Genomic DNA, 72089 nt, shown 5'->3' with positions numbered 1-72089 from the left:
CGACTTTACCGTCAACAACACTGTTATGTTAAGTCGGAAGTTATCTTCACTTTTACAATTAATGTTGATGATATGGATAGCGACATGTCAGATCGCGCCGAACCTACATCGGAAGTGACCGAATTCCTTCCGATCGGGAAGATCACATCAATTTTCTTGGTATGTCCATGGATGTAGTAGCGGCCTCAATTGTATACGTCCATGCACGGAGGGACCGTGGTCCATGGATGTAGTTCACACCAGTCTTTAAAATCACTGGTTGTGCTTATTGGCAGTCTGGCGAATAAAAAGTGATTAGGCCTATATAAACATATACAATGTACAATTGATATAAGCTTAATGTTTAATATTTCGAACCCAGCAGCGTGATCGATAAGTGGCCGCTATGGGCAATCAGCGAAAACGAGCAAGCGGTAAAACAAAAATCTTGGAATTTTCAGACCGAGCTAACAATGCGTCTCAAGGTCAACGTGAATTAGGCACCCTCCCGCTTCCACCTCCACGTCTGAACGTAGGTGTCTGAGGGATGTGTCGGACTGATATAGACTTGAAGAAATGTTGTGTCGGAGAAAACTCATACCTGACAATTGAAACGGTACAATATTGGGTGTACAGATACGCAACGGTTAGCATATAGGGAAATTCCCCAACCGACGCCCATCCCCTCTGAACTCCACACATTGATGGTATCTGTATACATGTAATATACCACATGCACACACAGGAGCGTCGGCCAAACATGTAGCCTACACTCGGGAAAACATTTCTCGTAATCAAATATTTTATTAGATTCAGAAATTTAATGTTTTGAGATGTGAACTTTATAAACATATGGTTCGTAAACGAGATAACTGATCGATATTTAGCATCCGTAGATCCTTTCACGCTCCAATCATATAATTTACTATTATTCGATGAAAGGCAGAAACTAAACATTGATATGATTTCTATATTATCTTGTATTTGTATATCTAAGCTTATGTGTTGTATCGGTTGCATACAGTTGCAAGGCATTCGGCGAGCAACATGTATTACCATTATCACGTTTACTGTAGTTTGCCTTTGTTTTTTGAATGTTACACACACACGAAAACACAATCACAGTTGGCAAAATGTTGGCAACAAAAGAAATAGCGACGAATTTCACCCCACACGATCTGCGCGTATCAAAGCAGACATGAACAATAAACGGAAGTACTTTTGAATCGTTTACCCGCGCCTTTCTTGTATACTCCTACGCCCGCTAAAAACGAATGTCGTTTCGAAATCGGGAATTTCCACGTCTGCTGACCAACTCGAGTGAAACAATATACCCTGTTCACTGATCGGGCATCATTGTGTTGACCTACTTTCTCGCAAACAAAGTGCTGCGGAAATCGGAGTGGGGATTGTGTGGGTTTCTTCTGTAAACTCCAGCAAACGGGTAAATACCGTCTTAGATATACAAGGAGTGCCGTAAACTAAATGGGTTCCGTTCCGAAGACAAACTGTAAAACGGAACGTAAAGTGTACAGGCGCGGCACATGTTGTCAGGTCCAATTATTAAACAGATTAATTTCAGGGAAAGACATATCGGTAGAATTTTGGAGCGTGATTCTGTCAATATTCAGCGATTTCACTACTTTGAATTGAATACTCTGTATTTTTAGTTGCGGTACCAAATATCAGTGTAAAATACCGCTTACTTCTGTGTGGTTATGACGAGTTTAGCATGCATGTGGCACCGAGAGGGAATTCACCTACCTCGATGTGGCATAAATCTATCAATTTCAAAGTGTCTACGTGCAGAAACTCCAGGTTAACGAACGGTAAAGCGTAAGGTCACTTCGGCTGCCCGAGCACCCGTCGAAAAAAGTCACGGAAAGACTTATCAATCTTTTTCACATAATTTTAACGGCGCTCGTGATCAGAGCTGACGTTCTTCAAACCAGAGAGCTTTTAACCAAAACTGTAGCATATTTTCATATTCTCCATACTGCACAGCCTATATCCTTCATGTATTAAATGCGTAAATTTACTTCGATGCGACGTCTTAACATGTCGCACGCACAGCTTGTTCTACACCTGTCTGAAAAGCCGAGCACGAAAATCGAGAACCCTGACATTCAACGACACAGAAGAGGCATATTGAGAAGGAAATAACCAGTCACTGTGATTCAACATCACAATCATTGACGTCTCGCGCTTTAAATATCATGATCAAAACCATCATCTCTCTCGCTCTCTCTCTCTCTCTCTCTCCCTCTCTCTCTCTCTCTCTCTCTCTCTCTCTCCTAAAGACGGGCATTGGCATCGGCGATCCATAATTCAGTATAAGGAAGCTCTCACCCCGGGCTTTCACAGTTGTCGACGACAACCTAAAGCGTCTCTTTTCCTTGTATACTTTATTAAAGATCGAATGATTTTCTGTTCATCGGCCAAATCCTTTGCCGAATATTTTTTCAACCCTTACGGTGTGCACGTAAAGATTAACATCAAGACTCTGGTAACGTCTGCAAGGCGGGCGAAGAAGTCCCTTCATGTAAGAGTTTGAAGTTCACTGAAGTGGGCGCGATGACTTAAACACAACACGTGGCTTCCAGTGACAAACATGTGGCTTAGATGACTCAATGTCAAGTTCATATTGCTTCATCCATTTCGGTTAACCACACACATCCTTGAGATATTCACTGTTGTACGCATCCTTTTATACTTAAATTCAAACCGCAGTTAAACAAATAATACAGTTATATCTGATATCCGTCCCACACGCTACGTCGTGAAGAGAAAATTACTGTATAACGTTTTATAATATTTCATTATTTTGCTCTATTATAATACAAGTTGAATTTCCATCTTCGCCCCATGAAATATTTTTGACGCAAATCGTAAACCAGCCGTGAAAACATACAGCGAGAGTAATGTCTGTAGGAATATCGACGATTCTTTGCTTGTTGGGAAGAAATCCATCAGTGCTGGTTGTGCATGCAGGGACAGGGGACTTGTCCTGAAGTTGTGAAAGACAAACTCTTAACATTCCTCAATAAAACTTTCATCTATACTAGTTGGCAAGGGTATAGTATACCCTTACCAATCAGGAATAAAAATCAGGGGTCACAATGCAAATTTTGATACCAGAGAAACTAATTACCGATACATGTATTGGAAATTCAAATGGCCGCCATCCCTGCGTTAACTCAAAGTGGAAAAATACAATTTTCGATTCTCAAAAACCTATGACGTTTAAAAGTTTTCTTAGGCCGAGAGCTTTAAAATGAGCCCCCAAAAGTAGTAGATCAGAAAAGAATTGTAAAAGTTTGAGAGTCCGAATATCTGTCCCCGAGGCGCATACTACCTTACGGCAGTTGAGCACATTGGTTAGAGAAGAGGCTGGTTGACAGTGAGAGAGTCTGTCAATGAAAAGTGCACATGGGAAATTCTCTAAGCCCGAGACCCCCCGAATATACACCCTGGCTATTTGTCATAGATTTCCCCCGTGTTATTATGATATAACATTTTAATTCCGAATGGGTGCATTCAAGAAATACTTAGCAGTGTCGAAATCGGTTTTTTTTTAATTTCGATAATATTTGTCCTATGGTATGCGAAAAATCTAGACGAATGAGAGACTCTAATACTCGCGTGTGAACATTATTTTCTCAAATTAAATGGTACTTACAGAATATAAGGTACTAGTATACCGCCCAGGCAAAACGAGGGCAGTGATTACATTCAATGATCTTTAAATTCAGAATAGTTTGCCACTGTTCAGCAGACTGTGTTTATTACGTGGACAAATGACGTGTAATATTTAGCACTATTTATTCAGGGTCTCGTGCGTGCTCAAGCTGAATACGATCAAAGTACCACTTCAAAATTAAAAAAAAAAACACTATACGTGTGAATATCTGTCTGACGTTTCTGTCGCGTGGACCGCCATGTATTTTTAACTGCAGCATCAGCGACAGTGGGTTCTGCATGTTGAAAGATTTGGTGTGTGTTGGAGTAGGCGCGACATACGTCAGTCGCTAAGTTGATTCAGTCGAGAAGATAATAATATTATCCTTCAAAGTAAATTTCAAGGGGTGTAAGACTGTCTACTGACAGCCTACAGATACACATTTCGCGTGCATATTAACACTTTTTTGTTGCTTGTCGACGTATAGACTCGTCCTTGAATATTAAAATGTTATAAGTTTGGCGTCATTCCAAGGATAAAATTTGTCGACAAAGTATCTGCATCATAACCGTCTGAGAGAGAGAGAGAGAGAGAGAGAGAGAGAGAGAGAGAGAGAGAGAGAGAGAGAGAGAGAGAGAGGAGAGAGAGAGAGAGAGAGAGAGAGAGAGAGAGAGCAGACAGACAGACAGACAGAGGGAGAGAGACAGAGATGGAGACAGAGACAGAGAGGGAGACAGAGACAGATAGACAGAGGTCAAACAGTAAGGCACAGAGATAGAGACATAGATACCGACATCGGCATTTCTCCTCGCACATTCTGACAATGATCAATAAATCAAAGTTTTTGTCGAAATTAAGATTTGAGAAAATGAACACATGAACGCTGCAGAAGACATGTCTTCCTTGCTAGCTACTATGTAGTTTAATAGACCAAAGGTGTTTGAGAATTTTCCTTTTTTTTCATGTTCGTAAGTGATTTTGGACAGAGGAAGGCTCAGTTTTAGTCCTTGACCTGACCCATACTAGTACCCCTGCCAGCCAAGGTCATTGTCACGGGAGAAGAATAAAGAACGTCTCTAGTAACGTTCTTTGGTATCCTGAAGTCTTTCACCTTGTAGAGATTTTTATCCTGTTTGCAGTTCATATTGGAGGTCAAATCGATTTACACGGTCGACTCAGACTAAGACTAAGACTAAGACATAAGACTAATGCCTTAAAATTGATTGATTTATGGATGTGCAAGCCCGAGAAATTTAAGTATTAAGTTCATGGGATTTTTTTAATCACTGAACGTTACTATACGTATTGTACACATGGGTCAAGTTCAAGGTTTGGCTCAAAACAGAACAAAACAGGACAAAACAAATGTATCCACTGTGATTTCAATTAAAACACTTGCATATTTCCGTCCGATTCCATCGGGATTAGGAACGAACAAGTAGATCTTCTGATGGGATGGTCGAAATTGGATAGGGAGGAAATGATGCAGAGAGGAGACAATGTGTACAAATTTGCACACGTCCCACTGCAATGGCTTGAAAATATTCACATGGATTGAAAATGGAAATAAAATGGAAAATTCTAGAGAAAGAGAAAAGCCATATCAAATCTTTCAATACTAAAAACACTCCGTATGTCCCCAATCTTTCTGAACACCAGTCAAAAGGGATGACGTTGCAGTCCTGATCAATTTTAGATGTGTTCGACGGAAGGATAGATAAAACGTCATATTCGGCCATGCGGTTAGAGCTTCATCTAGCTATTAACGGTTAATTTCCTGTGTTTACGCTATATTTGTCGTCCACGACGTTGCTAAGTTATAACGAGTAATGAGGCAGTAAGGTTAAAAAAGGTGAAAAGACAAAGCAAATGAAACGTGATAACGTGTTTGTTTGCGTTGCGAAACATCTCTATAGGTCGACAGTTACAGCGTATTGAAGGTGAAGCAATACATTCTGTTCAACAATGTTAGCTTATTCGATATCTTTATCTGAAGAGGAGCGGCTGTCTCAATCTCACGCCGACGCAGTTAACGTGCGTCTATTAACATTTGAATTCACTTTAACAAGTACTACATTAGTCGTGCTCGTGTTTGTGCTAAGACAACGGAAGAACGAATTCTACAATGATAAGGAGAATTTCTGTGAAGATCATTGTAGGCAATTAAGGAGAACTGTGGTGATATAATTAAAGATGGCAGACTGACGTATGCGCCTGCGTCGTTTTGTCTGCTACTTCAAGTCGCACTTCTTCCGGCGTAAGAGGGCACTCGAGGTCGCCAATTATGGGTGGGTTTAAGGTGACATTGCACTTAACTCAGCAGATTTGTTCAAAATGATGTTTTTTTGCAAATTTTTATTCAATTTCCATTAATTTTGATGAATTGGTTGGGTTCACCTTTTAGCATGACAGGCAGTCGTAAGTTGGTTGAGAAAGAAGTGTAAATATATGCAGATTTATGTAAATCACCCAATTTTCTGGCTTCTTTTTCCTCCCGTTTTTCAACTTTTGAAAAAAATTACCTCCACCCTGTAGCTTAATAGAATACGACAAAACGACAATTTTCTTGGGCAATAAAGTTTTTACGTAAGAAAGGGTCATTTAAATTTTGCTTATTATGATTTTAATAACTTTTTTGAATGTCAGTCTTTCAACCCCTGCCATTCAAAAATGAGAATAGAAAATGCAAAAAAAATTGATGCCTTCTTCTACATATACTCTAGTTTCAAATTAGATATTAAATTTCATTACATTATATCAAGTTTTCATTTATCTTAGTACCAAAATTGAAGGTTTTCTACCCCAAATATTTACCTCTTTATCCTTCGACTAACTATTGCTACCATACTAAACTTTAGATTCTCTGCTTTCTGAACTTGGCATGAAGGGTTTTCATGTCATCTTTGATCATAAGAAATATTGTTTTGTAAAAAGTATTGGTTTAATAGTGCGACGCCACCTGAGTATGTGGCTTGAAACTGAAACACTTCAACGTTTGCTCAAATTTTTTTTCGAGGAAGCTGTCAACCGTTCTCCTTTCCAATGAAGAACAAAAATCAAGGGTCACCGGCTGCAAATTTTGGTACTAGAGAAACTAATTACCCGACATTTACTGATATTTGGAATTCAAAATGGCCGCCATCCCTGCGTTAACTCAATGTATAGTAGACACTGAATATTTTCGATTTCACAAAACAAAGATGGTGAAACTCTTTTTACTACAAAAGCTTCAAAGTGAGCCCATAGGTGGTAGATCAGAAAAAAATGAGAGTCGAATATCTGTCGCCGAGGGATGTTTCGGTAGTGTTGTATGAATGAAGAGTCCCTGAATCCTCCTCGATAGAAATCTTGCTATTATTAGTTCGACCGGAACATTTCAAAGGCTTGGCTAGACTGCTGTTCCCTCCTCCGAATACCTTTAGAGGTGGCGAACTGACTGTGAAGTACTTCCAAACTTGAGTCTAAAGCGTGATCCTTTGTCACCCACCACCCCCACAATTTGGTTGGTGTGGGGGTGTGTCATTGTAACGGAAAGTGACATCTCAACAGTTTCCAACAGTCCATTGTCTTTCCCAGCATAATCATAAATGACTAAAATTGAAGTCGTCGCCGGCCATCATTTGATTCTCTTAGAGATCTGCTCGTTGTGTCTTTGTATTCCTTTGCAATATATGTGTTCAACAACACCCTAACAATAGTACCCCCACCAACACGAACGTTAACTGTTCACATCACAACGTTAACCGCGGTCCTACCACAAACGTACCATGTTTCACGTGATTTGATCACAAATTTTAATAGAATTGTTACACAGCCCTAGAATTCAAAAACAGGAAGAGGAATCATTCTGCGGTCGGTGAAAAATAATGTCACATGTAAAAGCGTTCACAGCAAAATATATCAAAAAATATTCAGAAGCAACTGTGTGCTTCTTCTTTGCCAATGCAATATTTTTTCTTCTCCGATAATATTTTCAAATGATTCTTCCTAGAACAAAAGGCAAGGGGAATGTTGAGTTGAATCGTTACAAAAACTGACATGTCGATGAACGGACTAACCTATTACATTATTTCAGTTCCATTTTATCTTTCATTTCCCTCTTTATTTCAGTAACAAGTAGTGACATGTCTTGCACTGTAATGTATTACTGGAAGCTAGGATTTAAAGAACCTAACCACATTACTTCTGTTCTTAAGGACCTTCAGTTTTTACGGCCGGCGGGGGGGGGGGCCCGGCAAAATCCAGGGGGGGGGGTCATTGTAATTTTGGAATCCGCAAAGGGGGGTCATCACTTTTCACTGGTAGGAAAGGGGGGTCACCACATTTTCAAAAACATAATACCAACAATAAAGTTCACTTTATGCCATGGCCATGATCGACCCTCTTTACCGGCGGGCCGCCTTCGGCGGCCCACTACAATAAATATACATTATGTATTACCCATGACCCTCTTAACGGGCAGACGCCTTTGGTGGCCCACTCCAATTAGGTTTACTTCATGCAATGGCCATGATCCGACCCTCTTTACCGGTGGGCCGCCTGCAGCGGCCCACTACAATAAATTGACTTTATGTAATACCCCACGGCAATCTTAATGTAAAATTCCCAATTGAAGCCGCGGCTTGTATTAGAAACATTTTTGAGGGACCCCTGGGATCACGCACTGGGATCACGCGCCTTCAGCGGCCCTGTCCAGTAAAGTCTACTTTATGCAATAGCCATGATCGACCCTCTTTACCGGCGGGCCACCTTTGGTGGCCCACTAGAATAAAGTTGACTTTACGTAATGGCCCATGACCCTCTTAACCGGAGGGCTGCCTTTGGCGAACCACTCCAATAAAGTTTACTTTATACAATGTCCATGGACACGAGTTGTCTATGGAAATGAAGTTAAAAATTGCCTTACAGTCGTCCTAATTAACAGACGTTTCAATGGATGTGGCTGAGAAGTTTGTGCACTGGCATCTCTGCTACATGAATAAAGTGCGCCGCGTACCGGAGTTCAAATCCAAACCATGCGGGTAAATTTGACATATGGGTTTTGGTTATTTTTCAGGGGGGGTCATCAATTTTTTTCGTCTTACAAAGGGGGGGTCATCTTTTTTTCACAAAAAATGCAGGGGGGTCTATATTTTTTGAACACCGGCGACAAGATTTTGCCGCCCCCCCCCCCGGCCGTAAAAACTGAACGCTTCCTTAAGCAACTTCAATGGCTTCCTGTACGTCATCGCGTTTTGTCCAAACTTTTGCTCATCACTTAAGGGGCCCTCAATGGACTCTCTCTCCCCCCAATATCTCAGTTATATAATGACACCATGTTCTCCATCACGTACCCTTCACTGAACAGAGCTCCGGAGGCTTCTGCTCACATCAAGATGCAATATGACTTGCTCCGGTCGCCGCTTATTCTCCTCAGCAGCTCCTGTCCTTTTGAACTGTCTACCCCTGGACACCCCTCTCGAGGTCAACACTTTCCAGCGACTCTTAAAAACGTACATCTTTTAGAGAGTTTATTAGGCTATATAAATTTGAGAGAGAGAGAGAGAGAGAGAGAGAGAGAGAGAGAGAGAGAGAGAGAGAGAGAGAGAGAGAGTGTGTGTGTGTGTGTGTGTGTGTGTAATCATTTTAATACAATGAATGAAATAAATGATTTGTTCATAATATTTTATCTATCCAAGGAAGAAATCGCCTTGGTGACGATTGTCCCCTTAGAACGAGTCTCATCCAGCCTTTTTTTCAAATATTGGAATTTGACCTACTACGGTCGCCAGTCATTCTCCGCAGCAGCATCTGCCCTTTTGAACTCTCTACCCGTGGGCATAAAGACCACTCTCAATGTCAACATGTTTGGTAAAACGAAATCACAATAAGACAGTCGCTTTGCGATTCAAACTCCATGTTCAAGTATCCCCCGGCTTGTATATAGTGTCATAATATTCATGATTCATTGCCTTTAAGATGTTTTAAGGTTACAAGTTGCTTACAATATAATAATTCAGGCTAACATGGGTTGTTTTTTCCTGTCATCGAGGCTACTTTTTAGTTTTCAGTTTTCCGTGGGTGGAAACTAGTTTAATATTTCCTGTTAGCATGTTGATCACGTTTATTTCCGATGAAACGAATTTGACTGAAAGGACCATATACTCAAACAAATAACGAAAAAAAAAAATAAAACGATAGATAGACAGATAGACAGATAGATAGATAGATATATAGATAGATAGATAGATAGATAGATAGATAGATAGATAGATAGATAGATAGAGAGAGATAGAGAGATAGAGAGATACATAGATACATAGAAAGAAAGATCGATAGATCGATCGATCGATCAATAGATAGATAGATAGATACATACATACATACATACATACATACATACATACATACATACATAACATACATACATACATACATACATACATACATACATGTCACGGGAATAGTATTTCACAACAAGGTAGAGAAAGACTGGATTGAGAAGAGGGTTGCCGGTTCTCATTTTTTAACGAGCTATATATTCGTAGTTTAGTAGTTCTCTACAACCAAGGTAAACGCTGACAAATATTTGTTTTTACATCGAGCTTGAGTGTTAAAGGCATATAGAGAAAATGTCGTTTTTCATCACTGCGCACGTCAAGCCTTAGACTAATCGCGTCAGTATCTTTATAACGTTCGTTTGAACATAAACGAGGGTCTACGGTTTGAAAATCTGTACAAGGAATGACTGTGAGCTATTCCATGACAGAAAATGATAATATGTGTAGAATCAAATTTAAAGGTTTCGAACCGTGACCTTCACTATCGGCGTCATCTTGTCCTGTGTCAGCTTATATAAACACCCCTCTTTTTTGTTATTTCCAGGTTAATAGTATCATCTTGAAAACTATAAAAAGCGAAAATGCATATAGATAGTGAGTTAGATGTACGTACATACATAGATATCTACTTAATGTTTTGATTAAAGAAAAAAATATTGTCTTTTGGAAAGCCCAGATGTACGTACATACTTAGTTAGATACGCACCTATATTTTGAGAAAAGAAACAAAAAATTTGAAAGCCTAGACATGAAACAAACCTACATTTTAGGACTAAATAAATAAATGATTAACTCAAATCCATAGTAGTCGGTGTATTTTGCACGCCATGTCCGGTAGCATGCTGTAGGTTTTCCCACGGACGGGATGTGTGTTCAGTCCAGTAATATTTAATCCATTGTGCCTGCCCAGTTTCCGGAGTCGCACAAACCGTCGTACGTGCTGATACATGCTAGCTATATCTGCCGATCAAAAGGCGTGATTCTCGATCTCACAGACTGACAATGACAATATTTACTTATATGCTACGGAATTCCGGTTGACATTGTTCATTTCGCTAAAAATGGATACACAATAAACATATCTCGTCTGTATTCATTTTATGAATAGGAATCGTTTCAAATACATATGTCATTGCATATGATAAGGAGTATGCATACAGGGAAGTGATCTTATATTCCTTAGCAACAAGTCATTTTTCTCATAGGTCAAGGAATCTCCGTCAAGAATGAATGTAAGAATCAGCCCTAGGGGTTTCCTTAGAATCAATAATGAGAGCCTCTAAAAATGTATAGAGATATCAATATAAATACACTCAGATTTTCTTTAGAAGACAGCCTACATGTTAATTTTATATCAAACTTACAGTTTGTTGACGGCTGCCACGTTTGCACGATTTTGGTATTTTTGCGTCTTAATATCGCATTAATGTTATTTGTATATACATACATACATACATACATACATACATACATACATACATACATACATACATACATACATACATACATACATACATACATATATATATAATATATATATATATATATATATATATATATATATATATATATATATATAATGTTAAGACAAGACGACCTTAGTATTCAATCTTGTGTACAATATGTATGTATGTATGTATGTATGTATGTATGTATGTATGTATGTATGTATGTATGTATGTATGTATGTATGTATGTATGTATGTATGTATGTATGTATGTATGTATGTACGTACTACGTGTAAGTATAGGTGGGTGTCTGTGTCAGCAGGCAGGCATTCAGATATGCATGACAATTACATAGATATTCTTGGTATGACTTTTCTGACGCAATCTCCATTGCATCAATAAAACCACGCCTCTGGGAACTGTGACTTTTAACAAACTCTTGACAGTCCTTCGTGGCTGTGACTCGTCTTGCCTCTCCCTGGTAGCTTTTGATAATTTGCCCGGCGTTTGACAGCAAAAGCCTGGCGGGTGGTAAAGGACTTGACGGACTACCTTGCATGTGAAGGTGAGCTATAAACAAGCAACCCCCTAAAAAAACCAAACCAAAACAAAACAAAACAAAAAATAACAACAAATCATCGTGGATCTGACTCAATCTGTTGAAAAAACTCGTAATCACTGTAAAGTGATCACATTTGTTCTGGGTAGTAGGTAAGCTAAACGATTTGAAAGGCTGCACATTGCATAGAAAGAGCGGAAGCATATACACTGAAAAGACACAATTCAATTACTCGGTGGAGGTTAGGAGTTTGTGTCCCAGAATTTTGAATATTACACATTAAAACGGAGTTAGGTCTATTGTGGCCATCCTTAGTATTTTAAATACACACTTTTCATGAAGAATGATTTTTATCAGACACAAAATGAGTTCCTTTCATTACCCTTGTCAACAGAGACAAGCGAATATTCCCATTGGGAAAGAAATCTGTTTGACGCCGCAGCGTAAACATGAAAACACGGCTTCTGAATACGTTATGCTTCAGAAGTACTTCTTGGGATTCCTAACTTGAATGTTTCAAAAGTTTACGTGATACATTGGTTCAAATTCATGGAATGGCTATTCATTTTGGAATTCGATTTGGATATTAACAGATGTATCCTGCAGCATGCTTTGAAAGATAAATCATTAAATAACCATGTTTAAGACGTTTAAGTAGATCTATTGGAAGGCAAATTCTTGCATTGCGCCCTTGTCTACCTCTTGTCATATGATGTGCTTAAAGTTGCTGGAAATTGCAAAAAGACAAGTTCTGGAAATATTCAATTGAGAACAACAAGTACTCTTGTTGACTAGTCCTGGCACACAATTGTAAAGACAATGGACATCAGATATCAGCCTATGTGGTGGACAAGTTGAATTTAGTATGCCGGATGTTTTCGGGAATGAGTAAGAGAAACTGTAGCAGAAGCACAACCAATAAATAATACTACTTAATACAAATTTAAAAACAAAACTGGGAACATGTAAAACAGCAGCAAAGGTGTGAGTTAAAATATATATAATAATAGGGCATTCATAGCGTTTAATGTGATGAAATCAGATGTCATGAAAATATGATGACTGGAGGGTGCGCCGAACATGAAATATATCATAAATATGGGTAACTGAAAATGAAAAGGGATGAGTGAAAGTAATTATGGGTGCATCATTTTATTACTTCATGTCTGTTTGCAAGCTTTTTTCATTTTTCTGCTATCCGTGGCTGTTTTCTTCTTTTTTCACAGGCAGCCCCATGGATATTTGTTTTTCACTAACTTCAAGACCACCCCTAAAAGTCAAATGGTCTATCCCTTACCACTTCGTCTCTATCAGGAAACAACGGTTCTTACATCGTGTCGACACACCAGCCTTCGTCACGCCAACTGAGCAGAGCGCACGGTTTACTTGAAGCTAAAAGCGGAAGGCTGCTCTATGACATTGATAGTTATGCCGCGATTTTTTAAGGAAATGAAGCGTACAAATTGCGTAGACATATTAGTCATTTGTCTTGTAAAGCGTGTTTCGATTGTACCAGGCCGAGCACAATATTTTGTTTTGACTTGTCCATGTAAAGGGAAAGGGGGAACTAGCGTTCCCTTGACCAATAATAGAATACTTCTTTCTTTCGCATTAGCATGCTCTCGGTTTACGATATTTGTAACATATGCAGACCTTGTGCTGTAGTTCCCAGCTAACAATTAAGTTTTGTTTCCTTGATAATTAAATACTCTTCTCAAATCTTCACGACCGTTCTTGGAAACGAGGCAAACATCGCATGGTGCAAACAAAATTTTGACTCTAAGATGTTTAATCTTGAATCTCCTACGCAACAGTGCTAGCCTTTCTTTCATTAGATAGAATGTTGGTACACGCCCAATGTGCGAGTATGGCCTCGTAACGAGTTTGAAACACACATGCTTGGTTTGAAATTGTAATTTTGTTTGCGCCATGCAATGTTTGACTCGTCATTTCAGCGTTCCACAAGCTCGGCCGTGAGCAGAGCCGCAGTGGTAAGTGTAACTTCGCCAGAAGTAGCCTTTAATATGTTTGAAAAATTTACTTTCTTTTTGTAATCCCATAATCACGTCTCGTTTGCAACTTTTCGTCATAGACTGCACATGTGCAACGCCCAGTGTCATTGTTAATGACGTAATTGTGGTCCAAAATAGTCCACAATGCGTTGCGTTTCAAAGGGTACAGTTTTTATGCAACCATACTTTAGGGGGACCTTGAAGAAAATGTACCTGTTTTCGGAACAAAAATAATGATAGGCTTTAAATAATTGTCACCTATTGTCCTCTGGTTAGAGGCCCACCATGTCATCTATAACGAAGAGTGTACATCGGTCAATACCATAAAGTTTCGTTTGGTGTTTTATTTTCTGGGTTTTTTTTCCGGTTGAATGGTTGAAGTAGCAACAGATGGAACAGCCAACAGATCACTAGTTTCATCAGACTATGGACACGTGGATTTGAAGAAGGATTGTGGGTGGGGGGGGGGGGGGGGCGAGGGCCACAAACTGAATGTGACCACGTGGAGGGACCGTGATGTGACTAAGTTCAGCAACTTGCGAGGGATAAAATCCCTGTATTTGCACATCACTTTTATCCTTCTTTCCATTAGTTTACCTGTCAATTATCTTTGTACATCGCTTTTACCATGATTGCATTATTTTACGTGTTACCTATATTTATCTGCTTTACGTAACATGCCGCAAGAGTGCACCGTGGACAAGACGTACGGAAGTTCAACCCGGTTCTCAAGACAGAAGAAACCGATGACGCAATTTCTAGTGCCTATTAAAATTTTCCTATTATAGTATGCAAATCATCTAAGGATATTCGAACAAAGCCCAAGCGACTACAACAAGACGACTGAGAACAAACCGTATGTTTTTGCCTTCTAGTCCCATGCACAGGCGACCCAATAAGTATTACTGAGGTTTTTCACAGTGTTTTCCTCTATCATTTTCTCTTCTTTCTTCATGCTCTGAATGATCGGAATAAATAAAATAAATGGTTTATATAACATAACCTAGCCTCTGTGACTCTTTATTTATTTACACTCCATTACAAGGACGTATATCTCTCATACACACATGCTGTAATTAATTAGTCAACACAACTAATTATGCTAATCCGTGGACTTATCAGGGATTTTACGGGTTGGTCAACATCGCGAAAGATAGGAATGGTTACTCCTTTTTCATTAACATCACTATCTTTCCGATGTTGACCACCCTCTGATAAGTCCACGGATTAGCATAATTAGTTGTGTTGACTAATCAATTACAGCATGTGTGTATGAGAGATATACGTCCTTGTAATGGAGTGTAAAATGAATAAAGAGCCAAGAGGCTATAGGTTAGGCTATATAGCCATTTATTTTATTTACTACGATCAGTCAGAGCATGAAGAAAAGGAGAGGGATTGACAGTGACAGAGAAAACTGAGAAAAACTCAATAATAAGCTTATCAATATGTATGGGCCGCCTAGTCCCATGCTTTGGCGTTGACTAAAGCAATGTCGTCACACTTGATACGCGTGACGTAGTACATTGGCGTCATCTGTTTAATTTATAATTGGTTCAGAAAGAGCTACTTCATTTTTGTCTATGACATGTAGTGAACATCACAAACGGCGACAGTGTCTGTCAGCACGTTTTCATATTTCGAATGATGCAACAAACCTCAAATAATACATCATTGACAAAAGAGTCTTGCCAAAAATCAGTAGTTGTGTCTATCTTAGCCATAAATTTGCCTGTAATTAATCAATTTTGTTGCCAGAGTGGTCAAACTAAAATTAGTTATGCCAGAAGTATATAGAGTTAATTATTCATATCCGAGATATCATCTTTCCTTTTTCAAAATCCTTTTTCGGTGTAATTCCTCCTACAGGAATTTATGAAGACAATCTGAGATTGTAGAGATGTTAGCACGAAATCCCGCCTATATAATGCAAAAATACGCCATGACGCCTCGAAGATACGGACTGGGCGGTGTTACAATGATGTGACGTTGGCCAGTAAATGCACACGTCAGCGGAAATGGTACAAGATAACTTCGAACCTTTCATGTGACGAAGGAAAACAATACTTGGAAGAAGAAATCTTGCTCTTTCTCCACTTTCTTGGTTACGTAATCCACAGACAAAGTTTTGTCTGTGCGTAATACGGTCATGATGGAAGCGGAGCTTCACACTTATCTGAAGAAAGGACTCAGAGTCAAAAGTTATGAATGCCCCGTCCATGATCCACATGATTCTTATTAGACACAGAGAGTCCACAATAGCCGGCTAAATGGTTTGGGTCGCTTCTGAGTCGGCCCTGATTTAAAACCAAAAGACAAAAAAGGTGAACATTCTACGTTGGCCTCAGTGATAGGGTCAGCCCGATTTTAATATCATTATGTCGTCGGGGTCTGGGGACCTGGTTTAAAGCTGACACAACCCCAAATTGTGTGTCTTATCTGCCTAGTAACGGCCCGAATTGGCTTGAGCGAGATCGATGAAGTAACTCAAAGGCGTGAGAATCAAATACAGTGTGAACGCGGACCAAATTTTTCTTACCCATGTCGCGCCAGGCCCAGAGGCTGTCCTTGGCCCGAGTCACGTATCTACCTGGCAATTGACTTACACAATGCACAAGAAAGGGAGAACCAACCATCCGTCAATCCATAACCTCATTCGTGACAGGCAGACGATAAAAGATAGCTTGAGTGATAACAATTAACTGTTATCGAAGAGAGAGCTGGTGTGCACTGACCCCCCCCCCCCCCCCGACACAACAGTCGTTTTAAAATTGACATCGCAAAAGCTATCAAATGTTTTTTATAAAAATCGTCAGTGAAGTCTGCTCAATTTTCCAAAGTTAGACTGACTGGCCCCCAGATCTAATGGTCCATCCCTGAAAATCAGACCAATGAGAAACAAAGTAAATTCTTGACTTGCCCCAAGTCTGTGGGCTTAATTGTGTCGTAGTAAATACATTTCAGCAAAATTTGTCCCGATTTAATTGTGCGTGAGTGGTGTGATCGCGTAACAACCGTGCGATTTCGTGGACCCACTTGACGAGCACCTACATATGGTGTCCAATCCATGCCAAAATTACTACTTTGATTTTGCAACACAACATGCCATTCCGAATTCTATTTTACAATTCACATGCTATTTCACAACTCAACATGCTATTTGACAACACATCATGGACTTCCAAATCCTATTTTACAACTCAACATGCTCTTCCCAATTTCATTTGACAATTCAACATGCTATTTCACAACTCAACATGCTATTTGACAACACATCATGGACTTCCAAATCCTATTTTACAACTCGACATGCTTTTCCCAATTTCATTTGACAACACATCATGGACTTCCAAATCCTATTTTACAACTCAACATGCTCTTCATTTGACAATTCAACATGCTATTTCACAACTCAACATGCTATTTGACAACACATCATGGACTTCCAAATCCTATTTTACAACTCAACATGCTCTTCCCAATTTCATTTGACAATTCAACATGCTATTTCACAACTCAACATGCTATTTGACAACACATCATGGACTTCCAAATCCTATTTTACAACTCAACATCCCATTCTAAAGCTAGCTCTGCGGAGCAGGGCAGTGTTACTGGCTATCGAACAAGATTCAAATGGCGGACGCGAAATGGTCCCCTCGCACAGAGAGAGAAATGCGAACTTTGCACAAGTCTAAAAACGCAGCTTAGTACATTGTGTATCTAAACAAAATGAGCGTGCTCGAAAACTAGGATCGATCACGATTATAAATTAAAAATTGCCTGTTTTTGGAAAAGAAACTGCGCGCTGCAATCAGCAGTTTTGTCTATTGTGCACCGTGCGTGGGAGGCTTATCGTGAAAGACCGAGATTTACTATATGGCGCATCTGATATGGTCCCATCGCATAGAGAGATGAAAATAGGCTTTGTCTAAGTTCAAAAGCACAGCTTAGCTCATCGTGCATCTAGACAAGTTGAGCGTGCTCAAAATAGGAGATCGATCACGATTTTGGGTGAAAAAAACCGATTGTTTTCGGTGGAGAAACTGCGTGTTGCAACCAGTGGTTGGTTTTGCCTATGGCGGTCAGCAGGGCTGTGGTGGGAGGCCTTTAGCCGGCAAGGGGTGGACCATTGGGGAGTGGAAAATTTTCGAAAAAAAAATTCCCCACAAATTTCAATAAAAATAATCAGCCAAGAAACTTGAGAAAAACAGATGACGCACTTAGGTAAAAGGAAAAAAAATCCGTCAAAATTCTGAAACATTTTTATTTTAGTCTGCATCAGATATACTATGATTCTTTGGCCAAGAAAGGGGGGGGAGGGGAGATCTGAAGGGTATAATCGTGGCCAGTAAATGAAGTAACTTTTTTATTTTATAACTTTTTGTTTTGTTCATCATATGTTTTTCTTTCACTGAAGTTTGGCATCGTAAAGTAATTCGAGATATAAGATAATATAAAAATCATATCTGTGATATCGATTGTTAACAACTGTATTGTGGGTCTTTACACTATGATTAATTAACAAGAATTCAACAATTCAGGCAGCTTGCATCGGTACATAAAATGGGAAATATTCACCAACCATATGACAAACATCACTTTCTTTGTATTTCACTATTCAACGAAACTGATTTCCATTGTAATGTTTAAACTTTATTTTACAATTAAACATTACAAATCCGTATTTTTCTTTTCAAAATTTCATTTGTACACTTGTCTTGACGGTTGAATACCGTGCGTGTGAAATGCAATAGTGCAGAAGAATACGGATAGCGACATTACAGCGACCTCTATCGGTTGTTATCCACAAGTCTTTCTCGCGAAGTCCGTTCCAACAGAGCTTTGACCCTTGTCTGGCCCCATATTCGTATTTTACATCTCCGCTTGCTGAGGCTTAGTTGTCAGTTGTCATGGCTGCTCGCTACTTATGATAATCATTGAAATGAATCGTTCACGTAACACAGCCTTCATCAGGCAGACCATCACAGAGAAAATACAGCTATTGGAAAGAGAGTTAGAAAGTACCGATCATGAGTATGATGGGCTACACCGAAGAATGGTAACACTGCTCCGGCTTGTTGTTGTTCTGAACGGCACTGGTCATGGTATCATAAATGATGATGTAGTGACCAATCAATCTCCAGCAAGCTGAGTATGAAATATCTCAATTGCAAGCCTGTGTATATGACGAGGGATATTATGTGGAATTAGAAAGAAAAGCGAAACCGTCAAGACAAGTGTACAAATGAAATTTTGAAAAGAAAAATACGGATTTGTAATGTTTAATTGTAAAATAAAGTTTAAACATTACAATGGAAATCAGTTTCGTTGAATAGTGAAATACAAAGAAAGTGATTGTTTGTCATATGGTTGGTGAATATTTCCCATTTTATGTACCGATGCAAGCTGCCTGAATTGTTGAATTCTTGTTAATTAATCATAGTGTAAAGACCCACAATACAGTTGTTAACAATCGATATCACAGATATGATTTTTATATTATCTTATATCTCGAATTACTTTACGATGCCAAACTTCAGTGAAAGAAAAACATATGATGAACAAAACAAAAAGTTATAAAATAAAAAAGTTACTTCATTTACTGGCCACGATTATACCCTTCAGATCTCCCCTTCCCCCCCCCCCCTTTCTTGGCCAAAGAATCATAGTATATCTGATGCAGACTAAAATAAAAATGTTTCAGAATTTTGACGGATTTTTTTTTCCTTTTACCTAAGTGCGTCATCTGTTTTTCTCAAGTTTCTTTGGCTGATTATTTTTATTGAAATTTGTGGGGAATTTTTTTTTTCGAAATTTTCCACTCCCCAATGGTCCACCCCTTGCCGGCTAAAGGCCTCCCACCACAGCCCTGCTGACCGCCACAGGCAAAACCAACCACTGGTTGCAACACGCAGTTTCTCCACCGAAAACAATCGGTTTTTTTCACCCAAAATCGTGATCGATCTCCTATTTTGAGCACGCTCAACTTGTCTAGATGCACGATGAGCTAAGCTGTGCTTTTGAACTTAGACAAAGCCTATTTTCATCTCTCTATGCGATGGGACCATATCAGATGCGCCATATAGTAAATCTCGGTCTTTCACGATAAGCCTCCCACGCACGGTGCACAATAGACAAAACTGCTGATTGCAGCGCGCAGTTTCTTTTCCAAAAACAGGCAATTTTTAATTTATAATCGTGATCGATCCTAGTTTTCGAGCACGCTCATTTTGTTTAGATACACAATGTACTAAGCTGCGTTTTTAGACTTGTGCAAAGTTCGCATTTCTCTCTCTGTGCGAGGGGACCATTTCGCGTCCGCCATTTTGAATCTTGTTCGATAGCCAGTAACACTGCCCTGCTCCGCAGAGCTAGCTTTAGAATGGGATGTTGAATTGTGAAATAGGATTTGGAAGTCCATGATGTGTTGTCAAATAGCATGTTGAGTTGTGAAATAGCATGTTGAATTGTCAAATGAAATTGGGAAGAACATGTTGAGTTGTAAAATAGGATTTGGAAGTCCATGATGTGTTGTCAAATGAAATTGGGAAGAGCATGTTGAGTTGTAAAATAGGATTTGGAAGTCCATGATGTGTTGTCAAATAGCATGTTGAGTTGTGAAATAGCATGTTGAATTGTCAATGAAGAGCATGTTGAGTTGTAAAATAGGATTTGGAAGTCCATGATGTGTTGTCAAATAGCATGTTGAGTTGTGAAATAGCATGTTGAATTGTCAAATGAAATTGGGAAGAGCATGTTGAGTTGTAAAATAGGATTTGGAAGTCCATGATGTGTTGTCAAATAGCATGTTGAGTTGTGAAATAGCATGTTGAATTGTCAAATGAAATTGGGAAGAGCATGTTGAGTTGTAAAATAGGATTTGGAAGTCCATGATGTGTTGTCAAATAGCATGTTGAGTTGTGAAATAGCATGTTGAATTGTCAAATGAAGAGCATGTTGAGTTGTAAAATAGGATTTGGAAGTCCATGATGTGTTGTCAAATGAAATTGGGAAGAGCATGTTGAGTTGTAAAATAGGATTTGGAAGTCCATGATGTGTTGTCAAATAGCATGTTGAGTTGTGAAATAGCATGTTGAATTGTCAAATGAATTGGGAAGAGCATGTTGAGTTGTAAAATAGGATTTGGAAGTCCATGATGTGTTGTCAAATAGCATGTTGAGTTGTGAAATAGCATGTTGAATTGTAAAATAGAATTCGGAATGGCATGTTGTGTTGTAAAATCAAAGTAGTAATTTTGGCATGGATTGGACACCATAACCTACACACCAGTCAACAGTTCCTCCACACGTATACAGTTCACAGTCCCTGCGTCACGTGACCTGGCCAAAGCACATACCGGGAACGCAGGACAAGATAAAAACGGTAAATACGAATAGGAGTCAGGGGATGCCTGAACAAGCAGAAAGTTTTTCTTGTAGCGTTAAAAACAAAAAACACTAAGCGACTAATAGGCCTAGTCTAAGTAAATTCTTTTAGTTTGTCAACAATAGCTTTAGATTGATTCGGTTTGTTGACATCTAGCACAATTCAAGTGACAAGGAAGAAAACATTAATCCCGAGAAAGAATGGGTGCATGTTTTAACATTTTTGTAGCTAACGTCACCAACTTTCGTTAATACGCTAATGCAGTGGATTTTCTAACCATTGGAATTGACTTTGAGGTGTAAATAAATAAATAAATGTGAAAGTGATATGTGATAATATGAGCGTCTACCTTCTTTTAACACGATTGTAACTAATTTGGGATAATTGGATTTTCATATTTTTCAAATTTCTCAAAAGTGTTAGGTGCCGTATAACTGAATGTTGCAATATACCAAATTACTCATAAAAACAAGTGCGTAATGTGAAAGAAAAGAAGATGAGATTTCATTCGTAGATTAAATCGATATTACTTCACTATCCAATTATCCCAAATTAGTTCCAATCGTGTGTTTTTACTGATGACCTTCGTTTGGACGTGGGTCATCGAATCAAGAGGCAGAATGTGTCTCGGGGACACACATTCGGACTCTTAAACTTTTACAATACCTTTTTGGTCTCCTACTTTTGATGGCCAATTTTGATGCTCATAGAGTAACTAAATTTTTCACCGTCATTTTGTAAAATTGAATGTAATTTTTTCCTCACATAGTTAACACAGGGATGGTGGCCATTTTGGCTTTCAAAAGTCCGTAGTTATTCTGTAATTTGTTTCTCTAGTTCCCAATTTTGCACCGTGACCTTATCTTTTTATTCTTGCTTACGAAAGGAGTGAGCGATTTCAAATTTCGTTACAGAAAGTTTGAGCAAAGGTAAAAGGCTTTCAATTTTGAGGCGCCCTATATCAAGAGAATAGACACACGAACAGGAACAAGAACAAGAACGGCAAACTATAAAATTAGTTTAGCTTACTAGCCTCATTTCGCGCCAACACCTGCACCAATAGGAAGTCAGACGACTTCCAAGGCCGGCGCCGACGCTCTCCACTTCCGATAACATTACTCCCCCGTCAGTTAAACTGATATGATCATACATAATCTAGGACCCAAATTACTGATAAATATTGAAAATGATTCCGGACATTCGTTTCCCGTGCAAATCTATGTGTTAATATATGATAGCGTTTTGATAACTGGCGCCAATGATTCGAAATGACGACAGGCATGATGGGTGGAAATGTACAGGAGATTTTATCAAATCTCTCAGGGAGATGAATTTGAACTTTGGTGTCTGAGCGGTTAGGGTCTAAACCGACTGTCGATTTGTCGAAATGTACAGGAGATTTTATCAAAATCTCTCACGGAGATGAATTTGAACTTTGGTGTCTGAGCGGTTAGGATCTAAACCGACTGTCGATTCTAAGAAATTCCTGTAACATGAAAAGGAGTCAAGCCCATCCGAACTCAAATGTCAAATGTAGTTTCGATTTTAACATGAAATCATAATGGAGGACGTTTATCGGTCAGCGGATTGGCCGCGATGCAATAAGGTCACCAGTTTGATTTTTACTAGCACTGAGATTTAGTTTCTATTACCATTCTTCAATTATATGTTTTGTTACACGAGTTTGCTTCCACTTTAGGCCAGGAAAACAAAAGCATCGTTTCTGGTCAGCGCGCATCACTTGGAAGTCCCCGCGTCGATCTTTTTCCCCAACTTTGTGTATAAACGTAAGCGGACTCGAAAAAGTCAGTACGCCCCTATCATTCTTGATACAAACAAAAGTTCCATGTGATGCTATAAGGTAGATCGCTAAACCATAGACAGTGGAGGGGTCTTCCCCCTCCACTGTCTATGGCTAAACATACAGAGGGTCAGGGGGAAATATTGGACATTCATACAATGGGTAACATAACATGGACGTCTGTTCCATTTTCATGGCGTGTCGCAGTTCAAGTGCCATTAAAGGGGAAATTTGTTAAAACACATGATCAGTAACTGCTTAACACCGATATATGCAAAGCTGCATGGAAAGTTGACAATTTGACTGACTCAAGTGAAAAAATGAAATCCGCGTCGTTGGGAAAAAGTTTTGACGAGAAACATTTTTATTTATTTTATTTTTTAGGGGGGGGGGTTGGAACGTGCGCTACCGATATTTTCGTCATGGTTCCGTCACTCCCGGATGTTTTTTTAACAGGCGTTCGTTCCAAGACACGCTGTCCGCCCTGTCACTATCACATGACTAGTTTGCTGTCACGTGACCAGCGTTCGTGACCATCCCTTGGTAGGTTGTTGTTGGGATAGGTTTTACTGTTAAATTTGAGCAATGCGAGGGCGACGCCTGAATTATAATTGGCATTATTTAAATAACATGATTGGAACTAATTTGGGATAAATGGATTTTTTTTTCAAATTTCTCAAAAGTGTTAGGTGCCATATAGTATTGCAAATTACTCCTAAAAACAAGTGTTTCCTGTAAAAAGAAAAGCAGATGAGATTATATTTTAAAATTAAATCGGCATTATACACCACCCAATTATCCCAAATTAGTTCCAATCGTATTAAATGCAGAAATTTAAGAAATGCAATAGTTGTGGTAGCCTAGTATAGTTTTTAGAATTTAGATGGACAGACAGCACGTGTAAACATTAATCTTCGTCTCTTGTGATAATTTTGGAATCGAATCAAGAATATACTTGTAAAAAGGCGTGCTTTTGTAAAGAGTAGGCTGATAGTACCAAGTACTGCCCGTATTTGTTAGCAACCGGCATGAACCATGTGAACTGATATTTTTTGTATGTGTACCGAAGTACTTGTAACAGAAACATTCAGACGTCATGGCTCATTGACGCCAAGACCTTTTCTAAACTGTTCCGAGAATTCATAATTATGGACTCGACTGTTTCTTTTTTCAAACCAATTTCGACTGGCTTTCTGACAATAATAATTAGCCGTCCGTGAAATAGAGCAATTGATGTTTTGTCTCGCCGTCCACATCTAACTCACGACACACAATCAGACCACAAAGAGTTTGTGTTATCAGCTTCGCGCTTCCTGTCTCCTGATCAACGTGTACCACTTTTTGTTTGCTTTCAAGACCTGAAGAAATGTCACCCGGCGAACATTTTTATGGAGTTCTATGACATTAATTGTTTGCGACCCTTGACGTATACGCAACTCATTCCTGATATAAACTTAGTACATGTATGTTGAACTTGGCAAATTCCCCATTCTTCGCCTGGTTCTTTCTAATAGTTACATGCAATCATACTAATGTGAATCACCGATAAGGTAGGGAGTGAGGAGAACTAAGCTAAATTTAGCAGTCTATGTTCGTGACCAGGTTCTCCAACTAAGTTGAACCTACGTGGGCAGATGTCGGTGGAATAACTTTGATCTAAAAATATATAAATTTCCTGTCTTCAAGGTAAATATAAAGTGTTCTCGTCAATCTTAAACCCTCTGTCAATTTCTCCTTTGTCTTTTTTTTTTATCTTCTAACCAATTCAAAACTTCCAGTGAGTTATTAAACTAAAAAAATGTTTTCTGCGGATGGTGAATTACCTTTCAGACCCTTTTCTGTCTCCGACGAAATGCAAGGTTTAAATGTTTACGTTTTGTTTAATTTCCGTTAGAGATCATAGATTTGTACTTATAACATTAGAAATCATTGACAAAAATCATTTAAATATTATTTGATTACTTAATAAGCAAGTTTAACCGAATATTTTCGAAAAGGACATAGCTGCAGGGGAGGCTGATTTGGTTCACAGGAAAGTCTGTCAAACATTTTGTGGAACTGTTGCGATATTACAATTATCCTAATATTGGCACTACCACCGTGTGCCTGTTAACGGAATGGGAAACATTTCAAAATAGTGTCTTTAACGTTTGCGATATGATCAGGTAAGAGGCGTTTCGTTCACTCATTCATACCAACATACCCACGCACATGCACACACACACACTTTTGGGCAAGAGCTTTTATTATTTTCCGATCTCTCAGCAGGTCTTTCAGCCAGCAGCAGACGCCACCGTTACATGCTACACGAACTTCAAATGGTCGCTGTGTAAACGACGGTGTATGGCGACGGTGTCTGCGCAGTCGTAAGCGTCATGTCGTTTCAGTACCCCGAACGGTGCAGTCGCGTGTGTGGCACACTGAAGTCTGATGATTGGGATCACTAACGCATACCAAGATTCACGTATCTGGTTCAACTCTCAGAGTAGATATCATGGTTTGTTCTTGGAAAGCATACTTGTCGGCTATAATATCAAAATGTGGTATCGTTGATAAACGAATTTTACCGTTCGATCTGCTCACACATTTTCAGGGAAAGAAGTGACACGATCGGTCTGAGACCATCACGTGACTCTCATTCCGGTGAGAAAACGTTTCTTTGGGCCTTCCTATCTTCTAAGATTTTAATTGGACCAATTCTCTTCCTGTTCGAGTATCTCAACAAAGTAAGGTATTAAAGCGGATTGCTTGGATTTCTACGCAGGGGAATAGTAAATATTCCATTCTTTACCAGTTCGCTTCAATTCAGAGCATCCTCTGAAGTTCTCAAACCTGCGCGCCCTCAACGATATGTCGAAAAAGCAAGGAAGAAGGAAAAGGGTGTTTCACTGAAGTTATTTGGTGGCGCTGCTTCGACCTAGCATCCCACTACATTCTTTCGGCTGCTAGTTATTACTTATCTGTGTTCTGAACTTAATCATCGAATAACCATTGCTTTCGCGTATCTATGAAACGGTGTAACATTTTGTCTGCTTCAAATCTCACTCTTTCATGTTATTATAACAACCTTATTTTTCAACTTTTCGTTGCTGATTGTGGTAGACTGAGGACAAAAACGTTGAATGGAATTTTTTCCCGAGCAGTTTCATAGACTGTTTATATGATAAGTAAAAGTAGCACTCAGAAACGCTTGTTAAGGGCATTTTAGGCCGAAATAAATAAATAAATAAATAAAATGTGCTGTTCCGATCACATTGTTTACAAAAATAGGATGGGTAGATCGGCAAGGAATTTTTTTTCCAAAATATTTTTATTTTCAAGTATGCATTTTTCTGGGGTTCAGGGCGATCAAACACTGGCAACAACATTTCCAGAAAAGCGTATCATGCATACGGTGTAAAAGGAATAAAACCATAAAACACATCCTCGTTCAAGCAAAAATCAAATGCCAGGACATGAATGCGTGATTTTATGTTTTTTTTTTTCTTTTTTTTTACTTCCATGTTTACGTAGCTTTAAAAAGTTTAGGTTCGGCAGGTAAAAAATTGGGTAAGTCGGATTATCGGAACAGCACAATTTTTTTCTCGGTCTTATCGACATAAACCAACAACAAGTTTTGCATTCTATATAATCAGAAATTTGCGAAAAGGACCCTGTTTGTTATACGCGAAAAGCGTACAGTATTATTCACACACAATCGGGTGAACTGCAGTATGCTAGTCTCCTCCATCCACACAAACAGTAGAACTACCCTGAAGACACCTATGGCAAAACGAATGTTTATAATCGAAACTGTTTTCCTTTATTATAACGAACAGGAATTTCAACTGTTTGGAGATGAATAATGGTGATCAGATAAAGTAGAATATATGAAACTGGTGTAGAAGAGAATCGGCTCCTACTCTTGGCGTCCGTGATTTGTCATGTAAATACATGAAGGTGCGATTATGTAGTCTATACCTATATCCATCCTCAGCTCAAAAAATGGTTTACACATTTGTCGACGTGTATGTACCCGGAAGTGCGGTGGAATAGTTAAGTCGGTGACCTTGCCAACCAATCAAATTCCACCATGTGGTGAGCATGCGTAGATTCGGCGGTTTTACAAGTGGGCCCGGGGCTGACAAAATTCACTTTTTGACCCGATAAAATTTATACAATATTTTAATAACCGAGGTCGCTGGTAGGAAACACAAACCAACAATATGGTGTTCGACGTCCGTAGGTGAGTGCATAGTTTCCATAATTAACCAAACGTAACATGACAGGTGAATGACACTGTGCGGGTACTATGTGAACGGCCAGCTGACAGCGGACCTCCTTCCGAGGAATCTTGGCCTGACGATGAAGCCATGACGAGGTCAAGGATTACATGTGACCGTGGTAATCTTGCACGGTTGTAGTTTTGTTTGACCGATTTGGACATGTGGTTTTGCTGCATTTTCCGGCAGTTGTACACGCAATCTCAATTGTGGCTTGTCTTGAAAATCTGTTCTGCTTTACGCAACTTATCTCTTATCTGACATTATGATAACTTGACCGCATACCTACATATGTTGTGCACAGAACTACAGAGAGCACCATTGCCGATACTGTTAGTGACTACGTGGGTCTGTTTACAGTAAAATACCGGCTTATGTGGCAGGTTCGTGACCCCTAACACCGATTCGTGCTTTGCCGATGACTGCGTTCAAATACGGACATTATGCATGTGATGTATAGTAAACTCGAGTGCATGACGATTCTTGTAATTTTCAAAAATGTGCGTTCTAACGTATTGACACTGTCACTTGCGTCAGTGACAGTAAAGTTTAAACCCACTCAGAAAGTCGAAAAACACGAGACACAAACATGTACCTCGGTGCCTCCGCTCATGTACAATAGATCCTAGGGTCTCAACATACATAAACTATTGCCAGTCTGCTCTGGACCCAGTTGTTGATGTGGGGAACCCTGAAGAGTGAAGCCCAACATGTGGTGGGGGGGGGGGGGGGGGAGGTGGAGGATTGAGGGGTGCAAATCCTGATAAATAAAAGCCATGAAAAATAAAGCACATACATACTGTACTTTGCCAGACATCAGCGGTCTGTTTGTTCATTTAAAGTAGATCTAGAGGATTCCTGAAGTGCTCTTTCACATTATAACATTTTTTCAACAGCAGCTGCAAAATTTTCTCATACACAGTTGCCACTCTATAATATTACATGGTTATTTTACTTGTAATATGTTTTATGCAAGAAAGAAGCATTATAAAAGAGAAGCACTTAATCTTCTTGAAATAGGCACTGTGGTGTGTTAGTATAAGCTAGTGTTTTCCACTTTAACATTTAAGCATGTCCACCAGACCAGCTAACCATTAGTATTCAATTCTAGTGTGTGACCAAACAATCTTTACTATTGTAAAGTAGGAGAAATTCTTTTGTTATTTCATATTGTTGTGAAATATTGATTTTATTTCGATTGAATGTAACAGTTATAAGAGAGATGATAATAACTTCTAGTATTAACAATTTAAAAATACTTTCTATGAATCCAACACAACACAACATATTTTTGTAAACTATGAGTGTATTACATCCAGTTTCAAAAGTTCCTTAGATGTTTTCACTCAGGATGCTTCAAACTGAAGATATATTCAAATGCTATGTTTACTTTTTGTTCAATGATCTCAAAATGTTCATGAAAGCATATGGATCCGATCCACTGGCCCTGTTCATAGTTGTCTGCAATTGTAATTCACATTTCAAAAGCATTTAATGCTGCCTTACAGAAATGACAAAGCACTGGAACCAAGTTTGTCTGAGTATCTGAGGATTTGCAGTTTCTGAATGGACAGAGTATAACTGTCAAAATTCTCTTACAGGAGGAAAAAGTCAGAGAAATTAGTGGTTAAAAATAAAGTGATTATTTATGGATTAATATAAATAGTAATATTAGATACAAGGGTTTCAGAGCTTGCCTGTCAAAATGTCGATGAACAAAGAGCTTGTACACACATAGCAACTGAAAAGGATGTATTAGACGTAATAGTGTACTTCACTATTGTCAATAATTTCACTTATTTATAATTTCCTATTGATATGGAAAATGAAGCTACAACTACATAGCATCATATTCTTGCATTGACTGTGTGCTTGTACAAAAGGTTTATTTTCAGCCTCCTGTACATCGTGATATTGCAGTTTACACGTAATATTCCAGTAATGATAAATTTTCACTGTAGGAAAGAGGTCACTTGATTGGAAAAGTAGTACAGATAACTTCCCCATTGAATTTACTCCAAAAAGTGTTCATCATTAATATATCCAGTGTGAGATCAGATATGTCTTTACTGGGATACTGCTTCCAAAAGTGAAAATTTTCTCCTTAGTCTGGGTTCATCCTTTTCAAAAATTATTGTAGAGTATTGTTCTCATGCGAATGAATATGTATTACCTTTGTAACAGCTTGTCAAAAATGGTCATATTATCGGAGATACATCAATTTTTGTGGAAACATCACTGGTGAAAATGAAAACTACTTTCTATTCATATATTCAATGTGTGACACTATGGTTTTGAATGCTCACTTTAGGAGGTAGTATGGGTACAGTGTGAGGGGTTTGCCATAATTTTCTTCAAGGGAGGGTGCAGTACCAATCAAATACTGGTACGTCAGCAAGTATATTCCCTAGTCAGAAAATGCAGCGTGTGTGTTTTACTATCATGTATTGTATTTGGTGTGACATCTTTCTGAACAGTACAGAAAAACTTCATGATGGAAAGAGCATGTAAGCCCCTGTAGCTGGAACTCTTGAAATTTGTTGACCTGAGGAAGGCTTTCTATTTTCTGTGGTTTTCTTTAAATTCTACACATTTAAAGGATATAGTCTTTTACTACTGAAAAATTGGACAAGTAAATTTAAGTTTTAACCGTTATTTTGATTTCCCGCCATTTTTAAAAAACTGGTAATATTACAAAGAAAACAAAGGTTATGATGTCCCAGTGGAAAACATTCAGTACTATGCATAATATTGGACAACTCTGTTGTTTCTGTGAAGATTCCAATGCATATATGCACGGCGTACAGTGTTTTTGCTTTATTTGCATGAGGGCGCTGTTTTACGTTTGGGCAAACGTTTATTATTTGCTTCCTCAAAATTGCACATGCAGTCCCAGTGGACAGTTTATTATACTACACCCCTCAGTAAGTACGTTCCCACAAACTTGGTTTAGTTTGGAAGTAAAATCACAAAAATAATGTTAAAAGATACAGCTATTGGGTCTTTAAGTTTACCTTATTGATATAAATATAGCCTTGAGATTTAGAAAAATAAATCACAGAATTTTTTGAAAAAAATATGGACAGGCTAGCATATAACTGATAATTTGGTAATGTAAGTTTTGAAGAATAAGTGATAAGCATAATTTGTAAATTGATTGGAGCCCTCTCCCTGTAACCACAAATGACTCTACCCTTACCAGTTAATCACCAGCTACACGTGTTTGTACGATTCCAGCCATCTGAACATGAAGAGGTAAGCTGTGACTGTTCTGTTTCATCTGACAGTCAAATCTTTCTCAGTGCTTTTTTGACAAGCCACATTTTGGAGGGGGTAAAACATGTCTGCTAGTATGATGTTTTCAGGCTAGAACATGTTCAGCATAATCAGAAATTCACAAAATTGTGCATAACTGGTAACATACGTTGAAAATAGAGGTGTTGGTAATTTGTACGCACTGACACACTGAGTAGAATTTCAGCCTTAACATATGTTGTTGTGGTGGTGTTGTATTTAATGACGTTTATCGTTATTTATGTGTATGTAAAATACATTTTAAAACCAGAAAAACTTGTAATATCTTGAACTTTTTATGATAATCATGAGAATATATATGAAATGTGTGAAATTTGTCGATTTTTTTTCCTATTCTTGACATTTTGGTTTCTAAAATATCATTGTTATGTAGAGACGGTGTGGTCCTGCAGTAAACAATTGTTCCCATGACCACAGACATTCTCTTCATGTGCGTTTGTAAAAGACTGACCATGAAAGATGGACAACAAACATTGTGAAAAGAAATTTAGTCCAAACAAAATATGCAAGACTAAGATAATTTCTCTTACATTGTAATATTGCTGTACAACAGTATTATTGGCAGTGTGCACTGGAATATTGAAAGTGTTTTCCCTTGATATCCGAAGTGATAGCAAGGTCAGATTTGTAAACATACAGTATATGTATAAGCTTTCCATATGTTTTGTAGACATTACAATCATGTGATTCTGTAAAACCATGGCACTTTCATGGCAAGTTGCACACACACACGCACATTGTATAAAATTGGCATATTTTTAACGAGTTGTTAAATTTATGTCCTATTCGTGTCAACACAATGTGATAGAGTGTCCTGTTGTTAATGAAATTTTCTGGTAATTGAGCTGTGTGTAGTAATATTTGCCTGTGGAGATTTTTGTTACAAGGATATGTTGATATGTTGTTGCATATGGTTCATTTGAATTTATCTCAAATGAAATACATTATTAAACATACTGGTTGGCAACCATCATATTTCAGTGTAAACAAGCTGACATTATTTAATGGGACGGTGTTTTTCATATTCAATCTGTATGTGAGGGCAAAGCACCAACATTTACAGCTAGTAATGTGTAACTCAAATTTTAATGAAATTATATGATATGAAAATAGTTTTTTTCAAAATAATGAGGAAAACATGTTCAAAAATGAAGAACTTTCGTCACGAGTGTTGATCGTGACTACAAATTTTGTCGGTCTCTGAATAGTTGAAAATGTGGTATTACAAGGTTTTCAGATTCTTTCTCGGTATTACAAGACCGTATGGAAGATGGATGATTGATGCAGCGTTTTCAATATTGTAAACTCACAATTAATAATTTACTCTCCTCATAGCGATACTCATATTTGTATAAATTGTAGCCATAGTAATTCCCAGCAGCCATATAGCCTCTCAAATTAAAGTCATAGACAGAAATGTCCATAAAAATCAGGCACCTGTTGATCTTAAAAAACCCCACTACAAGTATGACTCCATACTGTACGTATTCAGCTGATTATTGATTGTGAAATGTGCAGAGGCTCTGATAGTATACTAGGCTAAGATCTAGTGTTTGTAAACTGGGAAATGGGGAATTATTTCTTCTAATATTTAAAAAAAAACTTCAAAAAGGGAATCATTACTGTATCTTACCATTGAAAAAAGGAGTGATCACATTAAAACATATTACATATACCAAAGTAAAAAAAACTGGTTTTGTTATCCTATTTCACTCTCACTTTGTTGTTTTCAAAGAAGATCTTTACAATATGTACACAGGAAATTGAGCATATAGGGGTTAAATAATTGCACATACTTCCTGAGATGCTATAACTTTTTTTGCATGTCAGTCTTTCTGATACGTACCAAGCAGGCCATTATTTTCTATTCAAGTTTAAATCCATTGCAGGGCTCGAAATTAGCAGTAGTCCCGCGTCCACAGACTACCAACTTTTCCCTGGGGCTACCAAAGTCCATGAAATGGTAGCCCACACGGACTACCAAAGCCTGGGACATGAAATACTTGGCGTGCGATTTCCGTCACTTTCGGATGAACTAAATGCAGTCAACATGTAGTTTCATTTGTTTGAAGCAATTATCCTTTCATCTGTGAAGATTTTTTTCTGGTGACTATTACAATTTTCACTGCTATGTTGTTGTTTTCACAAGATGCTGAGCGTTTGATACTAGAATGTTGAGTTGCTTTTCTGTGTGCAGTCTTTGCATGCCAGTTCACACTATGCTGTTGATCGGCAGCATACAAGACGTACTTGTGTCAAGTTTTTTGGTTTTGATGCTGAAATTTCACAAAATTGTCACTTCTACATCAAGAGATTGTGTAATCAGTTTGATTTGAAATAGTAATACAAAACATTCTGTCAGTTAAGCTTGGCTGAGTTTCGCTGTCTTTTATCTATGGTTGTCGGTCAACATCAATGTATTACGTTATGTATATATAGATAGACTCGGGTGTAACAAGGCATGCCAGTTCATAAATATATATGAATATTTTTTTCTGTTTTTCTTTACTCAAGTTACAATTTCTTTGGATATGTAAGCCGATTTTGAAAGTGATAGAAAGTGTTAAAATGTAGATAAATAAGCATAAATTAAGCGTTGGTGACACATAACATGGGGTTTCTCGAGTTGAAGCCCCTAGTTTTACTGCTACTTTGTGTTGGTGAACCGGGGCTTATGCTCGGATGAGTATAGTATCCCTAAACTAAAATATTCATGGACTACCAGCCATTATCACTGGGCTACCAACTTCAGCAAATGGTAGCCCAAGTGGACTACCAGGGTAAAAAGTTAATTTTGAGCCCTGCATTGGAACGATGATTTTTGTTTTATCTCACCTGGAATATTCTTCTCTTAACCATAGACAGCAAAGGAGGGAAGACAGTGTTGCCCTCTCTACTGTCTATGGTTTAACCCCAAAACACATGTATTCATTACCATCGTTTAGGATAGTAACTCTTCACTATGGTCAATCATTCACAAATGTGAATGGTATACTTCATGCATGCAGTGTCTCACAGCTGTTACCAGATATTATTATACATAAACATGGAGTTTTCCCCATCTATTTATGTTCAGGTGTTTGTAAAAATGCACACACTTTGAAAGCTCATGTGCAGTGTTCCTACGCATAGGTTGTCTTCATTAAAATTATTTTGCTTTTCATTTTCTGTGTTGATGAAATCATCCTTGTTAATGAAAATAACCCCCCAGCCCCCCAAAAAGAAGCTGTTCGGAAGTATATGGTATTCTGACTGCATTTATGTCATTTAAAGCTTAATTGTGTTCTATTTGATAAGTCTAGCCCCTGCATTCACCAGCAGTATCTGAGAATGATTGTTTTGAGAATTGAGAGAAAAATTTAAATTATCAACGTCTAATGTTTCTGCATTCACTAGCCAACACTTAGCATAAGTTGTATATCTTTTATGAAGAGAAGCTTTAGTACAGGTGTCCTACTACGCAGAGAGACATTTTAAGCCAAAATAATATTATTCTGTGCTGGTGTTCACAACATAACCCATATTGCATCACTGTAGAGTGCCACATGTACAAAATCCTGTGTTGCATGTCATATCACAGTCTGGGCATCTCAGACCCCCTTTTTCGTCAAACATCTCTGTTTAGATTTGTAATTAAAAAAAAGATCGCAGAATGTAGTCATACCATATGCTGAGACAAATTCTGATTTGTTTACTTTCGAAGAAATGATATGTGGCATTTTACATATCCATATACTGAGAACACACAAACACCCATTTACAGTGTGTGTACAAACTCACACTTCAATCAAGAATCGTTTCCTTTAAATATCAACCTGTTTGCTATATGCAAATTGTTATGACCCGATATGTGTGTTTTTCTGCTTGCATGAATTAGGCAGATACCGTTTTGCATTACAAGCCAGTTGGTTTAATATCAATCTTTCAATGCTTTGAGTATCACAATTGAAACCGTATGGTAATGTCTGCTTTTTGTGGGCGCTCTCTCAGCCATATTGCTTCACCATCTTATTAATTGCACTATACATTTACCCTGTCATGAAATTTTCTCTACAGCCATGTACTGTCTATTTAGAAGATTTATGTGTGGAAACCGTATGATCAGTGACTTCTACAATGGCTACATAATGAATGAAAAATCCTTGATGTGAAACTACTTAATTGTTGATATCTGTCTTAAACAAAGCACCTTTTGTTCTTTAATGTACCACAGTTTTTCCATGTGGAGGGACTGTGAAAATATACTACATGTATAACTGATGCCTTAAACCCTTCTGACCTCAAGCATGTATTCATACATTCTGTTGTTCTTCTGTTTCCAGGTTTGATATATATCGGAAGATACCAAAGGACCTGACCCAGCCTACAATGGCTGGGGCAATGGGTAAGCAAATGTTCCATTGCGTGGTGATGAAGTGAATTTGCAAACTGCATTTTGAAAATGGTCTCGTGTTACCGTAATGGCCATGTAACCACACAACTCTTCTCTAGCCAGTGCTAGCATATAATAAATATAAACAGTTCCCACATATAGCATACAATCTATACATAGATAGGTTACATCAAAAAGATTAGATACCTGTTTACCCCTCTTTCAGGGTATGAAATTTGTGTGGCGTGTAGAGGTGTAGACTGTGAAAGTGCATTTTCAAAACACTTCTATAACTTCTTGATAATATAAGCCACTTCATTTTGTCAGCCTGGTCCGACCAACGTAGGGAGAATTTCATGAAGGGTTTGAAAATTGTCAGCGGCTCAGCAACAGAACACGCCAAATGAATGTTCCCATCAAATTACATTTAAGCTGACACCGTTGATCTGAAAATCATAGTTTACCTCGCTGTTCACAGGATGGAAATTTCATGGATGTTTGTAATACAGTAAACTTTCTTTCATATGTTTTATCAACAGTGTCCATATGCAGTATGATTTTCATAGTTTTTCTACTATTATCAGAATTCACATCATTCATAGCACCAGATGTGTAAGTATTGATATTCAGTTTCCTATGTGTCTGGTCTCATCCAATTTTTCTCATATATAACCACAATTTCAGAGTTGAATTAAATCAAAGATGAGTCTTCCACATCAAAATATTAAAAGCAAACCACATTGTAAAGAAACAACTGTATTTGAACTCATGCTGATTGTACATATAAGATGTACGGTGTGATTACAACTATTGAATTTTTGAAGCAATTCTAAATGACGTTTTCTTTGCAAAACAACGTAGAAAATGTGATATGGCTTTAGCTTTTAGCGTTAGAGATGTTTACGATGTAAGATAATTCATTGCATATCTATTTATTTTTTGTCTGTTTATTTCCATACATGGCAGGAGAAGTGAGTTGTATGTTGACAATCCAGGTGAAATCGAAAAATTGAATGTGAGGCTGAATGTAACATTACCAAGATTAAAATGTGAATGTAAGTATTACAAAACCTATCCAGGAGTTTCAGACCAGACTTTTTCTCATTTTATTCCTTAGTGTGTTTTTTGAATTTTATAATAATAACATAGGGTACTCAGTAGACTGAAAGTATAAAGCAAAATTCTACTTTGATGTGAAATGAAGTGATAATAGGTTGTGATATGCTGCAGTATATTATATGAGAAGGTCTGTTGTTCAAGGGTGCACTTACACTTGTGCCTTGTACGACGGACCTTGCAGTCTAATATTACAACATATGGAGTTCATTGTCATTGCCAGAGGCACTGTCTGCATCCAGTGTATAGATACAAGAAATCAGTGATTCGTTACTCTTCTCTTGCACGTCAACACTCAAGTACAATATAGATGCCTTGTTGAGTTGACTCTGCACAGCTAAGTGGCTGCGGATAATTAAAACATGAGAATGACAAACTAAACTCATTCAAGGAAGGTGGCTTGGGGGGGGGGGGGGTTCTGTTTTTATTATCTTGTGCAAATGTGCACATACTATATGTCATGGTTACACTAGTGAAACCATTTATAAAGGTATGTACGATACTCAATCACTGTTCACATTTTGTTTTAAAACGGTTGTTGAAAGCTGCTGATGTCAGCTGCTCAATTTCCCTCTGGGCTGTTATAGCAACTAATCATATAGGGGTTTTCAAATCATAAAATTATGATTTGCCTTCAGCATTTTTGCACATTCATATGTTCATTTATGACAGGGAGTTTTCAGGTTGAGGCCAATCACGATAAATTCTGTTCACCAGGCGCATGTTTTAATTTTATTTATGGTCCGTAACTACGGGATGTGAATGTTACATGTATGAAAGATTGGAGAATGTCCCTTTGCCATGTATGTCACTGCCTACTAGACTAGAACCTGTTCCAGTATAGCAATGCTACCCCTAGAAACTTTAGTTTGGGGGTAGTATACACACAGAGTTTCTAGACTAGTCACAGCTGTATGTATCAAAGCAGCAGGTTGTGTGAATAAGAGAGACTCTCTGAGAGAGATATCACCATCAGTGTCCCTCAAGCTTGTGTTTCATTTTCTAAAAATCTTTAACATATGCCAGTCAGTATAATCACAGAGACTCCAGTTCACATTCTGTGAGTTCATTTCAAGAGGCACCCATAACTGAACTGTGAATTGCCTCATATTTACAGTTGTTGGTTTAGACATTCAAGACGACATGGGCAGGCATGAAGTGGGCTTTGTGGAAAACACCTACAAAAAACCCATCCACAATAATGCAGGATGCAGATTTGAAGCCAGATTCAAAGTAAACAAGGTTGGTATCGTTTTCTGTTTATGAACTGATATGAAAGGACTGATTTGTTCAAATATTGTGATTTCACATGATGGTGATGTCTCTTGAAATGTAGGATACCTACATAATGGAGTAATTCAACTACAGTGTCTTTCTCAGATTCATTTATTATAATGCATTTCAAATCGTAATATGAGGGAGACAGATCTGAAAATGAGAGATAAAATTTGAGAAGTGAGTGCACTTCCACTCAGATCTTGTAAGTGAGTGATAATAGTTCCCGTGGACAAAGTGTTGGGAGACTTACAGGTTGGGCTCCATCTGTGCAGATATCTCAGACATGTTTGGCCCAATTTCTTTCATGAACTTGGCGCAAGGATAATACACTATAGCATACATATATATATACACAAGTCGATTTGTTTTGTGAATTTTAAGGTACATAAGGTTTCTGTGCTTCTTAAATTAAACAATATTAGCTACATTTAACGAAAGTGTTTCGTTATGTTGCAGTTTGATGGTTTGCGTTTTCCAAAGTTTTTAGCATATGCACATAATGAGGTGTATGTTGCATGCTTTTCCCTGACAGTGATCTGCATTTTCACTGACTGTTGTCTGTTTAACGTGATTCTGTGCCTAGGTACCTGGTAATTTTCATGTGTCAACTCACGCAGCTGGACAGAGACAGCCTCAAACACCAGACTTCTCACACATCATTCACGAAGTGAGCTTTGGAGATGATTTGAAAGTAAGTGACCTTTCATGACCCTGTGTGTGTGTGCCAACTTTTATTCAAGCGCCTGTTTGATCAAAAATGCAAAGTAATTGTGAGAGAGTGTTTGGAATAGAGCTCAAAATTGCCCGATGAATTGTTTCGGTACACCATTAAATTCTGTGGAAATGTATATTGTGAAAAAAGAAGGGAAGATGTAAGATACCTGTTACGCCAAGAATACCTGGATCAGTACCGGTACAATAGTAACTTGAAGCATGTCAGGAGATGTCTTCAAGGACAGTTTGTAACTCACAATAAAATTTTCCATTGAAAGTATGGTTGATAAATTATCCATTGTATAATCTTAGTGTTCAGTAGGATATGTTGGTTCATGTCGAAGGTCGCGTCAACCAGTACTATGTTTACCAGTACTTCAAATTTCTAGATGTGTGTAAATTTTGTTTTATTTTTTGTGATAAATATAAATATATGATATTTTCTTTCTTGATAGAATTTGAGTCTCAGCTCGCATACGTCTTTTAATGCCCTTGGTGGTAGGGACAAAACAGATGGAAGAGGTGAGTATTTACATATTCTCGTGCTTCTTTTAGAAATTTGTATATCTTTTTTAATAGCAAGCTTTGCCTTTGCTTTGATGCTTTTGGTCATTATTGTACATGTGTGTGGCTTGTGTATACAGGTATATATGTGTACATGTGTACTTGCTAGAAAAGTTACAAATTTATTTGATGTCTTTGTTCCAGAAGGAGTTTTGATAGGACCTCATGCAAAAATATTACTCCATAAGTATTTATGAGAATGTTAGCATTCCATGTAAAGTATCAGTAAATGTTTTCTCCATTTCTTGCAGCTGAATCATCGCATGATTATTACATGAAAATAGTTCCAACAGTTTATGAAGATGTTTGGGGCAAAACCAATATTTCTTACCAGTATACATATGCTTATAAGGTGAGCGATGTCAAATTCCAAGCTTTTTATGTTAGCATTTCAAAGTGTGCAAAGAAATTGAAAAAGCCAACAAAAAAGGTCACATTTTCTGTTTGCAATTTTTGACAAATGCTTAATGAGTAATCCATCCCTGCATTGTTTTGCTTCTGGGATGTTTTATCAATGCTTTTGTTTCTTAAGCCAGCTTCTCCGTTTCATTTCAGGGCACCTGATAAAATACAGTGTAATTCACTTGCTTTTAGTCAGAGAGTAGTATTCTCCAGCCCTCAATGTCAAACTTAGTCTCCTTCCTCAGGAAAAGCAACAAGCAAGCATAGATACAATTATTTCAGTGTAAGCACAGTCCCTGCATTACCAGCTGGTGATGGAGGGACTGTTGTGTGAGGTAAAATCCACTGTGGTTTTACTGTATACTGTGTGGTGAACACTGTTAAAAATCATGTTTCAGGCATACAGTTGGAATTTTATGTAACTCCTGTGTATCAACACACAGTCAAACCTGTGTATAGTGGTCACCCATGGGGCCAAGAAAAAGTGACCACTATATTGAAATGACTTTTCTGTAAAGGGCATTGCACTGAATAATGAATATGGGATGAGACCTGTGTATTGCCTAAGCTTTATGCCATATGTCAATGAAAATTATAGGGCCGTTCTGACACAGCATTTAACAACGTTGTGAATGCCGTTGTTATGGTAAACAACGACGAAAACCACGTGTGAGAACAGTTAACGACGGTGCTGCGACGGCGTCGATCTACGGCGTCGAATTTCGTCAGACCTGCAACGGCGCGCCGACGCAAATTGTGTGTCAGAACGGTTAACGACGGTGTAAACGCCCTCTCGCGACGACTTTTGTCCAAAACAATTACCTCTGACCTATCAGCTCGAGTGCACAGTACGCATAGCTGGACTCGACACGAACCATGGAAGACAACACAGTCGTTTGGAGAGCTATTCAGCGCTGGGACTATGCGCCCCATAGACGAGTGTGCAGAAGCGAGAAACTCGCTTCTGCACACTCGTCTATAGGGCGAATAGTCCCAGCGCTGAATAGCTCTCCAAACGACTGTGAAGACAAACAGATCTCTCGCTCCCATGTATAAAGTGTGAAAGAGGCTGCCCACCTAACTATCCAAAATGTTTTGTGTCGAGTTTGTGTTTGGTTCGTTTTCAAAAATGTGTTCCTACATTCTTATCCGATTGTTTGTGTTAATAAAAAACTGTCTTGTTTCGCCTCGGATACTGGTAGGGAAGTTTGGATTAGGACTGGTCAGTTTTCTTCAGCCTGGGGGGGGGGGCCGGTGGATTCATGGGGGGGTCACCCTGTTTTTGACTTTGGTGATAGGGGGGGTCACCATGTTTTTGAAATGCCCAATAGGGGGGGGTCAGTGTGTTTTTGAATTTTGACACAGGCTCATCATTGCCTAAAATGCTAGTGTCAGCCACAAAATTCATCATTCAGTTGTATTTTTCGGCGCGCCCTTCGGGCGCGTAACTTTAATAATCAGTCATATTTTTCAGCACGCCCAACTTTAACATATCAAGCATACATACATCAGAGATATCTGTATGTTCAATATTTTCAGCGTGCTCTTCAAGCTCATTACTTAATATATCATACATCTTTCAGCATGCCCTTCAGGTGCATGACTTTAATATACAAGGCATATATATCAGAGATATCAGGATGTTTCATATTTTTGGCGCGCCTTCGGGCGCCATACTTTCAGAGATATCTTGATGTTTGCTAAGTGAAAGTGTACCATTATGAAATCTGCATTTCATATGAAAAGGATGACAAATTCCTGATAACTTTTCTGTTCTCTCTGTGAGAATTCAGTATGAGAAAGCAACATGCACAAATATTTCACAATATATATTTGATACAGTGACTTATTTTAGAGATAGAAAAATGACAAGATATCTTTCCTTCTCATTGATGCAATTATTTTCCTTTGTTTCACAGGTTTTCTGTAGGAAGATGCTTTTTTATGAACAAAATAACAGTTAAAAAGGCAGTTTTTGTCATTATTAGCTGTGCTTTTATGGTTTCAATGTTACACAAGAAAAGGTCCTCTCAGACACTGTACACATCAGATTTGGCTAAAAAAATCTCTATGGCTCCTCAGTAGATTTAATTGGATGTTGGCAAGTCTTAACACCCATCAAAGTTTTTGATTCACTGCTTTTTCCTCTTTGATATTAATGATTGACATCCATTTCTGTACAACAGTTCAGGACATCTGGTTAAGCAGAGAAAGTGTGAAATACATTCACAGCTCATTCAAAATACAGCTCATTCAAAATGTACTGTATTTAAACTTTAAGATTGACACTTTGAAATTCCTATCTTACAACTGACATGTCAACAATTTCACTAAAACATAGAATGACTATTTAAAATATAAATATATGTAAAATGTAAATATAATATATATATATATATATATATAATATATATATATATATATATATTATATATATATATATATATATATATATATAATTTATGTCCATCTTTTGTTTTACCTTTGTCTCGCCGCGGGGGGGGGGGGGGGGGGGGGGGGGGTGAGCGGGTGTGGGAGGGGGGGTCACCCTGTTTTAGAAATTTGGAATAGGGGGGTCACCCTGTTTTCAAAATTTGGAATAGGGGGGGTCAGCCACTTTTTGACGTCGGCAAAAAAAACCACCGCCCCCCCCCCGGCCGAAGAACTGACCAGTCCCTTAGTGTGTACGGTAATCTTTTGTGTGTGGTGGGAAAGCTTATGGCGAGACGCAGCCGGACCTATGGTGTTACAAAGTTGATAGAGTGGCCCTTTGACGCTAGCGTTTCGAAACCCGACTGTGGTTTCTCATCAGTCGCAGTGTAGATTCTTCCTTTGTTTGGTTTGTGAAAAATTATTTTAATGGGTTTTAGTGATCTTGCTCATCGAATAGCGAGGCAAGAATATCAATGTTTGGGTCTCGTTGTGAGTCCATTTATGCATTCCTGAGGCGACGATTGAACTGTTGAATCCGTCTGGATCGCATATGAAGGTGAAAATACAGGAGACACGCCGCTACAGTTGCGTCCTGGACATCCGCCATTGTTGTTTATATCCAACCTGTACTATAGACATATATTGAACGTAGAGGGCGCAAAACACCGGTGTTTTCCTCAAAACACCGGAGGAAATTCCGTGTATGGGACATAAGTAGAGATTAAGGGTTAATCCACAGGTGTTACCAATCAAAAACCGTTAGTTACCGGCGGCGTTGGTTTGGCTAGTGGGAACACAGTATATGATGTCATTTCTAATCAGAAATGTTTACACCGGTGCTGCTACCACATTTGAGCATATACAAGTACCGGTAGCCAGAGACCACACCAAGGAGGTTTCTGCTGTCAGTGTCTTTAAGTTCTTGTAATGTTCAATTTTGCAGGATTATGTGGCCTTTGGTCACGGTCACAGAGTTTTACCAGCAATATGGTTCCGTTATGATATCAGTGCAATCACTGTGAAATATCATGAGACGAGGGCGCCCTTCTACACTTTCATTACAACGGTATGTGCTTTATGAGTATACATGTTTGATTTGTCATAATTCTGGTTTATTATTGAACACACATATATAGAGTTTCCAGGGCCAACTGATAATTGTAATTTGAAGTTCTTAGATAACTGTTTAATATTTACTTTTCATTTTCATCAGACAGAGACATTCAAAGGCTCTCCACTCTATAGCAAACTACTTGTAATTTCAGTCAAATTTCATAATTCCCAAAGACCATATGTATTTCTAAGCCAGCCATATTTTAAAGATATGACAGCTTTTGAAAATTCTAACCTATGGATATTTATGATTTGTTGGTCACAAAGCATTAGAAATTACCAAATATACCATTTGTACTAAACCAATACATGTATCCAAGTGATAAAAGCACTCTTTTTTAAATGTTAAGTGCATTAATGCTGAAATTGATTAAGACATGTTGAACTTCCTTACTGTCAAATGCAGCTGTGACTTAGTTTACAAGTTGATCCACAAAGTCAGACAAGCCTTATGAGTTGTAATATGTCACCAGACTGTAATGTACACGACGCAAAATATGTGAATACTCATCATTGATAATTAGTCATTCTCATTTTTTATTTGCCTACTTTCACAACATTTTAAATATTCTCAAAATGTGAATACTGTTATGTCACGCTTAGAGCAGAACTGAATCTTGCTGAAGCCCAAATTTTCAACCCCATCGTACAACAATAGAAATATCTTTTTTTTTAATCCACAGATATGTGCCATAGTTGGAGGCACCTTCACAGTGGCTGGCATTATAGATTCAATGATCTTCACTGCGGCAGCGGTCTTCAAGAAAGCAGAACTTGGCAAGCTCAGTTAATGGCAACTCCTCATGAGGCTTAATTAAAAAAATTGAATTTTTTTTATAAAGCAAAAAAGGGGAAAAATATTTATTAGTTTATTTTTAAAAAAACTTTTCAGTGTACTTGCAAAAAAGTGACTGACAAGTGATCTGCAAAAGTTGCATTGATGTAAACACTCCTTGTGGTGAATGGCTATGGTGAAGAGCTTTGTTTCTTATTACCTGTACTTGATTTTAGAAATATAGGATTTAAATTCCGTCTTTCAAGAAGTATGGCAGTCTTAATATTTTCCTGATTTCTATCTTTCACTTTAGTCTGTTAAATATTCATTTTACTCTTCCAACTCATTAAAAAGTTTTACTTGTGTTGTAATATCTTTAGCACTGATTTAAAGATGTAATATGTCTATCTGTGTTGTTTCTTTTTAAAATGTTAAATGATCAGTGTAGGGTGATGTTCCTATAATACTCTGATCTGGTGTGATTGCTTATATATTGTAACTTTAAACAAATGTGAGCCCGAGCTGTGTTTGGTCAATAGCTGAGAACAAAAGCATGTTTGACCACAGCATTTATCAATATTTTTCCGATGAATAGATATGAGTCCAGTTTTCAAATGTCTGGATGCTTTCTTGTTGACAGTGGTACTCTGATTAATCGATTCAAAACTGCTTATCGATATACTTCCATTTCAAATGTTATTGTTCAGGACTCTGTCATCACATTCACCCATTTTCACGTCCAACCATAATTGCAGTAAAGTCTGGTAGTGACAGGGTTAATTCAGCCATTCACCCCCATATTCCCTGTGAATAGGTCCGCAATCACCTTGATAACGATGGGTTTTGGCCAAACCATTGTGGTGAAAAGGGTTAAATACAGGTAATTAAAACCTTATCTAAACAAAGAGTTCCATGACAGAAGGCAACTTACCAATTTACCATTCTGTAATCTTGTTTGTTGACAGCTTAATCAAATACACAATCTAGTCAACCATGCTCAGTTTCTGTATTTTTCTATAGATTGTAGATGTAACATTTGAGTAGAATTTCTCTTTCATATTTACAGACTTTTCCAGATTATTGTAACGACTGTACCTTTCACATGTACTGGTATGACTTATTTTTCTTAGCATTTACACATCCATGGTAACAAATCGACGGCGGATATTCCATGATTCCAACTTCTCTTTACGCCGCCACCTACAACAGCTCAGCAAACCCAGGATGTGTGATAGACAGTGTTTGATGATGTCATGATGTGCCTCAGGCAAAGGTGGTTGCACTGTGATGGGGAGACCATCTCTACAACTCTTGATTTATTTCACCCACAACAATCACTGACAACGTGATTGTAAATGATTTGCTTGAAGCATGGTGGATTAGTGACTGTTCCACTCTGGACTCAGTGTTGCCACGTGGAAAGATGGTACCCTCGTGCCATCATGTGTCGAAGCAATGATAGTTTATGATCACAAAATCAGCATAGTCAGCACTTACACTCTTCAGTCTAAAAATTTACGGGAACTTTTGCATAATATACCAAGTTTGTTTGAACATACTATGAATTGCTGTATAATCTCGCAGTCAGAAATGTCGAGTCTGAACCAAACAGTGGATATTGAGACAGAATAACGAGTACACTTTACACAGCGTTCATGAGACATATCTCCGTGAGCAGTACAAACCAGGCAAGACAGACCTGAAATCTATTTGTTGACAAACATGGTCAACGTTTGAGCTGCAGACCCCTGGGCCCTATGGTGCTGTGAGCAGCACTCATACCAATAACATGTGGCACTTAAAATCTGTACCTGGTAGTCGAGGCATCACACATCCTGGTTTTGCTACGATAAACAGCGAACCATGTCAATGATTCACACTATAAGTGCTTCCTCTCTGATTGATTATTCCTATTTTGCAAGTATGTGCGTACAAATTATAACATACCTAGCCCTTACAGAGTCACAAGATATTTTTCTACAGAGAATCCGTATCTGTATATTTTCTGAAAAACATAATATATCAAAGCCCACAGTAATGCCTTGGTATAATATTATAGCAGCACAGATTCTAAAGTCTTCGCGGTCAGTAGATGATAGTTATAAACTCTGTATAGTAGGTAGGCTTCTCAACCATTTTATTTTCAAGTAAGGAGTTCTGACCCATTCCTCTCCTTGAAGATTAGCTGAGAAAAGTGGTATGCCATATTTTGCTACCATTTTATGAAAATCATATTGACTTAACAATTTGACCTTTGCCATTTGGATATAAAGGTCAGTATTCAAGTACTGTAGGTGGGCACTGGTAATAAGTGAAGTGACCTGAAGATTTCTGTTTTGAAAAAAAATCTGTAAAGTTACACCTATCTTATCTAGTGATGAAAGTAATTTCAGTTGAGTCTTTGTAACCTGTGTAGATAATTCAATAATTTAAGCGGTAAACCTATGGGTAGCTAATATTGCTTTCAGCCATAGTTTCATACTCCAGTGAAACGCTGGAAAAAATTGTCTGTTTACAAGTCAAATTTCAGAGCTACAGCAATGCCAAAATATTTTTTTGCTTTTTGCTGTACCAGTGGTTTCCAAGATCAGTTTTGATATTTTAACATCTGATGTATTGTCTTGTTTTGTTTCCATGGCCACTCCAGTTCTCAACCGATGCTGTTTCATCTTGAGTATTCCATGTTGCATGGGACTTCTCATTTTGTAAGACAAGCCTAAAATTTATTCAAAAAGTAGTGGAATGCAGTAAATCATCACTGCAGAGTGCTTGGAAGTTTCTTTCAAAGTGATTTTGTGTCTGTCCAAGAAATTTATATTGTAGAAGTATGATGTATAGTACACAAGTATATACAACCTTACTTTCTGTTATCTTTGTCTGAAATCACCTTAATAAATGTGAAATGTAAAATTAGCTGTTTTGTTTCTGCAAAATGTTTGATGTTGGAAGTCAGAGAGCCTCCCAATCTGATGAAAATCAGGTATCATGATTGGCAAGGTTCTCTGTTCACGCTAGTTAATGCTTCTGGTGTTGTATGTCTTGGCAAGAGCAGTAGATTCGAACATAGACATTAGGGTCTGTGATTGGGAATGAGAGAGTACAAAGTAAAAAAGGGGAAAGACTGAGCCAGTTAAATCTCTACATCTGATTGTAATCAAATTGAGAGCTGCCATGCTTTAAGCTTACCGTTAGCTTCCATTGTAAATTCCATGTAGAATACAATTGGTGGTACAGGCATTCAAACAAGATTGGCTCGAAAATAGATCAACCCCTATAGATGGTAAATTGCAGGTTTTTTGTTTAATGTGCCTGTTTGGATGGAATCCACTTTTACAGGTGGATAAATCTCACACAAGGAAATCCTGGTTATAGGAAAAAGTCACATTGCAGACCATATTTTGTAATATTGGCAACAGTTCAAAGTTTATTTCAAAAGGTGGTTCAAGTATAAAAAAGAAAGGAAAAAAGTTAAATGTTACTCATTTAATGGGGATAAGTATTCTTTTTTGCTGTACATTACATTCATCAGAACACACCATAATTCTAAAACATTTCTCATTGTGGGCTCCATCAGATTGTCAAAATTTCACTATGATCAGCATTAACTGAACATACCGAACAGTTACACAAGTCCTACAAATTTTAGTCTGTAGAGGGCGCCCTCCAAAATGTCACAATCAGGTATGCAGGCTGCAAAAATATGAATCTGTTATTGCAACATCTTGTTATTATGGACTGATCACATTGCCTTTGTTGTCTTTTCATACACAATATTCTAGTGAAAAAAAAGCGATATTTTGGACATTTGCTTCAATAGTACCTTTCTTTCGTGACACAAATGCATGATAGCTGGCAGAATTGCTGGTTTTCCGAAACATAGTGGCTGGAAAGGGTTTTACTTTGTTCTGGGCAAGAAAGATTACCTTGACCTGAGGAATAATTATTTGTCTCAATTCCAGGATTTATAATCAGTTTATTGTAAATTTCCTTGACATTTCAAATTTCTCACATCTGAGGAAATTAACTTATTAACGATTCATTAGGGGAAGACCGCATTACTTGCATGGTACCTGAAACCCGAGTTCTTGCCTGACCAACTCGGGTGACAAACAGAAGACTTTTAATCCCCAAGGTGTGAATGTTCCATTGTTATGTTTATCTAATCCAGCTGGTGCCATTGTAGTGCCATTGTAGGAAAGGCAGGTCTGTGAAATTGATCCTCATAGGGAAGTAGGGTATTCCTAAGTTAATGGAGCCTTCCCGTAATGTGAAATAGTTAAGTTTTGTTGTCATATTTGTATATTTGGGTGAGAAAATATTATTTAACCAAAGCGTTAAAGACATCATCATAGACTACAGTACAAAATATAGTATATTTTGAAACCAAAAATAGCTTTAAAGCAAGTGCATTTTTTTAACATCCAGATAATGCTATTGACATTTGAAAGTGTTGAAACATGGTGAGTGGTCACTAAACATAACGGTCACTTTATGTAGTACCCCATAATTTGCATATCTCTTTTGTTATGAGAAAACATATGAATAGACTGCTGGGAAAAAACCCAGAGGGGTGGCCAACCCCTCAAAATCCTCTTATGGAGAATACTGCTTTTCCCTTCATCCCCCAATGAACCCTGCACTTCCACACACTGTCATGTGAAACAAATTATGGCTTATCACGGCAGTCACAAGACATTTCAACTGAACTCAAGTATGCCAAGTTTAATCTGAAAATATCCATTTTTACTTTTTTCAAATTTGAATCGCCCTGTAAATAAATCGACTGCATCGTTACTGATAAAAACTTCTCGGGTTGAGACCCTATCCCCCATCCCCTCCCACAATCACTGGAATTAAGGTAAGATTTGTAGAAAACATTGCGCCTTTGCTGTCACTCCTTAATATATGACTTATTGGCACATTCTGGTCATGGTATGAAATTTGCACAATGTCTAATTGGTCAATAAATCAAGCAATGTGTACTGTGCAGACAATGCTGTTTTTAAAAAGCTGCAGCAAAACTATGAAAGTACACTAGCAATAAAACAAATGGCAGTGTTTTGCAGATTATTACACAGTAAATGCTGTAGAGTAATGGTAAGTTAAAATACGCTGTATAATAGATACGAAAAGTCAACACTTTGGCAATGACCGTGTGAGCAGCAGGGATTGTGTTTGCAATCACAGACAGTGAAACCTTGTGAGGAATATATGATAGAAAATTCATATAGGAGTCCTCTATGGAAGGTTCCTTATAAAAAATATGGACTCCATGGTCCAGGAAGAAAAATATCAAGCTATGCCATCCCTGGCTACTATCTCTTAGAGTAGAAATCTCTTTCGTCATTGTCAGGAGGGCTGTACAATTGAAAGAAAGCAAGTCCGCTGCTAGAAAGTTGATTTGAAACACACGCAAACTATTCACAGTTGCTGTCACAATTTGTGCAGACACATAAAGACCCTGTTTTAATCATGAGAATATATGTTAGGCCAAAATCAAATTGTTTTGTGTCCACCCAAAATTTTGAAAGTAAGGGGGTAAGCTGTACAATACACAAACAGAAATGTTACATATAAGTTTTATAATACTTGATTGTTAACATAATGAGTGCCCATTCAAGAACCAAAGCAGAAACTTTTCCAGTAATCTCCATAATTTACACTGCAATGTGACATTCTGCAAGCATGCAGGCATTTTAAGTACATTTTAAGTACATTTTACAATATTTGTAAACAAGGATTTACAGGCAGAAAAGCTTTGTGGTTAAGTCCTATTAATATACAATGTGTTTTTTTCATGAAAAAATAGGTGCTCGGGGATGCAAAACAAGTAATTTCTTCGGTCATATCAAAGTTGTAGTAAAGATTTTTCACGCCTCTGAACAGCTCAGAGAGCTGGTTGTGTTTTCAGAATTTCCTGAGTCGTGTAAGGTTAACCTTTTCACAACCATGTTTTGGTATATGCCCACTGTTCTCAATAGGGTGATGGACCTGCAAAGGGAGATACGGGATGAAATGCCTTATACACAGAATGTATTAATTGCCAATGCCACAGTAATGTCAAGTAACTTTACAGTACTGTCCTCTGAGATGGCTGAGAGTGGGAATAACTGGTTGCTCTGGTCCTGTAGTCAAATGGTCCACACTGAATCTTGGATAACACAGAGCAAACATCCACATCTCCTGTCCACAGACTTTATTGCTAGAAAATGCCTTCGGTATGCTTGACACCTCATATTTCCTTCTGTTTGTCCATCATGTTCCTTTGTCTTTCCGATTCTTTGGGCTCACACATCCATAGCATGTGTGTACTTATCAACAAAGTGGCATTTTGGCAGATCTGCAGCTGTAGTAACTCCACTGACAGTCTAAACTGGACCACAGCTCAAACAAATGAATTAGACGCTGGTACCTTACATTCTAATTATTCATATTTATTTCTTCCAAAACTTCCTCCCCCTCCCCCTGCCTTTTGCTCTACTTTTTCCTCTTCCTCTCCCTCTCCCTCTCCCCCCTCTTGAGAATGTCTTCCTGGTGCCGCTTGTCGATGGGAGGTTCTGAGTGCTGGATCTCCTGGACTTTCTGCCAGGTTTGTCCTTGAACTGATTTTTGTAATCGATGAAGCTGTCCCTTTGCATGGATATCCCACGGAATGCTTTGATTGGAGAGTCGCTTATCTGACTCCAATCCACTTCTGTTCCGCTGTCGTCCCCTTCATCATCACCGCCAGTTCTGTCCTCATCACCTGTGTAACCCTTGGAAACATCATCATCATCATCATCGTTGTCCTCTTCCTCCTCTTCATCTTCTTCATTGGTGTCTATGTTATTACCATGGTAACTGCTGTCATCCTTTGCGTCTTTGTCACTGTTGTCCTCAATCTCAACATCAGAGTCGTTTTGGGATCTTGCACATGAAAGAAAAATAACAAAATGTCTGTGAGTCTACACAGTAAAAGATCCCTTTATGAGATCATTGATTGTCACTGTCAATCTCATCACCGTAACGTTTGGTCCTTTCAGTTCTTGCCCGTGAGGGCGCACAATAACCCTGTACAACTTTTGATTCTATATCAATCACTGATGAGGTAGTTATTCACCATACAATGAAATTCCTGGATATTTTCATGCTTGAATGTTTGAATGCCGTATGTCAAAATAATTCCAGCTCAAAGTGAATGACAAAATATTCAAAAGAGTTTTTTTTTTTTATCATGGTACTAAAAACTAGTGCATTTTGACTATATCGCAAATGTAATTTTTTCTGCATGATATAACGCCTTGTACTTACAAGAGATGTTTTTCGTCAATTTCTGCTTGCACATGTTGCTCATACTCAGATTTAGGTATCAGATTTTGACAAAGGAAACATTCTTCAAATTCTGGCATCTTCTCTTCGCTTCAGTGGTATAGTACATTGAATCAGAAATGAATGATAACATACATGGTGAGGTGAGGAAAATTGGCATTGCATTATGGAAATATGCATGGTGAGGTACGGGAAATTGGCAGAGTTTTATGGAAACATACACGACACGGTGAGGTAAGGGAAATTGAAAATATGCATGGTGAGGTGAGGGAAATTGGCACGGTTTTATGGACACATACACGTTGAGGTAAGGGAAATTGGTACCGTGTTATGGAAATATGCATGGTGCGGTGAGGGAAATTGGCACTGTTTTATGGAAATATACATGGTGAGGTGAGGGAAATTGGCACGGTTTTATGGAAACATACACGGTGAGGTAAGGGAAATTGGTACCGTGTTATGGAAATATGCATGGTGCGGTGAGGGAAATTGGCACTGTGTTATGGAAATAGACATGGTGAGGTGAGGGAAATTGGCACCGTGTTATGGAAATATACATGGTGTGGTGAGGGAAATTGGCACTGTGTTATGGAAATATACATGGTGTGGTGAGGGAAATTGGTACCGTGTTATGGAAATATACATGGTGTGGTGAGGGAAATTGGCACAGTTTTATGGAAACATACACGATGAGGTAAGGGAAATTGGCACGTGTTATGGAAATATGCATGGTGTGGTGAGGGAAATTGGCACTGTGTTATGGAAATATACATGGTGTGGTGAGGGAAATTGGCACCGTGTTATGGAAATATGCATGGTGTGGTGAGGGAAATTGGTACTGTGTTATGGAAATATACATGGTGTGGTGAGGGAAATTGGTACCGTGTTATGGAAATAGACATGGTGAGGTGAGGGAAATTGGCACTGTGTTATGGAAATATGCATGGTGTAGTGAGGGAAATTGGTACCGTGTTATGGAAATATACATGGTGTGGTGAGGGAAATTGGCACTGTTTTATGGAAACATACACGATGAGGTAAGGGAAATTGGCACCGTGTTATGGAAATATGCATGGTGTGGTGAGGGAAATTGGCACTGTGTTATGGAAATATACATGGTGTGGTGAGGGAAATTGGCACCGTGTTATGGAAATATGCATGGTGTGGTGAGGGAAATTGGTACTGTGTTATGGAAATATACATGGTGTGGTGAGGGAAATTGGTACCGTGTTATGGAAATAGACATGGTGAGGTGAGGGAAATTGGCACTGTGTTATGGAAATATGCAGGTGAGGTGAGGGAAATTGGCACCGTGTTATGGAAATATGCATGGTGTGGTGAGGGAAATTGGCACTGTGTTATGGAATAAACATACACGGTGAGGTGAGGGAAATTGGACACTGTGTTATGGAAATATGCATGGTGAGGTGAGGGAAATTGGCACGGTTTTATGGAAACATACACGGTGAGGTAAGGGAAATTGGTACCGTGTTATGGAAATATGCATGGTGCGGTGAGGGAAATTGGCACTGTTTTATGGAAATATATATGGTGTTCTTACATACAGAAAACCCCTACTTCAAATCTAGGGCATCAATGCTAGAATTCCCCTAAAAAATTTGAAAAAACAACAATAAAAATAATATGTTTGTGCATCTAACTTACAGAAAAATTGTGATATTACTGTTCGCACAATCCATAATGAACAAGATGACAGGCAAAAATTTCAACGGGGAGAAAAATATGAAATCCCTCTAACAGTAGAGTAAGCCCATCGGATAGTAACATATGCTGCCGTACCTGCTAGTTTGTGCCTTTGTTGGTGGTTCCTCAGGTTGTCTTTGTTGAAATATTCTGTTCCTTTGTCGTCTTGTTATTTTCTTCTCTGTGATTTGTATCACACCCTGGTTGACCATTTCTTCAATGGCATCATCTTCTCTGTCATCAAGGGAATCGCTGGCAATGGAAGAAAGGCAGAAAATATATACAGGTAAACACAAGAAGTTAAAGGTTTACAGTCACCTGTAATCTAAATATGCCTATATATGGTCAAAGGGGCATTCCTTGGTATTCAAAATGCCCATGTGAGGGCGTGTTTTTTAAAGAGCGGCCACCCGCTTAAAATCTGTGATTGGTTAGATTTTCTCTTTCTATGGTAACATGGCAAAATTGGAACAGGTGACAGTATACCTTTAATGTGGAAAGGCACCTGAATAATATACAGCTTAAAAAAATTATGTCATAATAGGTGAGTGACCTTGCGACCAGAAAAGGCATTTTCCTGATATCAATATGCATTTTTATTTTTGCTCTTTTTTTTGTAAAATTTTTTTAAGTTAATTGAACAAGGTTTCTGATCTGATATATTGGATACAGCAAAGTTTACAAGTTTATAATGGGGTACTAAACTTAAGAATGGCAAAATTTTCATGAGACAATCTGAAAAGTAGTTCTTGGGAGCACCTTACGACTCTACTATGTAAGTCAATAAGAGTTACATATACTGTCATTTTCAGAAAATCTCTACTTTCAGATGCAGGGTTGCCCGTACATGTAAACCATCTGTACATGAATGAATGAATGAAGAAGCCTATGACCCTTTGAGTGCTGTATTTTTTCCCACCAAAATTTTAATGCAAAACTTTATCAATTTTTATGAACATTTCTGTAATTTTTCTGATAATTTTTGACCAATTGAACACAACATTTCATTGGCCACAGTTTTTTATCAAAATTTTTGGCAAAAATCTGACAAAAATTGACTGAGGTATATTTTATGAGGGCAACAAAAATTGACTTTGGCGCTCAAAGGGTTAAATCCCTGCATCAACATAAGGTACTGGGCTAAAACCATAAAGATTGACAATGGATGTAACAAAACCATTGGCTGTCACAAAGATGTCTATAACGAGGTAGGGTGTACTGGAACTGACCTTCTATCACTGCGCCCTGTCAGAGGTTGTTTGAGGGACTTTACTTGGTTTCTGTTATCTTGTCTCTTTGAAGTCTTTGTCTCACTGACCTCAATCACATCTCGGTTTGTTTCTTCCGCATCTTCCGACAAATCACTGAAGTTCATGGTAACAGAAAAAGAATCTTTATCCTATCAATGATCAAGGTCTCAATGCGATTAAAATGGCATTTTCTTTTTGTAACATTTTTATTTTGCACCTTATTTTGATGCTAAAAGGTCATGTTTGACCCAAAATTATGTGCAGAACATGTGAAATCTGACATCTAACAACCCTTACTGATTGTGTGGATGCAGCCCACAGGTGTATTGTTGTACTGATTGACACCATTCTGGGGAGTTCATAATGCACAAGGTCTATGTCACTACACTGGGCCACACACTCGCTGAATTTATAATGCACACATTCTCCAAAGCTCAGGTTACAAGTGCAAGTGATGAAACATTTGAGCTTCTTAAAGGCGGAGCCTCCTTTTACAGTTATGCTCACGAAAGTAGACGATGAGATTAAATGATACCTTACTCAATTACTAATTTACATCAGACACTTTATTTCTAAAACTACACTAGTACCTCACAATATTGCTTGCGAGCGGCAAGTTCTCAAAGACAAGAATAACAAATACCAGACCTAAATGATTCCTTAACATAACAGTCGCTTGCCTGCTTCTCTGCCGACATGAGTGCCTTATCTCTTTCCACTGGTTATTGCCGTAATCTTATACCACGATACTAATTACACAGCGACAAAAAGACAACTGTAGTTCTTGCTGAAATGAACGTCATCGCCGGGGTAGACCGGCCGACATTGTTGAGACACTGCTCAGTAAGTGTCAAGTAGATTGGATTTTTCAATCTTTAAAATCATGACTTCTGCTTTTGCCAATTTTCATTTTCTTTGACACTAAAATGCCTTAAAACAGATTACCCTAATTCTTTGTATGAAAATGCCTCGACCTAACCCCCCTAATTCTTTGTAAAACAGGTCCACACTTACGATTGATAACAATGGGTATTTTGCCAAACCATGGTGGTGAAAATGTTACAATCAACTGCCACTCTGTAATTTGTGCTAGAGTGAAGATAAGTGTGGACAAAAACATTTGGATAAAACTGACTTTAATTTGGCAATGTTATCACGCATGGGGGTCTCTAGCTATGTACCATATCGCCAACTTTACAATTACCTAAGCTACTGATGATTAATGTGAAATACTGTCTATGTGTCCACTGTTCTGTGTATCTCTTCTAGCAGTCAAACAGTGGTGCAACTATTCTCATGCATACTCTTCCAAGTACATTTGATTGGGATGTTTAACGTTTTGTGTTTATTATATCCAATCAAATGAGACTTTGTCTATCTGTTATTCAATGGCTCAAAATTGATGAGGGTCAATTACAGATTTGTATAATCCTCTACAAGATTTACTCGCCAAACCAGAGAAACCATATAATTATTGTCTGTCTCAAGATATCTTTGCAAGAGCTTTTCAGACAAAACGTTTGATTCATGAATGATGAAGATTTTTCATTATTTGCCTTTTATATATCTCTTTGAGAGGCACATATGTTACTTCATGCTTCAGCCAACTTACAGTTGTCTTTTTGTCGCTGTGTAATTAGTATCGTGGTATAAGATTACGGCAATAAACCAGTGGAAAGAGATAAGGCACTCATGTCGGCAGAGAAGCAGGCAAGCGACTGTTATGTTAAGGAATCATTTAGGTCTGGTATTTGTTATTCTTGTCTTTGAGAACTTGCCGCTCGCAAGCAATATTGTGAGGTACTAGTGTAGTTTTAGAAATAAAGTGTCTGATGTAAATTAGTAATTGAGTAAGGTATCATTTAATCTCATCGTCTACTTTCCGTTGAGCATAACTGTAAAAAGGACGCCAAGGTATGGGGTGTTCATTGTGTACGTGGACAGCAAACAAGCAACACCGCGGGCACACGCTCCAGAAAATGCCACTTTTAGTTTTCCCCGGCCGCAAAAAAACACAGACAGACTGCCCAGCGGTCAGCGTGAAGTTGCTGCCGATCGAACTCTGTGGTTATATTCAAAGTCTATCGCCACTGGAAGACAATTTTTTAGGAAATTCAAGTGTTTGGTGGTGGGGAATCAATGACCGTTGGCGATTTGAACCGACCTTCAATCAAAAGCTTGCATAAACTCTGTTTGCAGAATTAGCAAAAGGTGACGCAAGGTTGAGATCAGTTGTGTAATTATGTTATAGAAATCAAACATCATACTGGCCATGTGTTTGACTGGGAGGAGAACTCCACTAATGCGAGAACTGGGATTGAAAAGTGCAGCTTCAACTTAAAGCGCAGTGGTCGTCGCGCTGCGCATCCTCCTGAGGGGGTCCCCCTCTGTTGTAAACAAATCCAAGAACGCCGCACATGTTACGGGTTGATTGTAATGTTTGCGATATTGCCGCTTGTTAAAATGGCGGCTGATCTGTCACAAGCATACCAACTAACCAAGTGTAACACGCAATAAAAGGTCAATTAATCTAAGTTAAATATCTGCTGAATATTGAACAATAATTGCACGCTGGATTGAGATCACATTTGCTCATGATTTTCTTGAATCAGTTGAATGGGGCTCGGCTACTGTTATCGCTCGAGCCATAGAGCTAGACGTACGCATGTATACGCCAACCGACTATCAACGACCTGGCTCTAGTTTTCGACATCGCTAGCAAGGACGAGAGCTTTCATTTCAAGAGGCCCGACAGGAGTACAACAAGTTGTACAAAGACAAACAACTCAAACTACAGAAATCTACAGCTCGCAGAGCAATGCCCGCTGCAGCAAGCACAGGGTGTTGTCTAAATGTCCGTCCCCAGGGGTGGGTAGTGTGTTTCGTTGTATTGCTATAAAGATATATTCTACCAACCTTTGTGTTTTGGTCTTAAACTTAGCACTGCCCTTGACAATCTTGCGTTACGTTTTATCAACATGCTGTATCTATTATCTGATGAGTTTGAGTGCCTAATTGGCCAAAGTAATCAAGGGTAAATTACTAAGCTGTGGACGCTGTCACCAGATTATCACCGGATTAAATTTGACAAAGTCAACAACGAACGCGCCAGTAAGGTATAACTGAAGATTACCTTACTGGCGCGTTCGTTGTTGACTTTTTCAAGGTTAATCTGGTGATAATCTGGTGACAGCGTTCACAGATTAGTAATTTACCCTTGCTTGCTTTGGCGCATTTGGCAATCAAACGCATAAGATAATATATGCAGCATGGTGATAAAACGTTAACGAAAGATCGTCAAGGGCAGTACTATTAAAGTTAAGACCAAAACACCAAAGGTTTGTAGAATAAACATTTATAAGCAATACAACGAAACACCTACCCACCCTGGGGAACCGACATTTAGACAAACACCCTGTGCAGCAAGAAGCATCTCTGCATCTGTTCCGTTCCGTGGTCTGTATGAACGTCCGTGTCAAACCGGGTATATGGCGCGCTACACTCGGCTGTGGAGAATCCAACTCAACTACAACAAAGTTTACCCCGTTTTGGGGTGCAAACGAGAATTCTGAGTACAGGTATCAAGTCAAGCGAAGGACCTTTCATAGGTCTTCTTGTTATGTGGGGGTTATCTCACTTGAAAGAGGATTCAGACCTACCCGGCAATCAGGAGGTACAACAACGAAGTTTGCCCAGCACCGTAGGCCTACACCAGCTAGCGGTTGGATCACTGCCATGACCGTGCACAGGCCCGGGGCACAGGATCTCTCGATACGTCTATGCACGGTGTAGCCATGCAATTTTCCTGCCAAATGCCGCGAAAACCCGCTCGTTTTGTCTATTGTTTCCTGACATTTACTATTTCTTACCACGTTATACTAGGAGAAGTAAGACATGGTGATCAACAGTTGGTTGTGGGCCAAGTCGTCGCGGCCGGCCGGTACGTTGTGGGACCGGATTCTCTATATCCGTGTACGTCAACGCGGTGACCGTCTCCCAACACAACTCTCCGTGTCCTGCTCAGGCTAGCCGATCATGGTCTTGAGTGTAATTTTTGTGTTAGGCATTGTGCTTGTTGCTGGTCTACATATATAGGCAATGTTGATCATTTTAGTTATGTATTTTCACTGTACTGTACATAGCATTGTGTATAACTAGCGTGATCGCGCGCGATCAAAGCTTTTTGTTCACTGTGTCTGCGTACAGTGAACTCAGCGACATAATGTGCTGAGTGTAGTGTCCCAATGTTCGTAGCTCTACACGAGTTTATACCACTGAAGTTCGTTTCGATCTTAATATTTTACTATTGCATGATGTTGAGTCTTACAAAGGCCTTAACAAAGTGGGGGACTGCTCCCATCTCACTCCTATTGAAGTTGAGAAGACTTATGTTTACAAAAATTTATGTTTATCAACAAAAAAACCACGCAAGCGCGGCGCGACGACCACTGCGCTTTAAACTCAATAGAGGTCCACATGAAATCAATATTCTCTGATAAAATCATTGGTTTTTTATCAATTTTGTGAGAAGTACAAGATTAAATATTGACTATTGGCATTAACATGACATGTTTATAAGATTTAGAGAAAAAACCCAATATTGCCTTACTGATAAACGTCTGAATTACACACCCATATCTGTGTGGGTATACAGTAAATCATTACATCTCTAGACTTTGCTAACATTTTATTTACAACATCCATACACTGTAGCCACAGGTTAGAATCCACAATAGAAGCTATTTACAAAACAGTTCCTGTGGATTATTTTCCCCCAAGGAGGAATCCAATCAAGAATCAGACAGTAGCTAAACTTACACTTCTGGTGCCTTCATTATCTTCTTCACTGACAAGTCTTCATCACTATCAGAATCTGGAAAATAACGGCTAAACTGTGTAACCAGTCCTTGGGCATTGAGTCTGTGATCGGGTGACAATGTGTAGGCGACATGTATTGATGGGCAGTAGACGTAGAATGCACTTCAGGTGCATTATCATTTGGTACACTTGCCTGTAAGCTGCATTTGTGGACTCAGTTTTTAGGCTTGTGGAGTACCGTATATGAAATATTAATTATCTTGTTTGTTTTTTTTGCGCATTGAAAAATTTTCCTCATTCAGTCCCAATAGAGATAGTGGCCATATTTTAATGTCAAAATATTTGCCAATTTCAGCTAATTTGTTTCTCTGAAACCACAAATTGCAGAGTGACCCTGATTTCTATTTTTGATTTAAAAAAGATAGGTTTAAAGTTTACTCGAGTTAACTTCAGCAAAAACTTGAAATCTTTTGGTTTCAAGGTGCACTCAATACAACAGTTAGATAAAACATTTTTTTTCATTTTTAAACATTGAAACATTTGCCCATTTCTTCCCTGACCAATGCGGTTTGTTATCATGATCCTATGCTACTGACTGCCTGATTTGTTCAATTTTTGTAGCTCAAAAGACTTCACAATCAACATATTTTAACTTTCTAATGACATGAAGAGCGGCAAACCCTTGTACTAGTACTTTCATAACCTAGCAAGGTCTCTTTTCAAAGGATCGATGAAACGATAATTTTTGTATAGATGCGTCCTTGCCTTCAATGACTCTCCATTTTCTCTTCTTTGCCATGTTTCTGTTCACAGTCTCTCTACCATTAGCCACTTTGCTCGTGCTTGCCCCATCACTGAGAAACCAAACAGAAACATGGAAGTAGATTAAAGTACAGGAACACATACAGAATACAAATGTACGTGTCGTACTGTTTCCTTGACAACCAATGACAACTATGTACATGTACATGAAATACTGAATTCATGCCATTGACAAGATTCAGGGTTTTCACACAGAAAACTGTTTTTTTTCTACAACTTGTAAACTGTAAGTAAAGAGTTTTGTTGTCACCTTTGACTGTTCTCAGACTAAAATCTTTGAAAATCTTTATAAATATCAATGTACCTGGCAGACAACTGAGACACACACCTCTGTGATAAACACTATCAAAATCAGGTCAAAGTGACTCATAGGGTATACATGTAAATCAATGTTCCACTCTGAGCTTGTAATATCCCAAATATATAGGGACAATACAAGGTCAGAGTGTAGCACTGATTAACTATCAGGTCAAGTCAGACAAAACATCACCTTTGTCTCATAAGGTCAAGTCATTGAAACCCACGTTCAGAATAGGGGTCTTGATATGTTGAAATAAGTTAGATAAGACATGTCAAATAGTGTTTGTGCTTGAGTTGGGGTAGATTAGTAAATGGATTTGGGAACCATTGTATCATTTGTGCTGTCCCCTGATCTGATTGCATAGATTACCAATGTGAACCCACGTAAAATGACTTGGTAACTCGGTGACATTAACCTGCTTCATAACATTGCCCTTCACAAAAAATTTGCTAAACATTACCAGCTGTTAACTTGTTAAAAACTTGAGTCTTGGCCTGATGGTGACACATGAAGCTGTGACATCACAAAGTGACATGACTTTAAATTGTACATGCTATGGGTCACATTTATAATTTTGATCACTTTAAGACTCTTGATAAAGTCTGAAAATCCCAGGGTTTGTACATAAAAAGACGCTTAGAATTTAAAGACTTTCAAGGAATTTTTCAGCAATTTTGAAGGACTTTTGGGGCATCATTTTTTAAAATATATCATTTTTTATGTATCATTTTATTTATCATTTGAATGATATTATGACCGATCATTTGGTGATTTTCTAAACTGATGAATCTTGGATGGTTCATCAGTTTTCCAGGACTCAATTCCATTTTCAAGGACTTTCAAGGATTCTTTAAAATTCAACGACTTGCCAGGAGCATATGCACCCTGTATCATTTCCGAAATGTGGCTGAGAAGAAAACGTACAGAATGGTGAAACAAACAACAGCGTTGTCAAATTTCATCATTTATTTTGCTATATGGAAGATACAGAGATGACATACAGCTGACCTACCCATCATTCAGTGCTGCTGACGATGGCCCTGGCAATGGTTTGACACTGGCTGTTGTGTTGGAACTAACTTTATCTTTCTGAGTTTGACGCTGGAAAAAGCTTGGTTTGCTGGTTGGTTCCTTAGCTGTGATGTCATGGAGATTAAAAAAAAATGTACATGCATAAACATAGTCAGTACACTTTAATCTGAAAGCTGCTGCTGGCAATATGTACAATGATACTTGATAAATGATAATTTCAATGAGAAATTATTATTTGCCAAAATACATTTCCTGAAGATTTTTTGCATTCAGTATCTGCACAAAAATCACGATGGTGAAAAGACTGGTGTGGCATATAGACAACTCAAGTGAGTACAAATAGATGTGTTTGTGTATGTCTGAGGAAAACAAGTCTACATGAAAATTATCATGATTATGTACATTTCTGGAGATCTTCAAATCAGGGTAAAGTCATTTAAACTGTAAATTATACAATGCCATATTCCCTGATAATGATAAATGAACTCTTGAGAGATAGCTTTAAAGTCTCATTTGCTATATCCTTTCGCATTTTACTTGCCAAAAAAATACCACCTAGTCTTTAGAAAGATGTTTTGGGTTTCTGTGATTTAGCCGTATTGTCTTTGAAAATGTCACTATTTCAGTCCTTGGTGATGGATTTGGTCAACTATATTCAGGTGCTCACATGTATAGAGTTGCAACGGCCATAATTGAGTTTGCAGACTCAAAAATTATGTTGTCATAAAAATCTAAGTAGTGTGTTTGTCGCCACATTTGGAAAAACATTTTGGGGTCACACCAGTAAGCATTTTTACATAAGTTGCATTCATTAAAACCATCTCATAACAAGTCATTGACAATGACATAGTCCCCACTTGTAATAGGAGTATTAGTCTTGATGGGGCAGGAAATGAGGTCATTAAGAAGTATCACTGGAGTGTATATGTTCAGATCTATGGACACATAGGTCTATGTCATTGTTCCCAATTTGAAACAAGAGGCATGTCTAAGTTATGGTTCTAAATCGGGAAAAAAGATCAGACCTCTAGCTGTATTGGCCAGCCAAGAAATACATATGTGCATAATAAATGAGGTACAAGATGTGACATCTTAAGGTCTATTATCCTATCAAAATTGAAGCGTAAAGAACTTGTGGTTACTGAGTTATGCATATATATGCATATTCAAGGTCAAAAGTCATCAAGGTCACGTGACATTTTGAAAAAAAACATTGTATTGCTAATTAATCCATATATGCCAAAATTCAGACCTCTAGCTCTATTGGCTTGCCCACAATTATATATGGGCATAATTAACGAGGTAAAGCATGTGTTGTCATAAGGTCTCCCATCCTACTAAATATAAAGGACATAGCACTTGTGGTTACTTATTTATTGACATAATCGTGTATTTTAGGTAAAAGGTTATCGAGGTCACATGACATTTTGTCAAAAAATTTCTATCCTATAGTCTATCCCTATATACTAAAAATCATACATTTACCTCTATTGGCTTGCTCAAAATTAGATATGCACATAATTAATGAGGTACAATATGTGGCGTCATAAGGTGTCCCATCATACCAAATGTGAAGGGTGTAGCACTTGTGGTTACTGAGTTTATGGACAAATATGTATATTTGAGGTCAAAGGTCACCAAGGTCACGTGACATTTTGTCAAAAAATTGTATTGCTAAGTTATCCCTATATACCAAAAATCAGACCTCTAGCTCTATTGGCTCGCTCAAAATTAGATATGTGCATAATTAATGAGGTACAATATGTGGCGTCATAAGGTGTCCCATCATACCAAATATGAAGGGTGTAGCACTTGTGGTTACTGAGTTATGTACAAATATGTATATTTGAGGTCAAAGGTCACCGAGGTCACGTGACATTTTGTCAAAAAAATTGTATTGCTAAGTTATCCCTATATACCAAAAATCAGACCTCTGGCTCTATTGGCTCGCTCAAAATTAGATATGCACATAATTAATGAGGTACAATATGTGGCGTCATAAGGTGTCCCATCATACCAAATATGAAGGGTGTAGCATTAGTGATTACTGAGTTATGGACAAATATGTATATTTGAGGTCAAAGGTCACCAAGGTCACGTGACATTTTGTCAAAAAATTGTATTGCTAAGTTATCCCTATATACCAAAAATCAGACCTCTAGCTCTATTGGCTCGCTCAAAATTAGATATGCACATAATTAATGAGGTACAATATGTGGCGTCATAGGGTGTCCCATCATACCATATATGAAAGGTTTAGCACTTGTGGTTACTGAGTTATGGACAATATGTATATTCGAGGTCAAAGGTCACCAAGGTCACATGACATTTTGTCAAAGTGTCTGAGATATCTGCGTGAACGGATGGACTCACATGGATGGACTCACGGACTGACATGACCCAATCTATGAGCCCCCTGGACTTTATCTGTGGGGACTAAAACTGTGTCACTGCATCCTTTTTGCAATATGAATACGATGAGAAACTAAATTTTTATTTTTCTTGGCCTTATACATTGGAGTCTATGGACTGCCTTATACATGGGAGTCTATGGACTGCCTTATACATGGGAGTCTATGGACTTCCTTATACATGGGAGTCTATGGACTGCCTTATACATGGGAGTCTATGGACTGCCTTATACATGGGAGTCTATGGACTGCCTTATACATGGGAGTCTATGGAGGTGAAAACTAAAAAGTCCTCTAACACGGCCAAATTTGATCGCATTGTGAAACAAATCGACGTGCATCTGTATGAGGTAGGGTACTATCCTTGTACCAAGTTTGAACGAAATCGCTCCAGGCGTCTCTGAGATATCTGCGTGAACGGACGGACGGACGCACGGACGGACGCACGGACATGACCAAACCTATAAGTCCCCCGGACGGTGTCCGTGGGACTAAAAGACACAAAATGATACAGCTAAAATGAGGCTTTCACCTCCAGACTAACTCTGGGTGGGTATGAGTGGCATATGACTAACACATCGGCAAGAGTTGATATAAGTTTGTACCTTGTCTGGTGACTTTCAATGGAACTGAGCCATCACAGTCAGCAGCATGGACTTCAATATCATTCCATGGAAAGAAGACTCCGCATAAGGGACACTCCGTACCCTTTGAAATCACAGAAAAAGGTGTTAAGTTGTTAGCTCGGAATAAAAGGAAACTGTATAGTTCAACGGCCAACTTCTTCTGCTCATAACCGTTTGTGTATACTCAACTCACAACAGAAGTGGCACAACCACATTCACTTACTTTTTTTTTTCGAAAAAAATAGTTACCTGTAGTGTTGAACCCAGTACATATTGGATTTTAAATAATTGGCAAGTTTATCAAAATACAGTTAGTGAGAATTTTTTTCTTGACATTATGCTATATAGGTGATGCAACCCTCCTCCACTGTTACTAAACTCTATGATCTATGACAAACACTGTGGAGGAACGTGATGAATACAAACTCATTTGATTTTCTAGTCATGAGTCAACTTACAGTTTCTTGGACATCTGGTTCATCTTCTTCTTCCTTTGGCAGGGTAACTCTCTCTTCTATGACATCATCATCAGAGTTACTCTCAAGGATTCTGATTGGTGGACTACCACTTTCTGGCCTACAAATATGCACATGATTTAAATAACAATGCAAATGGAAAAAAAAGAAAGCCAGACGAAAATAAGTTCACTAATAAAATAGAAATACTAGATAGAAACAGGATAAAACTTGGCTCTCCTAATTACTAAGGTTTGATACAATTAAAGTTGGTCTACCTGGTAGAATATTTATAGGTTTAATCTTTACTATGGTGTTACCTTACTAGTCTTAGGGTGTCTTTTATGATAAATATGTACGATATGTATCCCTAGGATAATGTTGATTTGTGATATGGCCTAGCTTGGACATAGATGTTCAAACTCATGGCTAAACATGAATAATGTTGTATGTGTAAAATACACACTTGGATATGTGAGTTGAAACAGTGTTATTGCTAGGAGTGGGTACATAGATAAATACACTGTAGTACGGAAACCCCAATAACATTTGTATTGTCCACTGATAGAATTGTATTGATATACCTAGGGGAACTCCAGTAAAACGACTGGGGAACTCAGGTAAAATTTATCAGGGTACCGGCCTTTACAAAAGACGCTGTGACAGGATTATAAACTTCAGTACAAAGGAAGTAAGCCATATCGGTAAACTACCTTAAAAATCAAGAGCTGGTGCTGGAGGGAGGAAATGTGATGTTACAGCAATGAACGGGTTAGAGTGCCCTCTTTGTAAAGAATTATGCTGCATGGTGCACATAGGTTTTCTTTGATACTGGGAATTTCCCATTATGTTTCCCATACCTGACTATTGCATGTTTATTAGCATCTGTTGTCGTGGTAACCTCCTCCTGGTTCCTCCCATGCTTTGATGAGTCAGTCAATCCTTTGGCCATTGAATCCCTCTGTATCAAAGATCAAAATTGAGTCAATACACAATGAGTTGCTCGAAAGTTGATCCAAAATAAGCAATGAACACTAACTGAAATATAAATGGTAATTTCAAATAGTTCTGTCAAATAATGGGATATTATCATCAAATGTTGAACAAAGATGACATTACCTCATCTTCAAGTACTGAACTGTCTTCAAGTTCCAATTTAAGATCATTATCATTTTTATTGGCATGGCTGTCCTTGTCATCATCATCATCATCATCATCATCATCATCATCAACATCATGACTTTCTCTCCATTTGTTGCGAGTCTCTGAAACAAAAGGTATCTGATCTGTGACTGGCTTATCAGTGTTCCGGATCAGATTCTGTTTTCTGTAGAAGGCGTGCCTGGCTTCCTCGTATGATACCTGAATTTTGTGAAAGTCAAAGTCTATTTTGGTGCTGTCCAATTCAGCATACACGTCAGCTGGATCACCGCTTGCAGAATCAAGTGTTTCCTGAGTTTGGTTGGCAGAGCTTGGTGTTGCCTGTTTGGCCGGAGTGTCTATTTGAATATCATCTGTTGATGTGCGCCGGGACAATGTATTGCTTTTTTCATCCTCCACTGAGTCATCTCGGCAAGTTTGAGAAGTGTCAATTTGGGGTGTGCTGGCAACACTAATTTGTGTCTCATCATCGCTGTTGTCATTGTCAAACAAATTGTCATCTGAATGGACATGGCGTCCATTCACATTCACCTGCGAGGGCTCCCTATCTCTGGGGTGTGTGGCTTCATTCATCAACACAACCGAGTCATTTGATTGGCTGTCATCATCAAGGTAACTCCATTGCAGGGGGTCCTTGGAATGTTCAGTGCTCGAAGCAGAAATCTGATTTGACCGTGCACTCCTCTTAGAGTCTTGTGATTCTGCCAAGTCGTTGAATGTCTCTTCAGGGAGTGTTTGATTAAAGCTTAATCTGTAAGTCTCTACAGTTTCCTCAGTCTCGCTTGGAGGTGATGTCTCCTTGGGCACACTCTCCGTTCGCTTTGACTCACGAGTTTTCCGGAGGCTGACGAAGTCATTGGAATCTGATGAGCTGTCAGCCTCAAAGTCCTTTGCAATGCACCGTGAAATCCTTCGATTTTTGTCGGCCATGCCGACCTTACGCTGGTCAAACACATCGATAGTTTCAACCCTTTCCTCTCTATGGTCACTGCTAAGTTTTCCATTGATGGCATCACCATCGACATCATCAGTTATTCCATCACCGTGATCAACATAAATATACCAATCACCTTTCTGTATGTTTGAGTAGTCCAATGTGTTTGCCACATGGTGCCCTGGACTGATTGAATTCCCGAGGGCTACTTTCCTAATGAATCTGGACTGTTCAGTCCGCAAAGCTATCCGATATTTTTCTAGCATGGAGTTTATGACACGGCTGTAGACCCTGGGGTCAATTCCGGTTGGAGTGTAGTAATGCCTTGACAAGTGGGCTGGCTTTTTCCTTCTTGCAGATACCTGGTTGAAGAACAGAGTACACAAAAGATGATATGTAAATATTTACTATTGATGATGAAAAATTCTGATTAAATTTGCAATTAAACTATAGTCATTAATATATTTGGCATAAATAAATATTATGATGTCATGCTTTAAGCATGGGCACACAACAGCAATTGATCATGATTCAGTATATCAATATCAATCCCAGAACATAATTTTAGTTTCATCTTCAAAGTTGGGAATTTTTCTCCCTTGACATGAAAAAGCATCTCAAAAGTCCTTTCATACATCGTTTGGCAACAGTGCAAACCGATGATAGTGTCATACACATGATGTTCAACTTCTTAAATAAATGTTTTGTCATATTAAAGTTGGGAAAATTTTTTGCTTAAAATAAAGTAACATCTCTAATGTTCTTTCAGAGTGTGCTGCAAAAATGAAAATGATGATATAATGATATTGTCATATACTTGATGCTCAATTTCTCAAACAAATATTCGTTTATGCAAAGTATATTCATTTATGCAAAGTGTGTGTGTGTGTGTGTGTGTGTGTGTGTGTGTGTGTGTGTGTGTGTGTGTGTGTGTGTGTGTGTGTGTGTATATTAAATATATATATATATATATATATATATATATATATATATATATATAATATATATCAATGATAACTCACTATTGATCATGCACTGTGTATTATTCTAAAATGATTCTGGATTTCACTTTCAAAGCCTGTGTCTTTACTCAAGGCCAAGAACAAGCTGTTCTTTCACATGCAAATGTCCACTGTGACCTGAAAGCTCTCATTTCAACAATATTCGACATTGTTCCTCCACCCATAAAGCTTTACTTGGTTTTTATAACCTGTTCACTCAAACTCCCTTACAACAAGTCCACACACTATTGATACCAATAGCTTTGGTTCAAACCATAGTGGCAAATGGATTTACTTGTCAAGACCACGCGTACAGTATATTAATTTTTTTAGATCATACGAGTATGGCAAGTTTAATGGCCATGTTTACATGTAAATGCTTACCTTCCTTCTCTTCTTCAACCATCTGTAAAAGAGCGAAAAACATAAAAACCATGAAATACCATATTTATTGCGCAAAAGAAGGGCAATTCAAAATGTGAGATAAATTGACAAACACACATGACAGCTTAAGAATCAATATCAGACATACTGTACCTTCTATCTATGAGTTGATGACTGTCTTTGACAGAGTTTTTAGCACTTTTGACTTTTTCAAGTTTATTATCAATCTTTGCTTTCTTTTTCTTCTGCTTGTCATTCGCTGCTTCAGGGACTAATGTTTCATGCTTCCTCTTTCCAATAACAAAAGTTTTCTTTGGCCTTTCAGAATTTCTGTCAAAGTAGAGAGACCAAAAGAGAGAAAAATTATTGATGCTTAAAACAACTCTTGGAAAATATTCAGAGCATTCAATTGGAAGGTTGGCTGTGATTCTTTTTAAAGAAGGCTTTCACTCTGCAATCTATGCACTTTATTTGCAAGTTCAGCGGCATAAAAGATGTTCAGAGTTTGAGGGAAAAGAAAAAGCACTGAGAAAGAATGTCCTTCCCTGAAATGTGTCACACAGCCATTTCAATACTGTCCTTCCATTTGTTTTGATATTCTTTCAAAAGTTGTGAGAAGTATATTTACAATTTAGATTTAGATTTTATGTAAGATACATGGACAAAAGAAGTTTTTCAGTGAATAGACATATAAACATACATACATACATGCACATGTATGTCAACTGATCTCAATAGGTCCAAATGCTATGTATAGGTACAGCAAGTTGGAGGTAACATGTTTGAATGAAATCCATGCTAAAATATATTGCACTTATTCAAGAGTTATGGTATGCTATACTCTCTGATCCTTATTATTATACGTTAAAGATGATACACTTACAAGTGTTGTTTGGCAACTTTTGATTCTGTTCCTCCTCTTCTGGAATCCATTTTGCCGCCCTGCAGGTGATAGAGAGGTATTCACATCACAACTCCATCTGTATTGTCAGTGTATGCAAGACTCAAAAACCATGTCTTTGAAACAGTGGGTTCAGTGCTAAATATATGCATGGGGATCGGTTCAAAGCACATTACCATGGAGACAAAACAACCGCAGAAAGAATTTACAGTCAGGGGGTTGTAGAGTGTGTATTAATTACCACTGATACATTTGCAACCATGGTTTTTGTAGACAAGCATTTTTTAAACTGAAACATTATCCAAAAATAAATAGCTAAATTTATATTCACCCCATGGACATGATTTTTATTTCAGAAATTGTGAAACTGATAACAAGCTGCTGTTTGTAAGACTTCATGATAAATCATAATTACAGTTCTTACAGATGGGCAGGAAAAGAGTTTGGGAATCAGTTTGATAATGTTTACATTATTTCATCTGCACGGTTAGAGTTGTAATATATAAAAGTACCATATTATTATTCTGGGAAACTGATGAAGACACAGAATCTGCTTGTTCAGGATTACTGTCCACTACTCCCCGTGATCTGTCTCTTCTGTAACTTCGTTCACATCTTTCTCATTGTTCTCCTCATCATCACTCAGAATAAGCACTTCCTGGTTCTCTTCACTGTGGTGGCTGGTAGTCTGCTCTGATACAATCACCGTGCCTGTTTTTGTCTGACACAGAAGCAAAACAATTCATTCAATGTTAGTTTTGTGAGCGGCATAGACTGAAAGAGCACTGTGATTCAGCATCCTGTTTTGGATTTTGGAGAGCGTTTCAAAAGGTAGTTTTCTGACGGACCAGCTTATGACAGAAGATATCAAATATCCCTTGAATAATCTATTGTGAGCTTTGGCATTCAACCAGTATCCATAAGTAAGATGCAACATTACCTTTTTCCTGTCTCCTTTATCGTTCTTGACCTCTGAACTTTTCTCTTCTGCTTTTTTGTCAAGCTCATCCTCTATTGTGAGGTGTAGATTATTTTGGCTGTTGATTTTAGATTGGCTGCCCTCTTGGCTGCTATTCATGTAGTCTTTCTGATGCTGGAACATCTCAAATATCTTGGCTTGCCTCTGCATGTCCTTTCTGCTCAGCTCCAGTGCTTTCTGTGGGCAGCATATACAATGTGAACATTTCGTTTTACTGTACAGAATAGTTTGGACTATAATTGTCTGATGTGAAGGTATTTCAAGACAACACATATGCTTGACTATATCGTAGACAAAATGGGAATCATACGAACTTGATAATGCTGCAAATGCCCTTCATAACATTGGCTCAATTTCTGTTCCAGTAAATGCGGTACGGTTCACAGTCTTCACATGATGCGCACCTCCCATCACAACTATTCATATCAGTGAGATTGCACAGATATCTACATTTGCTTCTGCATGCCAACACGACATCATCCCTCATTGAGGCATGGAGCTACAAAGCTAGTATCTATCACCTTGTACAGTGATTTTCTCAGAGGATATGTACAATCCAAAAGGTTTTCGAAAGCAACTTTATTTTGCCTGTTCCTGTTATAATCATTCATACCTGCAGCTCATCATCTTCTTCTTTTTGCAATTCTTCTTCTCGCTTTCTCCTTGACAGCTTATTCCTCTGCCGTCTTTGCAACCTCGATCTCCTGTCATTGGACTGTTGAGATTCAAATTAAACAACATGGTAGATCAAACAATGGCAGCTCTACTGTAGAATATGCGCAAGTGTTTTTTGTTAAGGGTGGTGAGCAGGTAAATGTTACCAGGGTTTACCAGTCATTTTACCTGGTTAACCTTGTTGTAATGCAATCAGATTAGGGGACAGAAGCAATGCTACCTGGGTTCCCAAATCATTTACCAATGTTTCAAAACCTTAAACAAACCTCAATGCAACATTTTTGAGCAATGAGAATACAAGTGAAAATTTCATCACATTGTCCCTTCTGTATCCATGGATTGTGTAATCAGACTGATCTGTAACAGCGATATAAATTACTGAGGCAGTTAAGCTCGGAAATCATTGCTGAGTTTTGCTCTCTTCTTCTTTGGTTGTCTATCAGTATCAATGTGACCGTACATGTGGCATGCCATTTCATGACAACACTTGATCAAATCTTGTCAGTATATTTGCTTGTCTTTTACAATTTCTTTGGATGTACATAATTTTCAAAAGTGATTGAAAGTTCCAGTAGTGTTCAAAATTCATACATAAATTAGCATAAATTAAGCATGCTGGGCAGAAAATCTCAGTTTGCTCCAGTATAAGACCTCCCCCTTGTATAAAAGCAGCTTTGTGTTGCCCAAACTAGGGGTTACACTCAGACCAGTATCAAAGTGGTTATATATATTTACAGTTGTGGCATGTTCCTCTTCTCCATGATAAACTTCTGTGACTTCATCATCACTGTCTTGAACTTGAATGAATTCAAGCCTTGCCCTAGACACTGCCCTAGTTCCCCGCGGCATGATGCTTATACTGAACTGGTAAGAACAAGTCTGACTGCCATCTCAGGACTTACACTGGTATAAAAATGGATGAAAATTTGGTGGGTATTAGATATTGGCTTTGGCTGTGGTTTTGAATGTGTACGTTTGGTGAGTAGACTTCATGACCAAACATCCAACTTATCATATCACTGGGAACTTAGTTATCTGCTGTTCTTGTGTGTTGTTGTCATATGCTTATAAAATTACAAAACATTCACGTTGTTGTTGCAAATACTCAGAAAAAAATCATAATGATTTGGCTTCTATACCTGTAAAATGCCTAGGGGATAATGGTGCAGAGAACTGAATATTACACTCCTTTCTGAGTGTATGCTGAAAGGTGTGTAACTTTTGCCACTGCACTCGATGGACTGTACTTAATGGACGCTGGTAGTTTCAGAACCGAATCATTATGGTCCAAGTGGTTTGAGCATCATATTTTCAGGCCCCAAGTTGTTTCAGCCCCGGAGTTTCAGCAATCACATTTTAATGTGGCTTTTTCATTTCATCATTTGATACGCTTAATGTTCTTATTGAACCCCTACGCTACTGAAATTTAATGTTTAACCATGAACGTAGTCTTGCTCCTACCTCCATGGTTGAACCAAGCAAGTGTCAAACAACAAATAAGCATGCTGCTGCCAGATTACCATACAGTGGTGCACTCAACCATACTTATCAGAACTATTGCTATCAGAAAATATTAACAAATTCATACATCTTATACCATGTTTTTCCCACTCCTAATTCTTGCAACTGTGTTTTCAATGGTAACTTTAAAACAACCTCGGGGAAATACAGTGGTGTCAAAACATCTTGAGTCTGGGGGCCAAAACGACTTGGGCCTGGAAATATTGGGCCAAAATATTTGGCAAAATGTTTCAGTGCAGAAAGTCTAGAAACCTTGAACCTCCCTGGTACTTAC

At 38.2% G+C, this 72089-nt stretch overlaps 3 protein-coding genes across 4 annotated transcripts; 1 reads left to right on the top strand and 2 right to left on the bottom strand.

The window, feature by feature from the left end:
- The first annotated feature begins 27253 nt into the window (after positions 1-27253).
- On the top strand, positions 27254-46445 carry LOC139120231 (endoplasmic reticulum-Golgi intermediate compartment protein 1-like). Of its 2 annotated transcripts, none has more exons than XM_070684451.1 (10): positions 27254-27413; positions 35088-35149; positions 35677-35749; positions 36104-36192; positions 37371-37495; positions 38115-38222; positions 38701-38767; positions 39061-39161; positions 42588-42710; positions 43441-46445. In XM_070684451.1, the coding sequence occupies exons 1-10, from the start codon at positions 27394-27396 to the stop codon at positions 43546-43548; spliced, it is 876 nt and encodes a 291-aa protein (XP_070540552.1). In that variant the 5' UTR covers positions 27254-27393; the 3' UTR covers positions 43549-46445. The 2 variants fall into 2 exon arrangements, with proteins under 2 accessions (XP_070540552.1, XP_070540553.1); XM_070684452.1 differs by lacking the exon at positions 27254-27413 and adding an exon at positions 30667-30705.
- Positions 46446-49333: 2888 nt separating this feature from the next.
- Positions 49334-68676, bottom strand: LOC139120228 (dentin sialophosphoprotein-like). Its single transcript, XM_070684447.1, has 14 exons — positions 68623-68676; positions 67893-68069; positions 67740-67761; positions 65379-66716; positions 65120-65220; positions 64263-64380; positions 63784-63886; positions 60748-60871; positions 59378-59466; positions 58613-58667; positions 53774-53908; positions 52641-52796; positions 50823-50930; positions 49334-50438 (listed from the first exon to the last, which is right to left on the bottom strand). The coding sequence occupies exons 1-14, from the start codon at positions 68670-68672 to the stop codon at positions 49967-49969; spliced, it is 3048 nt and encodes a 1015-aa protein (XP_070540548.1). The 5' UTR covers positions 68673-68676; the 3' UTR covers positions 49334-49966.
- A 538-nt stretch (positions 68677-69214) lies between these two features.
- Positions 69215-71143, bottom strand: LOC139120757 (G patch domain-containing protein 4-like). The gene is made up of 4 exons (XM_070685311.1): positions 71030-71143; positions 70233-70334; positions 69581-69796; positions 69215-69361 (listed from the first exon to the last, which is right to left on the bottom strand). Exons 1-4 carry the CDS (start codon positions 71141-71143, stop codon positions 69215-69217), a joined length of 579 nt encoding a protein of 192 aa, XP_070541412.1.
- Positions 71144-72089: the final 946 nt, after the last annotated feature.

The sequence above is a fragment of the Ptychodera flava genome, chromosome 20 (assembly GCF_041260155.1).
Source record: "Ptychodera flava strain L36383 chromosome 20, AS_Pfla_20210202, whole genome shotgun sequence".
NCBI lineage: Eukaryota > Metazoa > Hemichordata > Enteropneusta > Ptychoderidae > Ptychodera > Ptychodera flava.
Note: the sequence above shows the minus strand (reverse complement) of the source record. Positions and strands in the feature narration are given on the sequence as shown.

What these genes read in the sequence shown, in the direction of transcription:
- LOC139120231 (XM_070684451.1), top strand. Translation starts at nt 27,394, where the DNA reads ATGGTGTTCGACGTCCGTAG. An exon ending in CCAGATTCAAAGTAAACAAG is followed by an intron (nt 37,496 to 38,114) that starts GTTGGTATCGTT and finishes TTCTGTGCCTAG; the next exon opens with GTACCTGGTAATTTTCATGT. An exon ending in AGTATACATATGCTTATAAG is followed by an intron (nt 39,162 to 42,587) that starts GTGAGCGATGTC and finishes TCAATTTTGCAG; the next exon opens with GATTATGTGGCCTTTGGTCA.
- LOC139120228 (XM_070684447.1), bottom strand. Translation starts at nt 68,672, where the DNA reads ATGGATTCCAGAAGAGGAGGAACAGAATCAAAAGTTGCCAAACAACAC. An exon ending in AAAATGGAGAGTCATTGAAG is followed by an intron (nt 58,668 to 59,377) that starts GCAAGGACGCAT and finishes GTTATTTTCCAG; the next exon opens with ATTCTGATAGTGATGAAGAC. An exon ending in ACAGGGCGCAGTGATAGAAG is followed by an intron (nt 52,797 to 53,773) that starts GTCAGTTCCAGT and finishes TTCCATTGCCAG; the next exon opens with CGATTCCCTTGATGACAGAG.
- LOC139120757 (XM_070685311.1), bottom strand. Translation starts at nt 71,143, where the DNA reads ATGCCGCGGGGAACTAGGGCAGTGTCTAGGGCAAGGCTTGAATTCATT. An exon ending in AAGAAGATGATGAGCTGCAG is followed by an intron (nt 69,797 to 70,232) that starts GTATGAATGATT and finishes TGCTGCCCACAG; the next exon opens with AAAGCACTGGAGCTGAGCAG. An exon ending in ATAAAGGAGACAGGAAAAAG is followed by an intron (nt 69,362 to 69,580) that starts GTAATGTTGCAT and finishes CTTCTGTGTCAG; the next exon opens with ACAAAAACAGGCACGGTGAT.